Source organism: Thalia democratica, chromosome 3 (assembly GCF_965202585.1).
Source record: "Thalia democratica chromosome 3, ktThaDemo2.hap1.1, whole genome shotgun sequence".
Classification (NCBI taxonomy): domain Eukaryota; kingdom Metazoa; phylum Chordata; class Thaliacea; order Salpida; family Salpidae; genus Thalia; species Thalia democratica.
In genome coordinates this window covers 61,608,431-61,680,519 of record NC_139167.1, presented here as the reverse complement: position 1 = coordinate 61,680,519, position 72,089 = coordinate 61,608,431, and the positions used below count along the sequence as shown (strand labels likewise).

General features: G+C 27.0%; 1 protein-coding gene across 6 annotated transcripts; it reads left to right on the top strand.

The window, feature by feature from the left end:
* The first annotated feature begins 13,064 nt into the window (after window positions 1-13,064).
* Window positions 13,065-71,433, top strand: LOC145831331 (fibroblast growth factor receptor-like). Of its 6 annotated transcripts, XM_082938546.1 has the most exons (20): window positions 13,065-13,277; window positions 15,245-15,556; window positions 15,806-15,826; window positions 16,305-16,483; window positions 16,810-16,833; window positions 24,512-24,635; window positions 35,955-36,202; window positions 37,405-37,431; window positions 42,103-42,244; window positions 44,248-44,394; window positions 50,453-50,630; window positions 54,408-54,526; window positions 62,906-63,062; window positions 64,401-64,563; window positions 65,571-65,693; window positions 65,913-65,983; window positions 66,275-66,418; window positions 66,691-66,790; window positions 70,011-70,188; window positions 70,642-71,433. In XM_082938546.1, exons 1-20 carry the CDS (start codon window positions 13,130-13,132, stop codon window positions 70,701-70,703), a joined length of 2,667 nt encoding a protein of 888 aa, XP_082794672.1. In that variant the 5' UTR covers window positions 13,065-13,129; the 3' UTR covers window positions 70,704-71,433. The 6 variants fall into 6 exon arrangements, with proteins under 6 accessions (XP_082794672.1, XP_082794673.1, XP_082794674.1 ...); XM_082938547.1 differs by lacking the exon at window positions 16,810-16,833; XM_082938548.1 differs by lacking the exon at window positions 37,405-37,431.
* The last annotated feature ends 656 nt before the right edge of the window (window positions 71,434-72,089 follow it).

Genomic DNA, 72,089 nt, shown 5'->3' with positions numbered 1-72,089 from the left:
TATTTTCTTAACTTCTAAACATTTTTTTAAATTTGCTTTTTGTTAACATACGCTGTAACTTTGATAAGTTTTGTTATTTAATTTTATTCAAGCGTATTATATAGCTCTTTCAGCCAAACAGTTTGCTTAAAAATTTTTAGATATTCGATATAGTTTTCTACAGCAAATCTGAACGAACTGACTTTCGTCATTTTATAAGTTAACGATGTATAACAGCTTTTTATATATTTTATAACTTTTTATTTACACCTTTTCTATCTAATGTAAAGTATTAAATTAGTTACGAAAAACAAATTAGGTATAATGCAAGGCTAAGTAGTTTTTAGAAAATTGTTTGAAAAAGATTTTTAGTATAATAAAATACATGGTTTTTTAAATATTATTTCTAAAGTTATTAGCTTTTTATTTCTAATCGATTTTCATTGAAAGTAATTTTGTATTGTGTTCCAGAATTCGAATTTTTTTTAAACAATCTTTTTTAATTAAATAACAATAAATTGATAATAATATTCTAATTATTTTGGTCAAAAAATATGCTATTACTATAATAGAATATTGGCAAACACTAAAATACATTCTGTTTTTTGATTTAAAATAAGCCATTATAACTCTAAGAAACTATTTTAAGTATGTCAAAATTATCTTTCATGTTTCAATAAGCAGCTGCTGTATTAGCAAAAAGTTGTGACAAACAAAAACGTTGTAAATAAAAACTGCTGCTATAATAACTTATGATACAAAACACAAAAGTTTTGAAAATTATAAGATTAATTTATCTTTTAGATCTTAAAATAGCCAAAAATCACATAGAAAAAAATTTAAAGGTCTTTCAATATTCATACTTATATTTAATATTTAAAGAAAAAAAAATTAAGTTTATTTATTTTGAAAACTTTTGCAGGCTTTTCGAATGTTTTTAAACACTGTGTGAACTTTTTAAAAAACAAAACTTTTTAAACAGTACTTTTTCCTTGACAGCATAAGAAATAGTCTAAATATTTTTCGCAAACTATAAATTCCTTCTCAAATAAAAAATAAAAATAAAAGTATTAGTTTTTTATTGTCTGTATCCTAAGGTAAATATATTTTTTAAATAGCTTAAAAAGTGTTGGTTTGAGTTTTCAACAGCTTTTTTAATTAATTTTTTACATTTAAACTTAACAAATTTCTTGGCTAAACAATTTCTTAATACAGCCTTTTTTTAACTTGTATATTTAATAGTTAATAAATTACTAAATGCTCTTTAAGTATAAAAAATTTAAGGGTAGAAAAAACTGAAAGAGCAAATTTTATTTTGTACTTTTAAAAAACTGGTTGAATAATGAGCTGATCAATATTTTCGTTTAAGTGTTCAATATGAACTTAAGCATTTTTTTACTTATAACTACAAAAACTTACAAAGCTTCAGTTGTTTAAATATATTTTTTGATTAAAAACTTAGATCATGATCAACATTTATCGGCAAAAACAATACTTCTTATAAATAATTAGTTCTTAACCGTCAAAAGTAATTAAGTCAAAATAAAAATGATAAGATATTTTACATTTCAAATTAGTAGCATAAGGTAGTATTAAGCAATCACAAACTTGAAATTTTCAATTTTTTTTACGAAATTATATTTAGTGTTTTAATGTTTTACTTTTACAGCAACTTACAAAGTACTATAGTTCAAGCAGTTCAAACTTACCAAAACTTCTTCCGAAATTTACGGTGATTGAAAGTACTTTTAGAAGCATTTTTGAAATAATTCGTTTTTGTCAAAGTCTCTCATTTTCTAGTTATATATTTTTAAAGAAAACGAAGCCTTAAAACAAAATCGAAAAATTCTTAAAATTTGCAGTTCTTTATTTCTTCTTAGCTTACTGTGCTTTACATACAAAAACTAAAACTTCCTTTTGGCTTTCATTTATAATATAGTGTGCTATATTGTATTAGATTTATACTCATTAATACAGAATTACATTTGGAAAAAATATCAATGTTTGTTTAAAAATCATTCTTGAAGCTTTTTTGAAGAAGTTTTGAAAAATACAACTGTTTTAAACATTCTATATGTCATTCATTTTAAATATACTAAACAATCAATTTTTCACGTAGACTATACTTTTGTAGCTACTTTATCTATTCATAATACAATAAATGTCAAAATTTACTACCTTTAATATTTTATTATCTTTTTTATTTTATACAACTAAAAATTTTAGCTTCTATTCAAAGGCATTTTTACTGAAAAGTTTATAACTTAGAATTGTTGATTGTGGAACACTTCTACCCCTTAACAAAACTCAATCTGAGCAATACACACATTACAGTTTCTTCCTACAATGCCGTGTTGAATGCGGCGAACGAAAGCGAATCAGTTTAACAATTGACTTCCCCCAAACCGAAACCCGAATTATCAGGGAAGCAAATCATTATCCTGACACTCTTTCGTCACCTAATTCTCAAAAATAACTTTCTGAACTTACCCTGGTACACTTTTAGATGTAAAAAAACCAAAAGGCTGTTAGGAAATATCTCAACATGTTAAAATATGAAATGCTAAGGTTTTTATATAATTTAAAGATTTTAAAGTTTCTTAAATATATAAAACAATATTAAAATCAAAGTATGATAACCCTTTACGATTAAGCAAAAAACCATTAAAAAAATAGCTTAGACAATCTACGCAACTTTAATTTACAACTAGCTTCAAGACTTTTGTCCCTAGTACTTTTTACTCTGAAACTAATTGAAGTAAGTAAACAAAATAAAAGACTTATTATAACTTTTAATCTGGTTATTTTTTTACTTTTTGTAACCGCAAAATATACTCTCTAACACAATATACATATTGATACATAATTACTAAATAATATGTTCGTGTGTCGCGCTCTAGCGGTTATATTTTTTCAAACTAGTAGTAAAAGACTACATTTTAAATTTGCAGTAAACCAACTTCATACCTGCCAAAATTTATATGTATTTCTTAGTATTGTTCATCGTGCTAACACAACAATGTACAATAAAATATTTTTTTAAAATAAGCTAATCTGAGAACTTCTAAGAAATCATTTAATCAAATTTAAACTAATGCCCTATAGCTATAATTTAAAGTACTCAATTAGGTCTACAAGTTGTTTTATATTTTGGTAAACATATGGCTTAAATGTTTTGGTCTTGCTACAACTAATTTTTGTAAGTAGTGTATTTAAATAGAGTAAAAATAGAGTTAAATATTTCATTTGCGACCGGTTTCGGTGCGAAAAAATTGCGACCTTTTTAAGCAACAATAAAAAACTAGTTTTTATAAGTAGTATTTTAATAATTAGTTATAATTAAAGTCTAAAAATTGTTTGAATTTTTAAGAGCCTTACTTTGTTTGTTTTTTTTTTTGGTAGTTTTCTTATAGTTTTAGTATTTGTTGTAAAAGGCTTGTTTAATTTACTATAAAATAACTTTTTAAGGCATATAATTATTGTTACAAAAGTTTTTAATTTTTTACAAACATTTTTATCTAGCTAAAAGTTCATAGAGTTTGTCTTCATATCTAAACTATGTTTTTGCTAAACTAAAAAAACAAATAAGTTTTATACGACTGATTTGTATAGAAATTTTTGGTTTTTTTTGTTTGTTTTTGACTAATATTAAGTAATTTTAAAGTTTAAATATGACTAAACAGCTTTCTTTTTTTCAAGCATATACATACATGTATGTAAAAAAACTTACGCTGAAAAAACAAAAAATACTTTTTTTTAGAAATTTATTTTACTTACAAATACAAAACAACCTCTAAACAAAAAACGTTTTGTTATTTTCTAAAATATTTTTTAAAGAGTGAACAGAGGTTTTTCAACTTAGTTTCGTTTTAATCTATGAATATTAGCCCTTTAAAACTTGTACATACAGTTTAGTGTACAATTAAATGTGTTTCACTTAAACTTTTAACTTAAAAATTAAATAGTATTCAGAAATTTTTAGTTCAGTTCAGTTCGTATATATATATATATATATATATATATATCAAACGTTGAAGCAAAAAACGTAATTTTAACATAACTTATACGAAAAATAAGACAACATAAAAACGCTTTTATTATCAATGCATTCTTTAAAAGATTCACATTAAAGTAGCTTGATATTTGACCGGTACCCTCAAAACTATTTGCTTTAAATACTTTTGATAAAGCTTTATTGATTAAACTTGACTTAAATATTTACAGAACCTTAAAAAATATCTTAGGTTTTCATCATATTTGCACTGGTATTGTGTTTAATAAACTATAAGAAATTAATATTATGATCTAAAAACTTTATTGTTTTCAAAACCAAAAAACTAATTTCACAGCTTATTCAAAATCTACCTAAATTTACATTAAAAACCTAGTTAAAATTTACTTTACTATTTGTAGTTTTTTAAGTAAAAATTAATCTTAAATTCAACAAAATCAAACCAGACAACAAATGCGTAATTTACTAAATAAAAATATTTATAAAAAATTGCCAACTTATTATGCAACTTAAACATCAACTATTGTCCAATCATGGTTCTTCAATTAATTCGGTTTAAACCAATCAAAAAATGTTAAATTTTTTGCAAAGAAGGCGAAACATACGTGAGAATATAACTACTTGTGTGAGCAGAAATAAAAACAAAAATCACGTAACTGTTAAAGAATTTTATCTCAAACTACTTTTTCTAACTTATTAGAGTTAATGTTTTTTTCTTATTTAACCTTGCTAGTTCTTTTTTTTTTCATTTTAAGGTTTTAAATAAGTGTTTTTTTATTCATAATTAATAGCAAAGCTACTTGTGGTGTATGATTCGGTAACCGAAAGTTTTTTTTGTAAACCAGGTCTTAGGAATAATTATTTTGAGCGCTTTTTTCATAAATCAGTAAACAATATACTAAAAAGTAAAAAAAAAAAGTAGTTTAAAACTATCTACTTTTTAAGTAGTTGTAATATAACTGCTTATGTTTATAATGTACTTTAATTAAAATTGTTTTCAAAAACTTGTTCATAAAAAATACTTGTATTTATCAAAGTTTTAAAGATTTATTCATAACTTAATAAGTTCTAACTTAGTCTAATTCTTATTGTAATAACTAACGTATAAATTTTCTAGTTTAAAATGCTCATTAATACTCGTTAGAATTTTTAGAAAAATATAGAAGTATGAAACCGATTTTTTAAAGAAAGATTGCTGTACTGTGTCTGGTACTATTAGTTCAAACTTAAGTTTTACCAGTAAAAATATTACATAAAACTTCAACTAGACAGTTATAAAACACTTTTTCACCTTACATTTTATACACGACATCTATAAATCAAGTCGTAATATTTACACACATGTTGGAAATAGTATACAGTTTTATGCTTTTTATAATAAAACATCCATAAATTTTAAAACGAACTAAAGTTCTACGACTTTAATTATTAATTTTTAAGAAACTAAAGGAAATTTTCATAGCAGTGTTTTTTATATAAATTTGTTTTTAACCACACACTAAAGTTTTAATATAACTTAATTTGTGGTAATATAATGAACAAGTTTATCACTTTTTATTTCTTGGACATTTGAAAATATTTATAAGGAATTACAACGGAAAATAAACATAAGAAACAATGGAAATTGGAAATTATAACCTTTTTATTACTTGTTTTCTATGCTTTTTGAAAAACTCTAAGTATTCCAAGCAATATATATTGAATTTAAAGTAAATATAGCATAGGGGCCTTAATTTTTTTGTTATAGAATAGATAAACTTTTTTTCGAACGTAATTAATGTTTTCTAGAATGAGTTCAAACGCCGTTATACAAACTTCTAAGCTAGACTGTTATGAAACACATCATAAAAACATACATATGTGATCAATAAATCAAATAATAAAACTTTACACTTTTATAATCAATCTACATTCTGCGTGTAAAACTGTTTATTGCCTCGCAAACACATAGCATAGCAGGTGTAAGGTTACGTCGTATGTACAGGATGTAATCAATAAAAATTCGTGTATAAAAAAGCTGGGTTGAACTTCTGTTTCTCATTTGAGAAGAGTTTCTTTTATAGTGAAGTACATAACTTATTTTGGTTATAAGGCGTAGGTTTTACTAAAACAAAATGAAAATTGTTTTTGTTAGCTAACTTAGATTGTTTATTTGAATAGATTTTGTATTGCCTCTATAGGTGAAACAGAAAAGTTATTTACGTTGTTTTTAAACTAAATTTGTGTACAAGATTTACAAAACAGTATTCTGATCGTTTTTCAATTGGTTATAAAAGGCTTGAGTAGAACTTGTATTACTTACATTATAAAGAAGAAAAACTAATTGTTAACGTAACAATTTAAACAAATAAAAAGTAGATTTTGAATTTGTTTTCGTAATTAAACTAAGATTGCTTTTGAAATTTGAATACAGTTTCAATTACTTTTATGGTTAATCGTTATTTTGTTGTTTTTGATAAAGTATTAAGTAAAATAAATGTGAGTAATAAAGTTTTTCTTTTTGAATGTAAAAAAGTGTTATATAAACATTAAAAATGTATCTTATTAGCTAATAGAAGTTTTTCTTAACTTTTTAGATTACACTGAAAAAACTTCAAAGCAACAGGTACAAATGTTATGTTCAAAACTCAAGTGTTAAGTTTTTTATTATTAGTATGAGTTTAGTTTTTTTCATTTTGTTTTAAGATGAAACGATGTAAAAGTTTTTGAAAATAACAATAATAATGCTTAAGTTATAGTTCTTATTAAAGTTTGAGTGGACTTTGGTTACTAATTTTAATATATTTAACTGTTTGTAAACTTTTAGTTTAATACTTAAAATCAAAGGTAAAGCTTACGTCAAAATTTAAATAGTAATTAAGTTCCTTACTAAAAACGTTTGTGTTGTGTTTTTTTTGTATATATTTTTTCTTATGATAGTTTTGAAAATATAAGCATGTTGTTGATGTTTAAATATAATTCTCTATTTCGTAAATAAATAAAATCATTATTATAAACTATTAGGTCTTTAAAAGTTGTTAAAATAACTTTATTCAAAATTTTATTTATTATTCTATTACTTTCGAAAGTTTTTTTTGATCAATCAAATGCAAATAAGTTCATTATTACATTTTCACTAAAACCTTTATCAAGTGTCGTAAAGTAGTAATACCTCAGAAAATTATTCTTAGCTACTAAAACTTTTCTTTAATTAGAAAATGTAGCGAAGTTTATTAATAATCAAATTTTAAATTGAAAAGAACTATGAAAAAGTAATTAAAGAGATGTCCAATGAAAAACTAAAAGTGAAAAGCCTTGTTTTTTAATTTTATAAATTTCTTCATAACCTTTTTACTGTAAACTTAATTATTTATTATTCTTGAGATAATATTTTTGAGGAATGTTGTTTGTAGGCATATTAAAACGAAATTCAACAACAATATTGTCCGAATAAGGTTAAAAACAATATTGGCTGCATAAGGTTTAAAAACATCCGTACGATTAAAATATGATGTTTATGCTAACAAAAGTATAAGTTTCTTTTTTGTTTATTGCAAAGTATTAGGTCTTATGATTATATTTTAACTTAAAACAATATTAGGAAAAAAATAACTAATTTGAGCATAAATACAACGCTTATTTTGATTGTTCATTCACAAAGTATTTAACTAGTGAGTTCGACAGTTTAGACATATTTTACTTTTTTTTTCTTGATTTAATAAAACTCAAAATTGTAAGAACACACTTTTTTTTTTGATTGATATAATAAATTATTTTATTTTAGCTTTATTTTATAAAATTTTTGCACTTATTTATAATATACTCTTGTGTTTTTTTTTAATTTATGCTTAAAAATAAGACACCAGTTTTTTTAATATTATTTTAATCATTAACAAAGCTGTACTAAAATGAGAAATACGCAAAATACCTTTGTTGCTTCAGACATTACAAACACAATTAATTTAAAATTTGCATATAGCAGTTTTTTTATTTAAACTTTAAGGCATAACTTCAATTAGCTAAGTTGTTTTCAATAATGCATACTTCAGTACACTTTAAAACGTTCCGGCTCTTTTGTTAAATTGAATTATGCAAAGTAGGAAGTTGTATTTTATTTTTTAAAAGTGTCAAAACTACTAACCAGAGCGGAAAAGCTTATTATGATGCTTCCTTACTTACATTCTTTTTAGATAAAATATTTTTTTTCAATTTTCTTGCTAGACTTCTAGTTTGATATGATTAAAAATAATTATCTAGAAATAATACTTTAGGGCATGAAAAAATGAAAATAATACTTAATAAATGTAATTAAATTATACTTTAAGATACTTAACAAAGATATATCGATTTAAATTTTATAAAGTAAAAACGATTATAAGAATTTTTTTCAAGCTACGACTGTAAAAATTTTATTTATCATTTTAGGATGCTATATAGTTAGCAGAACTGAGGTTAAACTGTGTTACTTGCAAAAGAATTTCATTTTGCAAATTTTAAAAAGATAAGTTGTAAATTAGAAATATTATTATTTAAACAGCGTCTAAGTAGACGTATATTTTTATGTACATCTTTGTAACTTTTCCAAAAGGATGTATGTCTAGTAGGTGTCAATTCAAATAAAATTATAATAAATAACATTTTTCGATTAAAAACCTTAGTATTTAAATTATCTGTGGGCATGTTTTCTAAGCATACAATCTCAGAGTTATTTTTTAGGTACATACTCTTTTGTTTACCTAAACTTAAGAAAATTAACTTTTATTTCGTAATTAAATTTAATGCTACTTAATATTATTTACATTTAATATTAGTCGTATTTGTATTTCGTATTAGAAAGTATGTAAAGTGTGTAAATAAAATTAATAAATTACATGCTTAGTTGTATATTATTAATAAAATTTACATATGGAATTTAATCAAAACTTATGGAATTTTTTTATAAAGTTTCTTAACAAGTATAATATCTCGTAAATAAGTTGTGTAAGCAAAATTTTATTTTGATTTTATTAAACTAAAATACTCAAATTCTTACACAATAAAAAAACTTCTTAAAGTTTTATGAAAAAAGCGAGGCGAAATTTCTCTTTTTTTACAAGAGAAATCGTATCTGAGCAACAGATAGCAAAAGTTAACAGATGGTTTGCAAGAGTTAGAATGCGTCATATATCGAACTGCGCAATATCGCATGCTGCTATTTTTAACTCTTGTAAAATTCAATTTGTTGAAGTTTGTGTTTTATTTATAGTATTTAATTTGTTTGAGTTTCTTCGTTGTTTTTGAATTTAATAGTGGAATGATTTAATTTAATATAAAGTTTCGGGCTGTTTTAAACAAACGTTTGAAAAACTAAATTAGTTTTAGCTAATTCTGTTTATTTAATTTGCTTTTCATAACTTATGTAACTCATTTATTTTTAGATTTCAGTTTTTATTTGTTCTTTTCATTATTAAAGTCGGAGTTGTGCTAATTACTAAATGCAAAATTTGAAACTATTATATCCGTTCTTGTAGAAACAACCTTACACTTGAAAAACAAAACAAAATGAGCTGTACAGATTTTATGTTAACTGTAAATTCAGTTAAGAATAAAAGTTTGTTTAGGTAGATGCTAGACTCGTCATACGCTTACATTAAGACTTATATCAAGGCAGATTTGTTATACTTATACATAAGTCAAAAATTTACAGTTTGTATTATTTTTGAAAAGTTATATTTACTCAAGCAATACTTTGATACTGCAGTAAACAAAAAGTGTATAATTATATTAATAATAATTTATTTATGATTATTTCACGATTTTTTTTTAGTTAATTTTTCTGTTTCTTTTCGGAAATAATTTACTTCGAGTTTTTATTTATTTAAGAAATGTTATTAAATACTTAAAACTCTTTCTTATGCATAAAGTTTACAGCAACTTGACAAATACTACAAATATATACAAAATACTACAGACACTAATTATTCTTTAAATTTTAGACTATTCAATTTGTATTACTTATTTTTAAAATATTTGCTTAACTAACTTAATTAGTATAAAAGGAAGAAAAATATTTTTACTAAATAGTTTGTAGCATTAAAAATGTATAATTTGTAGCTTATAGATGTGTTGACATTTATTACTTGAAAATTATGAAAAACAACTTGTTTTTAAGTACTTTATTAGCTTACTTTGTTTGTTATTGTCTTGAGCTTTTGTACTTTGATCAAATATTTTTTATTTAAACTATTTTGTTTTTAATAAACACAAACTTTGTTTCAACATAAAACAGTGCATTTTTATAGGTTCTAAAATGTAAAGTATATTATTTGAATCAATTTTTATATTGGTTAAAAGATTTTTTTATATCATATTAAAAGTTTTTTTAGTTATTGGTCAGTTTTTAGTGGTAGTTACATAAAAACTTAATTAACTTTAATTTAAATGTATTGGTTATTCAAACATATATAGGTTATCAAAAATTTAAGCACAATTAAAAAAGATATATATATATATACTTCAAATATATATATATATATATATGTTCAAAACCTTTGCAGCAACAATTGAAAGCATATTTGTTTATAATAGTTCATATGCCACAGACAGAGCATAAGAAAAACACGAACATTTTCCGTTATAGCGGCGAATTTGGACAAGCGAAGTAAATAAAAAGCTTATGACATCTGCTTAATACTTAATTATTTATGTTGGCTAGTAATCGACAGATTACTTAAAACATCGAAATACGCTAATAAAAGCGTTCAAGCATAATTTTAGTTTTTTGTTTAACAATATTAATCTTCGACTTTATTAAACCTAATTAATGATAGAGTTAATGTAGTTATCGTTTTCTTTTTGTTGACAGCTTTAAGTTTATAAAATTTAAGTTTCACCTTTTTTGTTATTGACGACTAAAATAATTCAGTGTTTTTGAAAACTAAATATACCTTTTCTAATTGTGAATTATTTTTTACCAGCATGATATATTTTAAATTAGTTTCTGCGGTTTTATAACTTTCCTTAAAAAGCTGTTGAATGTATACTTTTTTATGGTAAATAAACATCAGTCTCAAACACTACCCTTTTAACAGTTTTCACAATTTACGCTAAGCTATTAGTTTGCTTTTTAACATGCAATTTAAGATTAAGTAATACTTTTTAGAAAGTTTAAAAAAAGTCAAAACTTTGTTTTTTTTTACGTTTAAGTTTGTATTCAAATGACCAAAAATATTTGTTGCAAATTTATACATTAAATCTATATATTTATTTAAAAAAAACTCTCCCTTAGTTTGTAATACACAAAGTTTTGATTTTATCTAAAGAAAATTTGTATCAAGTTTTTTATCGGTAGAACTAAAAATTGTTTAAAAAAATCATATATAAAGTTTGAGTTTTCGATTGTAGAGCTTTGTACCTATTTGTTGTCAAACAATTGCAAGCATACACAATTTAACTACAGCAGACTCTTTTTTTTTTGGGGTTTTTGTCAAATTAAAATTGTTAAATAGAAAGTATAAGCTTTTACAAGTTATATAAGGTTTTTGGAAAAAAAACGTGTGCAATTTTGTTTTAAAACTATATAGTAATAAATAAATTATCGCAATTAAGATAGATAAAAAATAAAAGTTTTAATCCACCGATAACGAACAACTAAACTAAACTACTTAACTCATCTAATTATAATTAAATACTGTTTAAAAAAAATTACGTAGTAAGATACTAGATTTTAATCTACTGATTAAAAAACTTAGTATCGTTATAGTTTACAAAACGGTTTACCTTTAAATTGTTACTTAAATTAAAATCCGCTCGTAAACTTTATAAAACTCATAAGATTTGTAAGACTAGCTACCTTGTTCGGTAACCGCTCGAAGCGGCACAGAGCAAAAAAAAAAGAGCAAAGAAAGAAAGTGAGCCAAAGATGTTTTCTGTCTCCTATACATTATCTCTTGAGAGTTGAAAATATTTGTTGTGGCCATTCTGGCTTTTTGCATCTTACTACTTTAGCTTGAGCTTTTACTTTACTATTGTTGAGAAGATAAAACCTTTTGTTACCAAGTTGCTTTCAGTTGTAATAAATTGCAGTAAGGTAAACAAGTTAGGGAAATACAAACTTAAATGTTTTCATAGCTAGTATTCAGAAATAAAAGCTAAACAAATACGACATAGTTTAAATCAATGGTGTGCAGTAAAAGCATCTAAACATTAAAAAATTGAAGTAAATATGATTTTTTAATATGAAGCACTTTTTTAGATATAAGAAAATTAAACAATCAACATAAAACCAATTATATCTTTTAATAGTGAAGTTAATCCATTTCAAGTTCTCACCATTTCTATTTATATTACTTATGAACAAAAATTCTAACTTGAATGATTTTTTTTCACCAAAAAAAAAACAAAAAACAGTGTAATCATTACTTCAAAAATGTCAACTAAATTAGTATTTCTCGTATAAAATGTTTTCAATTAACATTATAAAGTTTTTTAATTTGGTTGAAAGTGCTTACTTCTACACTGTTTATATTAAATTAATTTGCAGTTTGTTTTGCATAAAATAATTAAGTTTTAAACCTCATATTTTAAAACAAGTTTTTATTTTCATAGTTGTAATTTGAACAAAGTAAAACAAGTTTGAATTTGTTTCTGCAAAATAAAAGTTCCAACTTGTGCAGTAATATATTTTATTAAAGTACAAGTTTGATTGAGTATAAATCAGCTGTGGTCATTACAGTAACATTATTCATATCAATATAAGATATATATAGTATATAGATCAAGTTAGTTCATATAGTTTAACCAAGTTTTTTAAGTATTTGAACTTAGAGCAACAATTGTGATATAATTTTGAAAACTCATTTTTTGAAGCATGTAATTTTGTTATGTGAACTTTTTTTCAAAGTATATTTTAATCTTACATCACCTTGTAAAGCCATTCTGACCAAAAAAATTACTTATTATTTGATGTTTCCTGTTATTATCATTTGATCAAATATATTTCTGACAAATCTTTACAAGTGACTAGTAAAATTGTTTTGTAACATAAAATTTATTTAATTACACTGACAAAAAATGTACTATAAACAAAATTGAAACATAATTTATTTACAGGTTAGGTAATTTTAATTAAAGTAAGCACACACAGTAGCACATATTGTGACCCACCCATACACACACAAAATGAATTTGTGCATTCTATCACTGCTAGTATGCCTGTGCATTCAGCAATCTTGCAGTTACTATTATGATGACAACGATTATGACAGCACAGAATACAACTACCCCTATGACGGTGATTATGAGTACCCCGACAAACCAAAAAATAGAAGTTTGTTTCTTTGTATTATGTTAATTTGTTGTAGCTTTTTCTTAGCTACTTAGAAGAGTGTTGAAATTCCAGTGTGAATATTTTTGGACATTTGGTTCAATGAGAACTTTTTTTAGCTGATGCTTATATTAAAGTTATGATTAACTATTCATAAAAATATGAGTTTATTTTTCAGTTTGTAATAAATTTATTATTCCATTTAGATGGATGACATGTGAGAAAAGTTGTATAAATATTTACAAATAGAAATATTTGTAGAAATACAAAGTTTTGTACTTATCACCAAATTGTTGAAGTTTTTTGTTATGGTAAATCATTTTTTAGTGATCATTTTTAGATTTAAATTTAAAAGAGTTGTTTCAAAATGTGTTCTAAATTTAAAGCATAACACTTAGTTTTTTCTACTACTTTGATAATATTAATCTTCTTAATTTTATATAGAGTAAACTTTGATTAACTAATAAATGAAATATGATACTTTACTTTACAAGCTTTGTAATTTGATAGCCTTTTCAACAGACATACTTAATATCAATTTTAATTAAGTTAATTTTTAAATTAGTTCTTTTATGAGCAATGTGTATACTAATATGCTTAATATAAAAATTAACTTTAAGAAACTTGAAAACAATTTCCATATGATAAAATTATAATACAAAACTGACTTTTTATAAATTAGCACAAATAGTGAACAAACAGTGAAAGCAATAAATTCAAGTTCCACCGTTGTGTAATAAAAAAAAAAAAAAACTCTAACTTAAAATACTCTTTAAATATAATGATTCAAAATGAGATATACTAGTATTATGAAATAAAGTTTGCTTTCACTATAACTATAGGTTTATTGGAACCTCAAACCATTTTTGAATGAATTTTGTTATTTAATTTTTTTTTTAATTTTTTTATCTTGTACAGGTAAATATACTCTTTAAAAAACATACTAAAACTTAAAGAAAAATAAAATGTGTAGTAAAAGTTATCACTGAAAACAATTTAAAAGCATAAATATTATAAGTGTTTTCTACTCTATGTTAATTAAGTAAAATTAATTCTTTAATTTAACTAATAATCAATTTAGTATGTAGGTAAAGTTATGATAAATTCTGACAGAGTTGTTTGGAAACATGTTTTACTCACACTTACAAAGTTGACAGCTGCATATTTTAATCAAACTTTTAACTTAATGGATACTTAATATTGTGATTAAAACATCTACAGCTGTTTTCCCAAAACCCAAAGAGCAAAAAACTATTTTTACAAAAACAATTTATAATTAATACAAATATTAAAATTATAGCTGCTTTGGTTCACAAATTAAATTAAAATTATAAGTCAAGATTAAAAAAAAAGTAAGTGTTTTTGTTTCTACCCCAAATACACAGATAAAAACAGCTTTCATTCTTTAACACAATATAGTTGGACACATACATTACAGCTGCTTTTGTTATATTTATTGAATTAAGCCAACTGACTTTGTCTAATTCATTTGAAACCTCAAAAATTTTCAATTTTATAAGCAATTACAAGTTCTTAAGCCCTCAAACTTAAATCTAAAAATCAAATTATCCAATAAATTTATTAATATTAATTTGTTTGCCCAAACAATTTATAAGCAATTACAAATGCTTAAGCCCCTCAAACTTAAATCCAAAAACCTAATCATCCAATAAATTTATTAATAATAATTTGGTTGCCTAAACAATATACTGAAATTGTGTAAAATCTATATGTTTTTTTTTTATTTAATCATTACATATTTTACTTATTCTATCATCACAAGTGTCAACAATTGCAGTTGAAATTATCATTTAATTTGTTTCAAAACTAAATTTAATTGAGATTATTTTTATTTTTTGTTAATAATTTAAACTCTTGCATTATAAATGTCCACAGTACCAAATGGTGTTCTTATTGAAATTTTATCATTAAATTAAAGTCAATAATTAAACAATTCTCAATACTCACAGCTGCTTTCGCCCCAATACTGAAGGAACAGAACATAAAGAACGCCGACAGAGTCCTACGGCCCAAGTACAACGACATAGTCCGACTCAACTGCGGCAGCAAGGGCAACCCAAAGCCCAAGTTCCGCTTCTACAAGGATGGCAAGAAGATGAAGAAGAGTGACAGGAAGGGCAAGAGGGAGAGGGTCGACGTGAGGAAGACCATGATCATGATCAACAAGGCCAGCCCCAAGGACAACGCCAACTACTCGTGTTTTGTTTACAACGAGATGGGCAACTTCACCGTGAACTGGGAACTGAAAGTCAAGCCTAGAAGTGAGTCAATTGAAAATAATAAAGTTGATAATATGAGATCTTGAATATTTTTCTTTGAATCAAAGTTTTACTAGAAAATGATTTAATTTTATAGCGCATAAACAATTTTACATGAATTGAAATTGTATAAAAACCTAATACTTAAAGAATTATTTTTAACAAGTTAGTAAGAGATTTTATTTATTTGAATGTTTTACTAATATTTCATAAATTTTTATTTGAGTAATAAAATATTTTTTTTTTTTGCAGTTGCTCTCAACAACACTGATGGTGAGTTACATTTTATATATTTTTGTGGGAGTAAATTGCTTCAAATTATATTGCTTCATTTAAGCTGACTACACGGTTTTGATAATGTTCTCTTTTCATATACCTTATTTATTTGAGTTTAAATTTATAATAAATAATTTTATAATATTTATTTTTATTGTAAACTCTGAAAAATCATAATTTTTTTTTTGATTTTTACTTTATAGTCACATTGTACACTCAATCTATTCTTAATTTAGATATAAATTTAGTCCAAGTTAAAAAATTCAGTTAATATATAACAAATCTGATTCCATAAAATAGACTAGACTGTGTTTTCTCCTTTGTCATAAATCCAATAGGAAAACTTGTCTTTAAGAAATTAATTTATTATTACGTTCACTGTAATTAAGATCAAAAATATTTCTTAAATAATACATTGACGAAGGACCCAATAAACTAAGTAGGGACAACCAACTAATTATTTTTTTTTATAAAGAACCCCACTGGACAAAACCAGAGAGAATGGAAAAGACATTACACGCCGAACCAGCCGGCAACACGGTTCAGTTCAAATGTCACGCGGGAGGTGCCAATTTAACAGTGAGGTGGTACAAGGACGGAAAGGAAATATCCACCGACCCTAAGAGAAGGGCGGCCAGATTGGGAAGTTACAAGGTTGGTGGGAATTATAATAACACTATGTTCATAATTACCAAATTATTAAAAAGTTGAATTAAAAATTGATTGCTTTAAGGTTGATAGGACTTTTATAATTTGTAAAACCCATTTAAAGCTTAAGCATGGGTTTTTGGCTCTTGGTAGAAAAAATGTTGGTATTGGGAGATATATTTTAAATTCTAACTTAATTTTTTTGTATGTTAACACTCCCTTCATAGTTTATACAGAGAGTTAATTTTATGAAATAAAAACTGGTAATTGTTTAAAATGCTTACAGAATATTTACTAAAATTAAGATAATTGTAAGGTTTTGTAATTACCAGAGACCCGAAGGAAAAAGATATAAGGTGAGTGTTTTAGTAAAGGGTTTAGTTTGTGAAAAATATTTCATATTTTTATAGTGGTTTTGGTTGTGGTTTTTTTCGAGGGTTGGTAGAAATAGATATTTATATAAACATTGTTAATTGTTTCGAAGGGTGGGCAAGCTTTTTTCAAAGTGTAACTCCTCAAACAGTAAAAAGGGTATCACTTGTAATATCCTCTATTGGTTTACAAAGGAAGTTATCAAGCTGATTGAAAAAACTTCAAGCAGTATTTAGTTACTATAAAATTCCTCTATAAACTTTCATTATGTTTTGTAGAAAATGTTTTTCTTCACTACTGCCAATAACTTAATATATTTTGAATATTTTATAATCAATTAAAAGAGTATGTTAAGTTATAACACTGCAATGTCCGTATGACTTTGTTTAACAATGACTTGTATACCTGATCATATTTTAGACATGTTAACTTGTTATTGTGAATTGTAGAGACCAGGTGGAAAAGTAGTCGAGGTAAGTGTAACATGTAAGATTGGTGATTGAAAATATTTGAATTTTAATTACCGTTTGGTTTGATTATTTAACAATATATGGTGCTGTTTTAATAATATATTGAGTGTTGAAGCCCAAAAAACTCAATATGAGTAAAAAAAAAATTACATATTCTATTGTGTTAACAATCTTATAATAGATTATTTGATTTTAGTGTGATTTGGTTGTGATTTTTGACTGCTTTTTTTGATAGCTTTCTTGAATATTTTTCAAAGCATTTATAACTTAATTGATATCATACATGTAACAAATAAAGTTTTAAAATAAATTGGTGAAGTTGACAAACAATTCATGCATTTATCATTTCATCAAAAACTGTATAAAGAAGATTTTTCTATAAATTGTAAATACTTTTTAGGAAAGAGGAGATCTTCCAGCTTACTTCTTTGAGTGCAGAGAGGTATTACAAGTTTATTTTGTTAAAGATTTTATTAAATATATTTGTTTTTGAGTTTTTAAGATATACAGAAGTTTTGTTGTTTTATATATTAAGTTAAAGTTTTAGTTTGTTACAGTAGTAAAAAAAAAAACGAAAATATTTTTTTCAAAGTTTTAGTATTCTGTTTATTTAGTCAGCTATTTGTTAAGTATAGTGTACAATTGGAAATAAATATAATAGGGAATGGGTCAGTTCTATTGTAAAAATGAAAACAGTAGAGATGTAGAATGGAAATTTTTTGGTAAAAATAATGGAACTTGTAATTGCAACCGTGGAGTTAGTTTCAGATTTTTTGATTTAAAAAAATAGTTTTAGATAGTTTTTATTTAATCTATTTTCAATTTTTTTTATACTGAAGGTAGATTTTTTTTGTTAGTTACTACAGTTTTTATTTTCAGAGAATGAAGTTTATTCCAAAGACAATAGGAAATGCAGAGGTTGTGTTTTTGATTATTTTCGGTCTTACACATTTATTTTACAATTTATAAATAAAACTTTATCTGCATCCTACTGGTAGTGTTCAATATAAACATAAATTTTAAACATTTAATTTTATACAGCTTGTTAAGATTAATTTTAAAACCAGATTTTTTGTTAGCAACAACAAAAAAAAAAGCGTTTACTTTAACAAAACTTTAGTAATTTTAGTAAGATCATAAAAATATTGAAAATGTTAGTTTGAAAAGATTAAAGAACAGCTGATCGTTTTCTAGACAAATTTTCTCGAAACATTTTTAGATTTTGGTTTTAGAAATATTTTTTTAAATAGGGTAAGTGGCAATGGTGCTGCAAAAAAGACAAGTTCCAAGATTTTTGTAAAGGTTTAATAAACAGTACTGGACAGTTGGATTATTTGAGATATGATAAAGAACATTTGAAGTGCCAATGTAGAATTTTAGTTAGTTTCAGAGTTAAGCTAGTTGTACTAAAAACAGTAAATGTTTAGATGTAGTCTTAAAGTGATTACACAATAGATATGCGTTTAAAAGTACTAAAGAATATTTTTTGTTGTGGTGAATTTAAGTTTTATAAAATTTAAATCAAAGTATTTTGTAGCATATATTTATACTACTACTTGTAATTACACTTTCATATATATCATAATTTTTGTTAAGTATTCAGCAGAATTTACTTGTACTTGGACAAAACCATTACTAAGTTTGTTTACTTTTAGTTATATAAGCACAAACAACAACAATAACTGTTTTGTGTCTTTCAATCAAATTAATGAATTTTTTCTTCCACTTTATAATGAAACTAATCTTTCTGAGTTGACAGAATTGTGTTATATTTTCTCATATTTACAAAACACCTTCTTGCTAACATTTGACATCTTTTCAAGGTCGACGTGAAACCCGGGTTTTGTAACTCGTGCCTGGCAATCGTGCCTAATGTCTAATTGGTTTAATAAAATAACAATTAATGTGTTCCAGGTTGCAATGTTTTTAAGAAGTTTGTGTTTGGTCGTGTGGCATGGTAAGTCTTGATAGCTTTGTTGTTTGGCATTAAAATGTTTTTGTGTTCATTCTTTAATATTTATTCGGTTGTTTATGCTAAACTGATAGGTGTTTGTTAATTGCTTATGGTAGAAAATTTGTTTTGGTATATCTAAAACCCTAAAATACATTTCAACTTAATAGCTTATTAAGATTTATTTCACACAACAAGTAAATTTGTTACTACAAAATTAAATCAGAAAATTATAAAAGCCAAAAAACAAAGATTATGCGTCTGAAAAACAAACTGGTGTTTATAACTTGAAAAATATACAAAAAACCAACATAAAGGGGAGTAAAAACAAAATATTTTGAAAGCAACTTTCGGCACAAGTAATTTTTCTGTTGTTTTGCTTCTAATGACTGATGTGAGCCTTCTACATGTAATTAAGACGAACTGGTTAAAATTTAACTTTATATTGCCATGAAAAAGAGTTCGAGCTTTTATTATGATTTATACGGGCAGTTAATTAGAAATGATGCTCTTCTCTCAGCTTTCATTGTCTTGCTTTTTATTAATTAAGGTATTTTGCTTATGCTTTAATTTTTACTTGTTAGGGCTTTTATTAAGAAAAAACTTAATCACTTTGTTTTGGCTGTTTTTTTCTTGGATTTTATCAACAAATAGTTTTTGTCCTTTTATAAATTTGCAATACTTTTGAATAAACCTAAGGTATATTATATTTTTTAAAACTTTCGTTGACTTAAATTTTAATAGAAATAATTATAACAACTAAATTATAAAAACTTAAATTTAATAAAAAAACTTTGAAATATTTCAATTTTAGTGAGTTTGAATCATTTTGAAAAAAAACTTTACTTTTAAGCTTAAGTAAAATTTTCATACATTTAATCTCATTCAATTTCAAACTTTAAGGCTTAAAAAGCGTTTTGTATTTCGAGTCTGTTTAAAAACAATTTTTCTTTGGCTTATTTGATAACAATCTAAAACCAACGAGTCTTACTCACACACATAACAATAACAGGGTTGCTGTTCTAAGGATAAATTTACACTTGAATAATAAATTTATCACATTGTTTTTGAAAAAGTATTTGTTTTGAACAAATTTTAAAGTACATATATTTTTAATGTCTTATATTTTCTGAAAAAAAAAAAAATTAAACTAATTTAAATTTACCAGAAGTATTGTTTTCCAAAACAACATTTCGAAAACTTATTTGATAAAATCTCAAAAAAACTATCTAGCTTCGAATCTAAATAAAAATCTCGAGTTTGTTATTTTAAGATAAAAGTTTTTAGTCTGTTTGCTCAAAGTTTATTTTTATAAGCACTTGAAATTATCAGTAATGAAAAGAGAATCTCATTTAATCTCTGTATGGAGGGCTTAAAGTGTTTGCTTGGCTGTGAACTGAATTTTTTATTGGAAAACAAAATTTATGGTTGAATTTTGAGTTTGTTTTTGTTGAAAATGTTTTTGACTAGAACTAAAAAGTTGGACAATATTCAACTAATTTAAGTTGAAATCATATAAGCAGCTGTTAGATATTTGTTCAAGACTGTAAACAGTTGTTTATTTATTCAAGATTTATTAGAAAATATTGAATTATTACAACAATAATACCCAATTGCAGTTGTCAGAAATAAGTCTACTTATTAAAACAACAAATCTTTTTAAACGAACACACTTTTTTCAACATAGAAGCAAACACCTTGATGAACTTTGATATATTTTAAACAATTAATTCAAGCTATCAAACACAAAAACCGATATTTCGACACCGTTACCGCCTCAGAAACACCAGGAAAATTTGTTCGCACGAAACTAAACTATTTGTTCATCACCTCACATTGAAACCGGAAGTTGTATCGGATGTGACGTCATAATTGTATTTGAAAGTTCCGTTTCAAGGGTTGAGAGCCTGCCGCTTAAAACGCAGTCAGTATTATGTGTTTTTGCTAAAATTAAATTTTACACATGTTAAAAATGCTTGTATAATAACAGAATAGCATAACTTTTGTGTATGAAATTTGCCAAAGAGGATAACATGTTTCTGTTTTACTTGTTTGTTAAGGTACAAGCTCGATTCAGCCACTTAAAATGCAACTGAATAATTGTAAAAGATGTTTATTCTGTAACAGATTTGTCTTGAGTTTCATGAACTAATACAAATAAGAGGATTATGCAATTTGTTATGACTTCCGCCTCGCATAAAGATTAGGGCCAGTCTTGATTCTGACTGAAAATAAATACTTTTTGCTTGTTTTATGCACTTATTAATGGCAGTAATTTCAAACAACCCGAAGTTGTGCCTAGCTTGAAACTGTTCCCATAAGTATAAGTTACATTCATTAAATTAAAACTTTAGCCCAGTATAATTTTTAAATTGTGTTAAACGTCTTTTCACTTTATATTGAAGTTGAATGACAGTTGAGTATGGCGCACTAATGCAGAAATTTTGAGTTTTATATAGAATTTAGTATTTGTGGCCGTTGAAGTAATTTGATTAAAAGTTTTTATTTCGCTTTTAATCGAGCAAATAGCGGAAATGGCAGAACAATTAGCGGATAAATTAACTTTTGTACAATTTCCTGAAAACGTTACCGAGTGTTGAGTTACAAGTTAGATTTGGTGGTTTTGCAACTATTTCTATTTTTTTTAGTTAAGTGCAATTGAAACTTTTATCTATAAGAATCTATACGTAATTTATTTATTTTCACAAATTTTCTTGATACCCATCCAAATATTTTTCTTGCTATCACTCATCAAAATCTGCAACTCAGGTTTTTTCAACTATTTTTCAAATTCACCTTAAAACGGATATTGCTCCACGTTTAAAAAGTATAAATTAATTTTTTATGGCTTCCTGCGAACGTTTCAGGGTGTAAGGTTTCAAATTAAGAGCGGAAATTTTCTGACATTATAATTTTGTTAGTGATTGCAGTTTACTACACGGGTCATCTGGGAAAATTAGAAAATGTGTCTTGTACGCTTATTGGGTTTGCAATTAATTATTAATTTTTTTTCGGAAATAAGCAGGAGAAACTCATGCTTTATGTATTCGTGAGATTTTAGAAACAAATTAAAGTCTAAATTGATGGATTTGTTTTTCCGGTTCTAATTACAAGATGCGATTTCAAATAATTTAGAAAATTATGTTTTTGTGCATGAAAAACTTGTCAATTGTTACATCCTCTAACGCCTATTTTTCGTAGGCTAGTTTATATAAAAATGAGTCAAGGTCCAAAAACTCACAGTTGAAAAAGTTTAGTGCGAAATAAAACACTTGAAAAAGAACATAGCTTCAATACTTCAAGTACCATAAGCTCTACGTTGAAATCTCTCAGTTCAAATTACAAAAGTGTTCAAGTTGGGGCCGAACATTGAGATTTATTGCAAACTCATTAACTTCGCTCCCAGACATCAAGGCGCTGCGACGTTAAGTTGGGCTAACGCGGTGTTTATTGCGAATTTCGTTGAAAGTTTTCCCGCCAAAACCAGCTCGTTAGCTATCATGGCAACTCGCTGAAACTTAATTCCGCGCACAGGTGCCCAACCGAGTTTTTAATTAACCTCGCTGAGGCGCGAGTTAATTCGAAATAATTAAATTATTTTCTCGGGTTTAAACCTTAAGACTTGTGCGAAAGTTTCGTAATTTAATAAACTGGTGATTTATGTTTGCTTGATAGAACAAATATTTTCAATTTTGTTTTTGAAATAAAGCAAACACTGTTTTGAGTTTAATGTTTAACCATTAAACTGCCTTCTTATTTTTTTTCCTTTTTGTGCTTTTTAAGATCATAAAATGTTTGTTGATTGTTTCCTGTTAAACAAATTTATTTCCCTTTTTTGTTTGTTCAAAACTTATTAGTTCAGGTGTGTTTTGTTTAACTTCCGTTGACGTTTTTAATTGAACAAAGTTGTTTGTTTATTATAATTAAGCAGAAAAAATTGATATGTAGGACACGTTTGATTAAAAGCTAATGTAATTTGAAAAAAGTAGTGCAGTTCTATTTACTTAGCTGTTTACAATTTTTTGTCATTTAAAGAATAATTTATAAGCTTCTTGTTTCTTGATTTTTCTTTTTAGATGTTTGTTTGGGCGATCCATTATATTTAACTAGCTGCAATTGGTGTGTTTATTAAAATCTTTTGACGTTTTAAGTGCTGGGTTAGTTTGCTCATCATTCAAATTAATCCAGTTTACCCAGGTGTAAAGTTTCAATTTGAATTTGTTTCAAACGTAAACTGCGTGAAACGTTGTTAATCAAATCGGCAGTACATTCAACTCCATTACTAATTGTTTAAGTAATTGAATATTTGTCTGAAATTAAAAGTTCAACTGCTAAGCCGATGTGTGTTTGGTTTTGAGTTTACAAATTTACGCAAGTTATTGATGATTTAGATTTGTTGGTGTTTAATCATCAAGTTAAAAAATAGTTGTTGTTTTAAAAGTAATTGTTTTTCTAAAAGTATTTAAGTTTTAGTTAATTCTGCCAGTAAAAAGCAATTTAAAAACAACTTGTTAAAAAACTTAAAATGGTTTAGTATTGGTTTGAACTTGCTTTTGATGTACTGATAACAGGTTTTAATAAGTGATAAATTTTTTATTAATTTGTTGTTTATGTACTAGTTAGTCGTTAGTGTAAGTTAATATTTTCGTGAAGTTTTTAATAGGGGTAATTAAAATTTTAAGCACTTTGAACGTAAACTAACTTGAAGATTAAGGCGACTAATTAAACTTTTATTTGTATAAAAATAAGTTAAGTTACGAAATTTTTGTTTCAACAACCAGTTAAAAGGTTTACAAAGTTTGAAAGTTGAAACTAGTTTTGAAACTTGTTTAAATATTTTTCTTATTATTAAGTTCTGTTTGGAGATAAGTATTTGACTTGCACTTAAGTGCCTTGATGTACATGGTTTGAAGAAAAATATTTCATTTTAAAGAGCAAGACTAAGCTTAAAACTATTTTTTTGATTAAAATTTTATGCTTGATCTAATGAAGAGTTAGTTTACATAAGTTTTAACAAAAGTTTTATAACTGGTTTTGCTAAAAATTTTAAATGTGTAAAACTAAAATAAGCTAAACAGTTGAACTATTACAAGCAAAATAAATACTTCGTTTATTAGGCTGATGAATCTCAACTTGACATACGTAACTTTGATTAATTAGTTTAAATTCCAATATTTTCAATTCTAACTTCAATTGCATAAATCAATTAGAATATTCTCAAAAACAACTTTCTCCAAACAGTTTCGTCACGACAAGCAGGTGATGACGCTGCAGCAGGTGATTCTGGGAGACGTCGGAAAGTACACCTGCCAGATCAGCAACCACCTGAAAACCATCAGCCACACCTACGAGTTAGACGTCACAGGTACATTATTAAAAAATAAAACAAAAATTGAGAGTTTAATATTAAATAAAAACTAAAAGCAAAAGGTAAAAGTCATGATAAAAATCATAGTTTTAACATAACAATTAAGAAAGAAAAAGTAAATAAAATTGAAAAAGTTTTTTATTTGTATGTTTTAAAGCAAATAAAAGTATGTCTCTGATTTTTGTTTCAAGATACAACTTACCAACTATGTTTCCTGTGCATTTGTTAAATTTTTTATAAAAACAATTTTTAATATAGCATAAAACTTGGTGTAGATTTTATCTGCATTGATAAAGTCTCTGTTCACAGCCATCTTTTACAAGTTAATTTATTAACCCTATTTTGTACACAAGACCGTATAAAAAATCTGAAGATATCTTGTCCACACCCATAGTAAAATGGGTTCTTTTAGCTGCATATATTTAAAGTGAAAGGCAGTTTTATCTCTGAAACAAATCTTTAAATTTTATTGGGTTAACGCTAGAAAAATTTACATCTTTTAAAATTTTCGAGTTCATCTCTTATAAGATGAAATATCCTTCCAGTTAAACTGAGTTTAGTATACTAGTTTTGATATTTTTAAATTTTTTATATTTTAAAGGAAAGTTTAAACTATGAAAATAAAAATAAATCTGCCAAGCAACAAATAAAACGTTACTTTTGTTTATTTATTCAAACAATTATCAGAATCAACTTTGAAGTTTTATTCCCAAAAACAAACTTGCACGTTCTTCGAAGTTTACTCGAAGTTGTTTACTCAATTGTAGTGTTTTATCTTGTATTTTCGAAAAAAAAAATCCGTTTGAATACTTAAAACCTTATGAGTTGGCATAAATCAAGTTTTTTATCTTTGCTAGAACTTTTCACATTTTATAAATGCAATTTGAAAAAAACTACAAATCATGGCTAGAAAAATGCTCGAAATCACCATTATAACTTCTACAATACCAAGTCAATGGCTAAGAGAGGAAAAAGTTTCAGTAAAAGTACATACAAAAACAAACACTAAACTTTGTTTAAACCGAAACGTCGCAAACAGTCTTTCAACGTTTGAACCCGAGCACAAAAGAACTGAGTTCGGTTAATTTCAAACTCCCAGTTCCGAGTTCAAACTTCGCATTATGTTGATAATCCACGGCAAAGCAAACATCGTTCGGCAGATAGCGGAAATCTCTGCTTGCGTGACGTCACAATTGACTTGCGGAAGTTGTTGGAAGTTAACCGGATGATCTTTGAAAGCTCGTTGTGTGACGTCACCTATTATGACAGTTTCCTTCGTTTGAGAGGCGATTTTCTCCTTTCGAAACTTTTTTTAGTGGATTACCGTGTTTTGATTCGAGGGTTAATCAGGCTGACAAAAGTTTAGAGAAGAATTACACGAAAAAAACACAAAAAAAAAATTACATGAAAAAATTTAAGTCTTTTGTCTGCCTGATTCACAATAAATCTCGTGCGGATTTTCTCCTTCAAAATTTTTCATCGTTTTTAAACCAAAAAGGTCAAATGCTAACGAGTTTTGGCCGAATTCTGAGTGTAAAACTTGAGTTTAAAATTTCAAGCTGTGCGCTGTAAAAAGGAAACAGATTTCGATTGTTGATAAGGAATAAACTCAATTAAAATATTTAAACTTTTCAAATGCCCAACTGAAAAGCTTTAGAGCGTATAGTGCTCTATACAAAAATTAAAGATCAGACCACCAGGGGTTGAGTTTTTAAATAGATCTAATTCATATTTGTAAACTGTTAACGGCCTTTAGAAAAGCTACAAGCCGTTGAAGGTTTATAAGTTTTGTTGGACCACCTAGAAGCAAGCAGAATTAATATAAATTGCAAATAAAACTCAATTTCACACAAGTTGAAAGCTTTTCAAACCAACGAGACCACCTTGGGAGCGCATTGAAAAACATATTAAATTGTTTTAAATCTAGTGACCACGGTGCGAGGCACACTTGAAACTGTTGAATTATTAAAACCCACCGCGTGCTAACCAGCTGAAAAAACGTTGATTTCGTGCGTCAGGGACGGAATTGAAAATATATCTTGACAAGTCGGCTGCACGGCACGAAATTTTGTTTGGACAAGAAAATTATTATTTTAAGTTTGCTAAGCTCTACCACACTTTATACTGCTAGTTGAGTTGGGTGGAAATTGTGAGATTTGTGTTGAAATTTGTCAGCAATAGTGTTTTGAATTTATTGGTGTAATGTACGCAGAAGTGCTGTAATGTTTTATTTAAAAACGAACCAAACAACCGAATTAATTAAATTTTGACAACCCATTGAAAACGGCACGCTTTTCAGTGTTTAGATAGTTCTGAGTAATTTGATTAATCTCCTATCTGTTTCGTGATGTTTGAAAGTTTTTTTCTAATCAAACAAATTAAGGTTAACCATTATAAAAACATCATAGTTGGCTTTTTACATTTAAGATGAAAATTTACAACGGAAAAAGTCATAACCATGACTACTAGATGATAATTATTAATATGGCCGTTATCTAACCTAATCTAGTTTTCGATTCACGAGTTTAAAGTTGACAATCTTTATTATTTTATGTAATCTATTTCTTATGTAATGTTTATTATTTTATCAGGGAGTATTAAGCCAATAAAGAACAGCTGAGTTGTGAGATTTTACATCCCGCTGTTCGTAATGAGAAATTTTCACACCGAATTTATTTGCAGCTGAGTTCAAATTTAAGCAGAATAATTTGATTAGTTATGTTGTGAAATCGTATGAGTGTGTATTTCGGCTCGAAAAATCACCATTTTTAGTTAAAATTTATAAGGAAACTAAAATTTTATTAGTAGTTGGCAAGTAATAGAAAAAAAAGTGTAAATTATTTATCTACTTTACGTTAAAAAGAAAGTTGAACAATTTAAGAAAGATATCAACATTTCTTGTAACTCAACCTTTACTGGTATTAAAGCAAAGATAAAGTTCAGAAAAATAAATCGAAGATGTTTTGCGTTTTTTTTGGGAATTATTTGCCTGAATTAATTCAAATTGAGCGTAAAATTTTCAAAACTTTTTTTTTCAAAACATCTGTCAACAGCAAAGGTGAAATTTCATCAAATTAAAGTTAGGAGAAAATTGTCTTATCTGCAATGCAAATCAACCAGAACACAAACGGACAGGAAATCCATTCAATTTAGAGTTAAAAGTTTCGAAATAATTGTCTTTCGGTAGCTTTCATTACGCAAAGTTTGAAAAAAGTCTGGGAAAGTTTTTAATCTCGAACGATAATCAACAAAAAAATCTAGTACTTTTGATTTGAACAGGAAATCCTTTTTGAACTGAAGTAAAGTGACTCTAAACAATTATCTTTGACTCTAACTTCAAAAAGATCATAAGAGAAATTATTTATCTTGAAAGTCTGTTGACATAAATTTATATGTCTATTAGCGTCATGTCAAAAAATAATTGTAATAAATTTTAAGGAGAATGTTTTGTATTAGACAAACTTAAAAGGTTTGGGTGAAACTATTTTTATCTAGATTTAAATTGACAGGATATGTTTTGCATATTAGAAAAATATTTCATGTTTTAAAAGATCTGAAGAAAAATATTCTGATGAGACTAGATAAAAAGACTCAATTTTTTTTGACAGCACAAATAATTCCGAATCTGTAAGAGGAAATAGATAATTTAGAAGAAGACATTTCTAAATGTTAAATCGATTAAATCTATTAACTTAAAGTTTTTTTTACATAACTTCAAAAGAATGTTCAAATTTTAAGTTGAGTGGATTTAGTTACAACTCACAAAACAATATTCTACAAAAAAAACATTTAATTAACACTAGCGGATCAACTAAAATTGCAAAGTTGATTTTTATTCAACTCCGATGATAGTTTTGACTTTCCAATAACAAAAAGCTTCCTGTTTCTACTAATAACAGATTTAAGCAGATTACAAGACAAGAGAAAATACAATATCTGATCAGAGTTCATTAATTTGTTCGTTATTGATATCTTACTCTTGATTAATGCAAAATTGTTTTTCAAACAAAAAGTTAAAGAATCAAATCAGGCAGTAAAATTATTCAACAGGCAGTAAACTTGACTTTGAAAATCATTAAAAAAAGGAATTATAAAAATAATCGAACATCCTCAAATTTTCATTATTATTTCGAAGAAGACTCAAACGTTTATCTTGTCACTGAGAAGAAAATCTCCTTATTTTGTGAAATCAGCTGATAATCACGAAAGCGGATGTGGTGACGTCACTGCATGGCAACAAGGTGCTTCCGCTCGTCGTCAAGCGGATGTTGTTGCCCCGGGCAACACGTAGTTGCCATGAAGCAGTTTGTCGTTGCCAGGAAGCACAAGTCAGCAGCTTCCCGCCGTTTAACATGCTTCTTGTGTATTTGTGACGTCACAAAACAGTAAACACGAAAAAACTATTAAGAACAGACGGTAGCCTAATTGTCCGCTTGCCAAAATACTTTTTGTGTTTTAAGCACAAACAGTTTATGAGTTTTTCCATAAACAATCTGTTCAGCCGGAAAAGTTTTGTAACAATTGTTAAATTTAAAAGTCTAATTGTCTGTTGATAAAAGTTTTCCAAATTCCGTCTACAAGATGGTTTTTTGGTTATTTGTTTAATCAAAGCTTACTGTGCTTGGCAGAGATTCTGTTTGCACGAAAGAAATCCTTACTCGTTGAAGTTAGTGTTTTTGAAAGTGAAAAAATCTGTTTAGAACATGAAGTATTAATGAAAACGTTGTGAGTTAAAAAAAAAAACAACATTAAGAGTTTTTACATTTAACAAAAAAGTGTTTTTTCAAATACTAACTGCACTAAAATGAAAAAGTAAAGTTCTACAACAACAAACACTATTCACCCTGGTTTACCTTGTGTGACGCAAAAGTCGACGGTTACGTCACAACGACACAGCGTTGTAGTAGTAGGATGTGACGTAACAATGAAACAGGATGCAGCGTGGAAGCAGCTGTAATATGACATCACAATGAAGGAGAGGCGTGGCAAAAAAAAATTGTGCTGAAAAATTTTATGAGTGACTGAAACGTTAAGCTTTTTGTTTGCGCAAAGTAAAACTGTAAACATAAATGTTTAAAGCTCAACAAACCCAAAAACATTTTTTTTAATGTCTTTGGTTGGGTTTTAAATAACTGTAATAAAAAAAACTTAAGTTGAAAAACTTGTTGTTTAAAAATTTTAACATTTTAGAACTATGGCCACACTAAAGCCATCAAAGTTTTTGTTATAATGGCCTCTTTGAAACGCTCTTTCAAGTGAAATTTTTGGCCAAAAAACACAAGTGCGACTTTTCCGCTTTGTGACATCACAAAAAACTCATAAAATCATGAAAAGAGTTGTGAGAAAGTGGAATCGCCGATTGCTAATTATGACATCACAACGACCACCTATTCACACGAAAATGTGGGAAATACTGTGTTTGCTTATTCATTTTTTGAAAATATTGATTCAACGTGAATCACATATTTGGTTTGGTTTTTTATCACTTTCTCAAAAAAAAAGTTTTTAGATGTCATTTTATCAAACATTAAGAGGAGCACTTTTATTGGGCAACAATAAAAATGCGTTTGGTTTTTGACTAATGTTTGAAAATTCAGTTCAATTTTCATATAAGCATTTTGGTACGTTTAAAATAAATATATAAAATTTATCTAAAATAGTCACGATAGTCCCTGTTTTATTTGTGGGTATTGCAGTATAACTTTTATTAACTCTTTTTTTTTGTAAAATTTTACAGGTACAAAACTTCAAAATTACTTATTTTAGCTTTGAGAAAACGTTATTATTCCACTGATAATTCTAAAAAATAATAATCGTTGCCAATCCTTGTAAATAAACTAAAGACTAAAACTCAAAGTTTATTATTATTTGTTATTCCACTCAATATAAGTTATAACAAAAGTGCCCGTTTGACCCACTAATCACCGAATTTTCCAACCCCGTTGTAAAAACAAAACCATTGTAATTTTCTCTTCAAAACGTCGTTGTCACGTCACAATGAAAACAGTCGACTTTCGAAATCCTCCGTTGTCACAACAACCGGCGCCCCTCGGTCTCAATGTAAAAATTAGGGGAATTCCCCGAAATACATCCGATTTCCCCTTTCACAAGAGCATTAAAAGCTCATCCGCTTCTATAAATAAGTTTTGTTTGTTTGTTCCGGGGTTATTTTTAGAAAGGAGCCCTTGAAAAAAGTTTTTGGGATTTTTTCCGTTTCCGTAGTTCGTGAGATTTTTTTTTCCGTAGGTTTGAGTCATACAAGTTGTAAATCAATTTTTGACTCATGCTTTCTGCTTAATAAGCTAAAAAAAAAGTACAATAAATTATTATTTATTTTCGTCTTTGAGTCATGACAATAATTTATTTTCCGTATTTTTTTGTTGTTTTTATATACACATGAAACCCAACACCGAATATTTTCCGTCGATTTTAATTTCGGGCAATTTTCGAATTACTGCCACGATAAATCTTAATTTTTTTCGCTCAAAGAAATACGACTCGCAATTACGGTCTTAAATTTATTCTTGAAATTGCTTTTGTTGTGAAATATTTTTGTGAGTCATACTTAATTTTTTAAGCCCCGGCCGCAATTTTTTCATTTGTAAATTTTATTACATAGCGCCGAGTAGAGTTATTAAGGTGATTTGACGGTTATCGTTATAATTTAAATATCCAGTTTCAGTTGCGTTGTTCTTTTCGTACTTGATTTATATAGTACTTCTTTGTTGTTCATTTTGAAACTGGGTTACAATTTTTCTTAAGTTTGCACACAAAATTTTTTTTATGTCAAAAAAGAAAACGCATAGTCTGTGACCTAATGTCTGTAAGCTATTATAGAAATAACTGATAAATGCTTACAGAAGTCTTTGAAAGAGGTAGTTTAACTACAAAAAACATTTACTAGGATATTTATAACCGTTTTTCTGCCACCCTTATAGATTAAAACCGCATTTATGACCAAGTGTCTGAAATTAGAAAAAAAATTACAAAAGTAACTAAATATACTCTTTTAAGCTGATCAAAAATTTCCATGGTACTTTATATAACTCTGTTTAAGTTTATTTTTATATCTAACGCGTCAATGTTACCACAACTCTATAAAAAATAATTTTAAATCATAAAAACCTATTGTGCTGTCAGACCTTTGAATGTGTTTCCATTTTTACAAGTTATACTAATAAATAGTTTGCGCTACAATCAGCTATCTTGATAAGAATGTAAGTTAAACTAATACAAAACTCTGTGCTAGTAGATGCACATATTTCTCCAGGTGTATAAACGTTTAAAATTAAATGGTGAAAAGTATCCGTATAGAAAAAAACAAAAAGCCTTTAAACTAACTGTTTTTTATAAGGAACTTTCAATAAACTATCTGCGATACGCCTAATACTTATAAAAATAATTAAACAGACGAGTTATTAATAAACAATTTACAATATCGCCACTCACACGAATATATATATATATGTGGTACCAGTCTCCAATTTCGGCAGTACCAGGCACGCTTTCCCAACAAATACAATCTCCACCGCCACAACCTCAAAATATTTCCGGAAACTTTTCTGGTTTCTCGCGGCTTGCCGCAATCTCGAACGTGCAAATGTGTATTATGCTGATTTGAAAATGAGTTTGAGTAATTATCAAACTTGCTGTTGCTTCTCTTTTTCACCGGTGAAAATTTCAGTGTTTCGTGCAACGTTTGAAATGCGCCGGCGGTAAAAATAAGTTATTGTTTTGCTTGTAGCTTTCTAAGCTTTTTGAGCGATGAAAATTAATAAAATATGTTATTGTTAGGATACGGCTAAGTTTTTAAAGATGGTTCATTATTGTTTTAAAAAGAAACTCCCAAAAAAAGGTAGCAATTTAACCGTCCTGATAAAACATTTCAGGTTTTTTTTTGCAAATCGGATATTTCTGATGCGTACTTACGGCGTCAACTTCTGATAAAATCTTTGTAATTGCGTAAAAAACATTCGAAATTTTTTAAAATATAAACTAAGGAAATTATCAGAAAATTACGCAAATTTTTAAGTGTCTCGAGCAAAACAAGTTAGCAAAAAAAGTATTTTTAAACATTTTTTTTCGGTTAAGCGTTTAATGACAAAATCTATCTGATTGTGCACATCACTAAAATATTTCGTACTGTTAATTTATGGCCGTTAAATTGTCAACTTTACTGAATTCAAAATTTTTATTTGGTTTTAATTTCATTTCAAAACAATTTTTTAAAAGTTGTTTCTTGGTTTTATTTTCCCACAAACACAGCAAGATTTTAAGTGTAAACAAAAAAAAATTCTGATGAGAAAACTTGCAGCAGGTGACAATCACAATTGTGACGTCACAATTGCAATTAAAAGCGCGAAATCGGAAAAACACAAACAAAGTTTTCTAGCACAAAAGGTCGCGCATCCGTTCGAGATTTACCCACGAAACTTCTATGACGTAATAATCACTCGAATGACCCGGCACCGACCTCCGTTCACGCTTCGGCGCTTTTCGAGTGTTACGTCATAATTCGGAGCGGAAAGGCGGTTTTTGTGATTTTCGCGCCCGACAACAAAAAGGTCTAAAAATAAAAATTTCAACTTTTGTCAACTTGCTGGTAGGAAATTACGTAATTTGCCCGAAATTTCTCAGAAGTTTTAAAGTTTAAATTATTGGGTTTTAATGCGCGCGTTTTTTGTGTTTAGGATTTTAAATTGCACATTATCAACTTGAATTAGGCTTTTGCACGCGTGTCAGTATGAGCTAAAGTTTTGTAAAGTGTAGTTTGAAAACAAAGTTTACATAAAGGACACTGAGATTACGTTGGTCTTTCCGCTTGTGATCTGCACTTAAATGCTTGTGAGCGCTTGTAAAAAGGTTAAGAAAGGTTGTTGGTTTTACTTGCGTATTTCCCCGCTTTTTAGTTGCATTACTCATCAGTTTTAAACTGATATATATATTCTTGTTGTACACACTTGTTGTTTATAAGAATGTATATATAGCTCTTCCGACTATAAGGTTACACTTTTAACTTCTAAGCATGGAAGTTTGTATAAATTAAGCTGTGTCACTGTAGCTCACAAAAATAAGAAGTACATATGTAATAGCTATACGTTATTTATTAAAGTTTTAAAAAAATTCTGAATTTATTCTTTAAAAAAGTATTTAAAATAACCTTTCTGCTTCAAATACCAAAATTTATCTCTTTAAGTTGAGACATTCAGAACTAAAAGATACAATGATAGGCTATCATTTTTAAAACGGTATAATTTCATATAAATAGTTTATACGTCAAAATTTAAGCTACTTCTTTTAATAAATCTATAAATCTTCTTAATATATCCACGGTATTCGTTTTATGAGCTGAAATATTTTAATTTAACGTTTTTGAATGGTTGTAATCTGCAGTAAATCCGACTAAATATTTGCAAAGATTTTAAGTTTCAAGTTGAGATTAGTTAACAAAAGAACTTTGTTTTGGGTTGCTTAAAATATTCTTAAAGCCCAAGCACCCTTTACATGATTTAATGGAAAAGGAAAAAAAATATGTTTTTTGTCCATCTTTATGACCTAACTTTATAATTAAAAAGTATATTACATGGTTTTTCTACTTTAAGTATGACAAAAATTTAAACAATATTAAACCCTGTTGAAGGTGTTTTCCTGCATGTAAAAAGTACAATTGTTTTACGTGCTAGTAAAAGTCAAATATTTATATAACAGCTCAGAAGAACCATAACACTCATATAGTTTATTCCTCAAATTTTATAGAAATATGACTTAGTAGAGATGTCTAATGTTTAGAGCTCCTATAAAAGTCAGGAGTCATAAAACTATAGATAACTAACATCTAGGAGACCCTGTTTTATATATTTTTTAACCTATGACGTAAGCGTGTAAGTAAACAACTATGACGTAACAATAGAGCGATCGAACTACCGACCCATCCTGCATTTCACCACGCCCGAGAACAAGACGTTGTACGTGGGGGACAACTACACGATAGAGTGCAAAGTGTTCAGCGACGCCCACCCGTACATATACTGGAAGAAGTACGACTCCATGAACGAGACGAGAGGAAGCGACAACTACAAGACCGTCAAGGTGTGAAAAAAAGCGCGGGAAAATTTGTAAAAAAGCGCGGGAAATATTAATAAGTAGTAGTGTCATGATTCACAATGGGCTGGAAAGCGCACTTTGTCATAATGCATACTAAAAAACGTTCATGTGCTCGTTTTGTTGTGATTTGGTGTATAAAATAAAAAGTTTTTATATACTTTTTTTGATTGTTTTCTAATCCATTTTGTGATTTAATGTTGACTACTATTAAAAATACACATAAAAATTAATGACCAACCAACACTTTTTAATGATTTTTTAAATACCATTCAAAATGTTTTAATTTTTTTTTAATTAAAACAAAAGAGTTTCAATTTATTTTTTCATACACCAAGGAACAAAAATTCATAAAGCAAGTTTCACACACACTTAAACATTTTAGCATTCATTGGTGTCATCATTTTTCCGTTGTTATTACGTCACAATAGTCACTGCATGCTAACTCTCATCTAACCAAATAATTTATTCTTAATTGCAGGTACACTCGATAATTAATAGAAAAATGACAAAAATCTTTGTCTGATCATTCCTTATATACTTTCCTTTGCTCTTATATAAAGTCTGTAAATTAACACAGACATAATTTTGATTATTGTTTCTTCTTATTATATCGACTATTGTTTTTGTTTCAATAACAGTATCTTTCTGGGTTATTAATCATTATGGTTATAAAAATACTAAAGCAACAATTAAAGTGTTGCCAGGAAAGTCCAATTAAATTGTAATTACCTACAATAATAATTATTTATTTCTGTTTATCTAAAGTATTATTCTATTGTTATTGTTGCAATAAGTTGTATTTTCTGTCTACATCCATCATAACTGTTTTTAAATTTCAAATACTAAATCTTATTATAAAAACATAATTTTTTTTGTCAAAGTTATTTTTTTATCATACTTTTAAAAACTTTTTTATTGATAAACTACTATAAATTTTCTTTATGATTTTAAAAACATTTAGTTTTACACTACTTGACTGTATTCTTACTTCCATGAATTGTCAACACTAACTTTGACTTATATTTTTATTCTTTACCTGGTAAACATGTTTTAGCAATTGTATTAGAACCCCCATAAACTAGAATCACCACAAAACCTTCTATGAGTGATGTCTTAAAAAAAACCATTGATTTGTGGCGTTAATATTATTTTGATTATTAACAATCAATATTTTCTCCTTACTAACATGTTGTTGTATCGTTCCCCACATAGAGCGCCACCACAGCAGCCCGGTGATATACTGGGGGCACGAGGGCATGGACAACGTGACGGTCCACGTGGGGGAGACGCTAACGCTCAAGTGCTTGATAGTGACCACCCTCCACCCGGACGTCAACTGGAAGGTGTACCGGTCCATGGACGAGCCCGAGGTCAGCAGCAGGGAGGACCCGCCCGACGGGAGGTACCGGTGGCTGGTGGGCGAGAACTTTGAGTCGGTCGACCCCAGATACAAGATTTACGTGGGTACTTTTGCGTTGTTGGGGTGTGCGAAAGTTTATTCGTTGGTGCGGTTTCTTTGTTGCATTGGTGAAAAGCAGAGATCTTTTGAAGACTTTGGTACCTTAAGGTTACCATCTTAAGGTTACTTTTAGTTGTTTTAGCCCAAGTACTGTTTTTAGGCCGTTTCAAGGTCTGAGTTTTCAGAAGGTTTCTGCTTTTTTTGTGTAAAAAGTCAAAGAACTAGAAACCGCATTGAAATAAACTTTTTTATTGTTGCAATCTGAGCTATTTATTTACACGAATAAATAGATAACTTTTGTTGGTAAACTGCTGGACAAAAGCTTCGACCTAAATTCAAAACAAAACACAGTTTCTAACATTGTCTAATTAAACTTGTATTTGTAGCTAGTAAAGGATTTTTGTACAAGTTTTTAAAATTAAGAGTCTTTTGTTTTGAACTTACGTTTTAGTTTTTGTCTATGAAGTTTGCATTGTTTAGAACTATATTGTTGATAACTAGATATAAACTTATCATAAAGTTTAAGCATTTTACTAAATTTACAAAATTTAAATTATAAATATTCTGCTTTTATGTTAGATAATAGTTAAACTATGAGTACATCTTCTAAAAAGAATAATTTTTAAAATCATTTAAATAGTTTTCTTTAATATTTTTGAATTTTTTCATTTTAAATTTCAGTTACATGTAATTAAGTGATTTTTTTGGTACAAATAAATAATTTTTATCTACTTAAACTTTTAATTACGTGGATTTCTTTCTCTTTTTCTTACAATATTGAAGATTACTCTATTAGTTGATTTAAAATCTAGGAATATTAAAACTTAATTAGCCAAGTTTTAAAAAGCTTAAAATAGTCAAACTATTATCAATACAAGTCTAGTCTAGTAGTAACTTTTGGCCAAATTTTAGATAAGTTTGCAAATAAAAAAAATATTTTCAAATGTTGCTATACAATGTGTAAAGTACTTATAAATTATCTTTGTTACTTTCTTTCTGTTAATTTTTATTGCAGTTGTATTTAAAAAATTCTTTTTGATACAACAAAAACTATGAAGCAATTATTTATTATTATTATTTACTTAAAGTCTATGAAATTCAAACCTAATCATTAATTCTTCAAGTTTTAATCAATTTGTTGTGTTTTTCTACTTTGTATATTGTGTTTAAATAATTGTCTAACTTTAATTTTTTCTATTACAGCAAGTCTCTGACGACCCTGTTTTATATGTGAGTTTCAGCATTTATTTCACACATATACTACAACCTCTCAATTTTTTACTTGATTGCTGTGTTTTAGTTTGAGAGGACTTGTTTGAATTTGGTGTTGGGCTTTTTGTCGCATTGAAATTTATTGTGTTTTGCAAAAATTTCTTTATTTTCAATTTTTTATTGCATTTTCAACGTATGTTAGCCTTACTCAAAATTTGATGCAGAAATTAATACTCAAAGGAAATTATTGTTCCGATTTAAATCGTTAAAGAGTCAACCGAAGACAAAAAAGTGAATTTAGAGTAAAATGTTTTTTTGTTCCTTTTAACAAAGAAACCTAATATCTTCATGCGATATTTGTCCTTAAGTTTTAATTCAACCCATTGAAATGACACAAAAAAGGTTTTAAGTTCAGAAATGAGAGTTTCAGGCATAAAAACTTTATTGTTTTCAGTTTACGTCATGTTTTGTAAAACTGTGGGAACAGTTTCTCGCCGTAAATAAAAAAAAATTCAGTGTCAAACTTTGATTGAGGATATTTTTCTTTTTTGGTTTGAACATTTTTTTTGAATTTCGTACAAAAACATCTTTGTTTCAAAAAAAAGATGTTTTGTTATGAAACGTTTGATTTTTTACAATTTCATTTGATTTTCGTTTCATTCAAACGTGCAATCGTTCCACTGTATAAATGTACATAATGTTATCTAGCACACACATTTAAATATAGGACAGCTGACATATTACATATGAAACAACTGCATTGTCTTAAAAGTTGTGACATTAAAAATTGCTCATTTAAAGTTTAAAGTAAGTTCACAAAAAAAAGTTCACTGGAATTGTTGTCAGTTTAAAAAGGTCGGAATTTTTCGCGGTGTTTGTTTCACGATAAAAATTATTTTTATACGACTTTTAGTTTTATCAAAAAATCAATTAATTTAGGAACTCGTAATTTCATTTTACCTCAAATTTGCAAAAGTTTGTTTTCAAATACCTTAAAAAAGTTAAAAAGAAATAATGAGGATTTTTTACGTTTTATTTTTAGATCTAAACAAAAATAAGTCAAAACTATTCTTATAAAAACTTTAGGTAAGTGAACACAGCTCAAACAATAACCGAGTCACTAAAAAGACAATTCCTTTACATACGAAATAAAACATTAAAGACTTTTTATCCAACCAACGTTTAAAAACTTTCGCATGATAAATCGGCGTAATTAAAAGCAATTTACTTTTTTTCCGCTTCGAAATTTTTCTCTTTAGAAGATTTAGGGCAGCAAAAATTTCGCCTTTGAAGTTTTCACCTCGAATTTTCGCCGTAAACAAACATCAAAGCGGCCGACTCACGCCCGAACTTAAACACGAAGCAATCAATTTTTCGTCGGCTTTGATGGCAGATTTCCTGTGTGCACATGCAGTTGCTGCCAATATTTAAATGCGTGTGCTGGGTGTATATTTAATACAGCTTGTTTTTATTTAGATTTGTTCATGTGTGGTTTTTTGTGCATTTTTTTTGTATTTTGATTGTAATTTATTGTACGCAATTTCATTTTGTTGAATGTTTCATTCGTTTTTATGTTTTTTATTACATTATATTTAAGCTTTACATCAGTATACAGCTTGTACTTTCATTGAACATTTCTTTGCTACTTCTGCATTGTTTCATGTAAATTTGGTGCTTTATTTCGTTGATATCATTGCTTAAACTCGTCGCTTGTTTTCATGTTTCACATTCATCATTCGTTATCACACTGGAGTTTTTACTGACAAACTTGTTCATAGTTTCAGTAAGAATGAACTGAAAATTTAGCATGCAAAAATCGTCAAATAAAAGCAAAGTGTTTAATTTCTTTTGTATGAAACTGCAATTAAATAGATAGATTTAATTGCAAAAAATGCTGTAAAAATTGTATTTAATTAAAAGACTAAAAACATTTTTACTGAAACTTAAAGCAAGTTTTGTACCTGCAGTTAAATAGTTTTTATTAATTTATCAAAGTTCAAATTAATCGCTAGATTTTTTGCATTAGAAATTTTCTGTTTCAATTTAATTTAAAGTTTTAATTTACTAATTAACAAAAAACTTTTGCAATTTACAAAAGCTAAATCTAATGAAAAAATTTCTTTGCAAGTTATGGAAAAAAAAGCATTAATGTTTATGTTATGTTTGCATGCCAATTTCGTTGAATATATTTATTTGAATCAAATAAATATACGTGTTTGTTATGCCGCGTATAATAGATTTTCAATAGTAAATTTAACGTAAATATTTAAATTAAAATTTTTTTATGGTGCTCTCATTAAATTTGAAAACGGGTGTCATCCAAAAGCAAGCTAAAATAGTTCATGCATTTTTTATTTAAAATATTTATACTTTTTAGAAATAATAACCATTCATGTGGTGTTTACTAAGCTCTAAATATATAAAGTTAGTTAACTATTTATGTTTATAAAATATTTAATTGTTTTTTGATTGTTTTTAAATCTTATAGATAAATAATTTTTTATATATTCTGTATATTTTATAATAACATTTTAATGTTTAACTTTAAAAAATTTCAAAGTAAGCATTTAAACAATCTTAAAATTTTTACACACATTGCACCTTTTTGTCAAAATAATTTTTCAGTAGACTTTGAATACTTATTTAAAAAATTTTTTAAAGTAAGAGTTTTTTAAGTCTAGTATTTTTATGTATTTATATTACTGAAAAAAGGACAATTTTAACAAATAACTCACTTGCAAAACTTTCACATAACCCACTCTGACGTCACTCGAACAACTATGACGTGTGCACGCGCGATCATGACGTCACAGGACTTCGACCTGATGCTGCCCACGCGCGACATGATGAGCCTGACGATCGTGAACGCCACCTTGGAAGACACGGGGCTGTACGCGGTCACCGCCCACAACAAGAACGGGAGGCGGGACCACTACTTCACCATCACCGTGTTAGGTGCGAATGTGGTGGCAAAAATTGAAAACTAATCCTGGTGAAAATCCTCTCCTAGGATGAACATGGTGGCTTTCATATATAAATTAACACTCAGATTCAAGAAGTAACTCGGTGGCTAATCACGCGTTTCTTTATAAATAAAAAAGTTTTCGAGAAGATTGGGTGGCAAAATTTTAAGCATGTTATCTAACGAGATCGTTTTATATTAATTTTAAGTAACTCTTAATTTAGTTTTTATGTAAATATTTCTGAAAAACCTGATAAATTGTCGAGCAAAACTGAAGCATGTTGGAAAAAAGAAGAAAAAGAAAATGAAAGCACTGGTGGCAAACTAACATTAAAAACAATTAATTTTTCTAATATATGTAGAAGTAGCGTGGTGTTTTTTAACTTATGGTGGCTTTTTGTAGTTTTTAAATATTTTTGGTGGATTTAAATGCTTAGCGTGCTTTTTATCTAAATCTCATCTCAAATAAAAATTTGGTTTCCCCAAATTTCTACTTGTATTCCGTGCAAAAGTTTTACAAAGCTTTGTTTACACTTTTTAAAGTATTTAATCTCAAAATTTCATATTAAACATCCAATTTAAAATAACCATGTTGAAAAAATGTTAATTTTTTTTTTGCATGACTAAAATTGTTTGCTTTGTTTTAAATGCTGTTTATTATAGTTTTGTTAAAGAAAACTCAAATTGCAAAGCACAAAGTTTTATTGAAAACAATGCTGTTTTTTCTTGCACAAAAAGGTTTGAAGTCTCAAAGTTTAATCTGCTTTAGTGTTACCTTTTTGAAATTGTGTATTTACAATGCGTTGCAAAAACTTACATAAAATGGTTATATAAAGGTTAAAAAAGAACAGTATAAGCTTTTGACTATGAAAAATTTTTAAACGTTCTTTTAAAGTCTTTATGGTTGTCCTCAAATAACTTTTGTTGCAATTTAAAAAAGTCTTACAATAAATGAAATAAGAAACTCAAAATATTCAAGATGTGCTCTTATATTTAAGTATTGAACTTAATACACAAGAGCAATAAAAGTTAATGCTCTTAAAGTACGCAAAATACTTAATACACACATGAGAAGCTGAAAATTCCTTCAAACTTAAACCCGTATAACTTAATAAGCAGCATTTTGAAAGTATAAAAAAGCGAGCAATTTCATTTTGTAAATTCCTCTTATCTTAATATCCGCAATTTTCTATCAACTTTCGGAAGCAGCGGTTGTTTTTATCTGCAAATTGTTGTATAACACGAGAATTTATTAAATTGCTTTGTTTAAAGTTTTGTTGGCAAAAATAACTGAGATTTGAAATAACTTAATGTAGTTTTTTCATAGTAAACAAATCTTTTACCCACAATTGTTTTAGATATTTTTAAATTTTACTTCAATTTTTTGGTGGTAGTATATTTTAACAATTTATCCTTTTTACTTACTGCGCTTTTTTACTTTTTTCTGGTGTTTTATGCTTATTAATTTTTGCTTCTTTTTCTTGGTGGCTTTAGCATTAAATAGTTATGTTGGTGAACTTAGCTACTGTAGCATATTTAAATTTATTAGCAAAACTTTTAGATTGGTGCTGAACTTATTATAGCTTAGCTTTTACTGGTGATACCTTTTAAATAAATCTAAACATAAGTTGGTGTAAATAAATAAATAATTGGTGTAAATTTAAATAAAAACTGGTGTAATAATACAATGCATGTGACTAACCGAGGTGTTTATTACGTCACAATAGAAAGCGGGGCTGAACTCGACCGACAAGGACTTGCAGCAGTTGGAACTGAACAACGTGACGATGGAAGATGAGGGCAAGTACGCTTGCAACGCTGGCAACTCGATCGGCTCCAACGAGATAGTTGCCAGGGTTTACGTCAGAGGTAATATCAGTAGGGAGTTGTGAACCGCTGAAACTGAATAACTTATTGAATTTTTTGGAAATAAATCTGAGAAAATTTGATTTTTTTTAAGATATAAGCAAGTTGAATCATTTAAGGTCATGGGTTTTATGGGAATTTTTTAGGTATTTAATATAGGTTATGTTTCAGTTTAAAGGTTTTTTATCATTTTGAATAAAACAGAGTAAAACTTTGGTATAAAGGGCTACATTAAAAGAAATTTTACTCTTTATAAGCATAATTCTATCGAATAATTATTATTTAAATTGGCTAAAGTTATAGATAAACTTTGACTTTTTGAACTCGTTGTTATAGCAGTTCAAATCATCAGTGTAAAATCAGATACACAAAAGTTTCAGTGGTTCTTGATTCAGTAGAAATATTTCATCTAACTTAATTTGCATCTACTTTTTTTGGTGATTAATTTTCTGGTGTTAATCATTTTGTGATTGGTGGCTTTATACTAAATTATTTATAAAAACTTGTTAAGTATTATTACAACTCTTCTTAATTAAAACTTGTATACAGCAGTCTTAAATCTTTTTATTTAAAATAAAATGCTTAAATAAGTTTGTAAGAGTACCTAACTGATACAAAGTATAATTAATCATTAATCATCTGAAGTGTTAAATACAAGAAAATGTTAAAGTGTGGTTTTGTTATAGAAACAGTCTGACAAAACCTGTCAGCAAACTAAGCATTTGTAATCATAAAAACCTTATGATAAATTGAAGCTATTATCCAGCCTAAACACACTAATTAAGACAAATGCAACATTGTACTTGTTGTTTGTTCCTGTATTATAAGGGGTTAGTTCAATTAAACAAGGGCCGTTAAAATAATTCAAAATGATTTATTGGAAAACAACATAATAGCAGTTGTGTAAAAACAACTTTACAACATTTAAATAACGTTAATGGGAAATTTTGTCTTTTTACAACATTATTGTGTTTTTATAAAGCCATAACACATAGTTTTGTCATTTTTACAACTAAATTACAAAATTAAACACTCGGAATGATTTATTGGGATCAACAGTCAATTCCTTGTAATAAAAACATGATTACACCAATAAATAATGTGTATCAGTGCACTAAAGAACATAATTTTGTCGTTTATACAACATAATTGTTGACCTTTTACTCTAATTGTTGTTTTTGCTACGACCTTTTGGTCACACCCTCTCTAAATTGCATTAATTGTCGAAGTTGATTAATTTGCAAAAACACAAAGCAGTTGTACTCTGGTATGTTTTGTATTTAGTCAAAAGTATTTTACTCCCACTTACTTATTTTAAACTAAAACGATTGGTAATGTCTATTTGTTTTGATTCATAAGATTTTCAAATTTAAGTTTTGTTTAGCATCAAATAATAAAGACATTATTTTACCCCTGAGTCTTGTTTTGGCTATCGAAATTACAATTTTAAGTTACAATTTTTACTGTTAAAAGGCCATTAGAAAACTGTTTAGGTGTAAACCCAACATATTTTGTATCAAATACAACGATAAGTTTTATGTCGAATTTTAAGGATTTCTAACCAACTTTGTTTGAATCATCAATATTTTGTTGTGTGATATGGTTTTAAAAGCTTACACTTCCTGTTTTTAATATTTAAACAAAAAAAAAAGTGTTTAAAAACCGATTAATCAATAAAATTTAATGTTCAAGTGTTTTTGCGTCAACATAACTAAAATTGCTAGAAATTAGTATGGGTTTCTTATAACTCAAAAAACAAAAGTTTTATTAAATCTAAACCTATTTTTTAAATAACACATCCCAGAATTATAAGTGTAAACATAGTTGGTATATCCAAACCCATATATATTTTCAAAATAACTTAAAGTTTATAAAAATCTTTCAAAATACTCTTTAAAAGATAATTCACTAACTGAAAGATTTAAGACCTGCTGTATGAAGATTTACCCGTTCGTTTAAAATTCAACAAATATAACTAGAATTAAAATAAATAAACAAACAAACAGAGCGCCCGCCACCGAACCAGAACCCGGGGATTGAGGGAGGGCTGCAGATAAACTACATCTGGTTGATACTGATCGGCGTTCCCGTCTGCATCGGCTTGCTCATACTCAACGCCGTGTTCTGCCACCTCAGACACAGGAACGCAACTCGTTAGTTTCGTTTGTTTGTAGAAAACATATGGTTTAGGTAGTTGGTTAACGTTTTCAAGTGTTTAAATCTAGAGTAACTGACTAGTTGTAAAATACACAGAAAATTAACTAATTTTTTTAGGGCTCTTTTACAATGAATTTTCTTAAATAGAAATTAAATAAAAGTAAGATAGTAAATTTTTTTAATGTAACTTATAAATTTTTTTAAATCCTTAATGGTATATAGAAATATAATTAAAATGATAGCATTCCTTCAAATACAAAAAGGAGATGTTAAAATAACGTAATATTTATTTTTAAAGCTTGGCTTAAAATTAGCCACACTCATTCTAAATGTAGTTTAAATAATCGATTATACAAACATTATATTGTATCTCAATAATAAGTTACGTCAATAAGTATAATATATTGTTCATTATATATGTTATATATGATATTTATAACTTAAATTAGAGATATTATTATAACAATAAAGATCAAAGAACTTTTGTGATGATGATTTATTTTATTAAGATCATATCTATTTTATCATTAAATATAATTTATTAATATTATAGACTTTTATAACTTATGTACACATAAAAGAAGTTTAATAAATCTCATTATTCGATGTGTTCATGGGAAATTGGTTAATGAAATAATTTAATTCAATAAATTATCCCATTGTAGTCTGAGACAATAAAAATTTACTTAATTGTTTGTCAATAAAGCATTGTTCTTGTTGACCTTGTTAGAATTTATCAAGTTTATGCAAGTTTAACACTTCTCAATTTAACATCAAACTTTTTATTTTTAATAATAAGTCTTCTATCCACAAAAGAAATTACTTCATTAACGTGATATTAAAAAGACCACTAATTTAAATTAAGACATTATTATTGATGTTTTATTTACTAAAATAAAGATCACAGGAAAATTTTCAACTTTTAAAATGTCAATGATCTCATTTGATCTATTTTTAACATTTTTTGATAAAAAAGGCCACTTCTTAGACAAATGAGTGGTGTAATATTCTGGATATATGAATTTATAGTTGTTATTATACTTTTTTAACTTCAATGTCAAAAATACAAAAAGTATTATAAGTTCGATTTAAAGATTTCAAGAACAACGCTTGAATTAATTAATCTAATTATTTTGTTTTTTCAGCAATTATTCAAAATTACTGCGGGCTTAAATTTTTTAAACAAGATGATTAATTAAATGGTAATTAAAGACACCGGCGTAGTTTGTAATTAAATTTCAATTTCTCATACCAATTACGTTTGTCCATTGTTGTTTTGTAATCACAAAAAGTTTGTTGTTTGTTAAATTTTAATCATACAATTAAAATTGAATGTTATGCAAAATTAAAAGGTTAAGTTTTACGCTTTTATAAAAATGTTGAAGATTTAATGATTAAAGAAAAACAGATAAACTTGTTGCAGGTTATGCTTAAATTTTGAGTATTTTTATGTGTTTACTATTCATCCTTCAAGTGTTTCTTGATTCTGTTAGTGAATCAGTTTTGTGCAAGTCGTAAAGTATTTAACTAAAATTTATTTTATTTTATCTTTTTTTAAACATTTTTCGTTAGTCTCTGAATTAATAAAATTTAAGATTAAATACAAGTTTTCAATTAAAATAAATCTTGTTTGATTTTCTAATTTATATATTTTTCAAAATTTCCGATAATCAGTTGAAAGAAAAATTCTCCTCATGAAAACGGCTATGAAGCAAAATGACATCATAAAGAACCATGACGCGGTATCGATGACGTCGTTCCGCAGTTCGGAGGCTTCCACGACGTCAGAGGAATTTCTCGTGTGACGTCACAATCAACGAGTTGACGGATTTCCCGCCGAAATGAATTCAGATCCGGGGATTTTTTCATTCTTGGATAACTATGACGTCAGACTGTGATGAGGATTGTTTGTGACGTCATCATTGAAATAATTCGATTTTTTTCCAATTGGAACATTCAAGAACTTTAAAAGATTCCAAAAACTTTTTAATTCAAATGTTTTTATATTTCATTTTTTGTCATTTCTGTTTCAACCAAAGACTTTTTATTTTCTGTTTTTTGATGTTAATTTTTATTTTTTTCTGTTTGAATAAAAAATTTCGCATGAAAAATCATTCCGTTGTCAGTGTCTGTTGTTTATTGTAGTTGTTCATTTAATATTTTATTTCAAGAGTTATAGATTGAAATGCTTAGTTATTGTATTTTAGGGTCAAATTGCAGTTTTAAAATGAAAGTAGAATAAGAAAAAGCAAAAAAAAAAGTATGATAATAAAATTATAGATGGTTATAGTTCCTCAATAACACAATCTAATCGTTTAAAAAGGTTTCAAATAGTTCAAGTGTAAAAATTTAACAACTATCAAGTTTGTTTTAGGAACCTCTGTGATGAGTTAGCAGAGAAAAAAACCTTATTTAAGTTAACAGTTTAAAAAGGTTTTCTTGTGATATTTAATTATTTAATATTATTTAAATTAAAATAATAATATTAATTAAATTATGATAAAGCAAGAAGTCTGTAGTTTTTGCAGCCAACAAATGCATTTTTATTCTAATAAAACAAATACTCAATTAATGCACATTTGAAAAGTAAATTTGATTTTTAAAAGATTAAAATGAAAGAAAAGAAGCTATGTCAATTAATAAAAGGGAATTTAATTTAAGTTATCTCTTTAATTAATTAGTTTAAGTAGGAAATCTGCACACTAAAAAGATTAATGCAAAACCTTAATACTTTAATCATACCTAGCAACAAACTATAATGCTTAGCAACGATTCGTTTCTAGGGAAAATCCCAATTTAATCGTTGTTTTCAGGGTAACTGCTTCCGTTTTTAATTCCGGTCAACGGTAATTTATTTTCAATCGTGGGAAAAACCCTAAAGTGAAAAAGTAGTTTCCTGTGACGTCACAGTTTGCAGCTGCAAACTGATGACAAGTGAAACCCGGATGTAGTTTGATTTATTGTCAAAACATTTTGTCACTTTTTATTATTTTTTAGGTTGTTTGTTTACGTTTCGATTGGATATATATCTTGTTATTGTTATTATTTTTTGCTTGTTTATTACATAGATTACATTTTGTTTCTTTTCTAAAGTATACGTTTATACTTTATGTATATAAATACTTGTTAAAAGTTAATGCTTAGTAGACTCAACCATTTGTATTTACTATTTGTTGATGTTGTTATTTATGTTGTTTATTATTTTTGTTTTGCTTGTTTATATATCTTGTCATGTTATTGATATCTATCTTTTATTATTTTTCATACCTTGTTTCTTAAATATGATTACAGTTATAATAAGTTGATGCCTTGTAGACTTCACAATTAGTCTTTATGATTTTATGTTTAATATATTATGTATATTGTTTCTGTACTGAATGTTTATATATCTTGTCATTTTTATTAGTACATACTCTTGATTATTGCAGTGCCTATACCCATATTTGTGTTGTTGTATTTTTTGTTTTGTTTATTAGTTTATATATATTTATATATAGTTCTAATAAGTTGATGCTTGTTATAACTATTTGTAAATTTGTTCATTGTTTTCTTAATATTTGTTGATAGTTATTCTTACAATTGTTTTAGTTGTTTTTTTTGACATGTTTTTAAATTTATTATTTCTTTTTTGTTCATAGAACTTAATTTGTAAGTAGACATTGAATAAATATATAAATACCGCTAATAATGTTGTATTGAAATTATGTATTGCAATTTTTTGTAATTTCACATGTTTTATTGTTATCTACAAAGATAAAATAAATGACCCAATTACATTTATGTTGCTATGGTGAAGCCACTTATGTGAAACACGTATTTGTTTTTTCCGGTGGAAATTCTTATCAATGAAATTAAATTCCATTATTTATTGCAACACCTTTATCTTTTCTTTTGAAAACATTTATTTTTAGCTTTTTTCATGGGAATTTTCTACAAAGGTTTTATTTATGTAACTCAAATTTCCTGTTTTCAATAATCTTTGTTTTTCTGTTTGTATACAATCTTTTTCTTTATCAAACTATTCTTTTTATATATGGTGAACAATTTCTCTTATTTTTTGTAAAATTTCATTCTAAAAACGTATATGTTGTATCATCCTATGAAATTTTCTTATTTACTATTCTCAAGTATTTTGTTTTTTTTTGTTTTATAATCTTTAAGTAGTTTTAGGAAACGACATCTTGTATACTTTTAGTAAATCTACATTAAATTTTTTTTACTTAGTTTTCTTTATTATAATTCTTATATTCTAGCTTAATTTCCTGTTTACTTTTAGCAAGTAAGTAAAACCAACCAAGTCGTTTACTCTATAAGTTCAAACATGATTTCAACATCTGAATATTTTCCTACCTTGCCACATATCCGTACATATTAAAAAATATTTCCGATTATTCACAGCAAGTTCGGTGTGAAATTAAGTGATAATGTTCGCGTTATGTGCGGGTTACGTTGGTTTGTTTCTGGTGAATTTTTTCCAGGAACGTAATTTCGTCGCATGTACGCATCCAATGTCGCAATAAATAGTTTCAACGCTCTCCTGTGAACTTTGTAATTATTTCCCCGGAATTCGTTCTTTTTTATTTAGCTTTTAATCTGAAGTAAACTTTGTTATTTGCTGGGTTTGTTAAATTACCCATTAATTACCCATTAATTAATTGTTAAATTACCATACAAATATTCACTATAAATTTAATTCCTTTTTTGATTTTCATTCTCACTTAGACTCTAGTTTTTTTTTAAACTGTTGTACATTATATTTATTAAAAAATATTGTTTTTTCTAATGTTTTACGCTTTTACAATTCTATTACTTTTATGAACACTTAGAAAATACAGTTTCTTTGATTTTTTCAAAGCATTTTTTCTGTCTCTTATAATCGAATATGTGCTCTTGTAAAGAACTTTTAACAGTTAAATAAGCGTATCTATTTATTTTTAACATAAAGACAACTGTGCTTTATTTTACGCACAACACAATATTATAGCAACAGAAACGTTCTCAAACCCAAGCTGTTTTGTATTTTATGTTTCCACAACAAGAAACTCGTGTAAAATAATTCAAGTACATCAATTTTTATTTCGTGCTTCAGCGTTGAACTTTACAAATATTAATACCTCTCTTTAAAGTTCAACAGGATTTTTGCTAATGTCTCAATGTCTTAACATGAAAGACAACTTTTTTCAAATCTGTTTAATACTTGTAAACTTTAATACGTCTGTCAACGAACTTTGTATTTTTTCTTGTAGTTTAAAACTTCACCTTTGGTAACAGTGCAGTTTTTATGTACTTTTTGTGTCGACCGGGATTAAATTAGCTCAAGGTAATTAGATTGTTTTTGTTTGTAAATTTATTATTTGATTTCCACCATATCAAAGCGTTGTAAGTTATTTTTACATACCAAAGAATTACACGCTTTTTAATGTTCAGTTAAAAAACTTAAAAGCATTCATAAATGTTTATGTTAGACTAAAACTGTTTTAATTAGTATAAAAGTCAAACATTCCTTTAAATCAAAAAACTATAAGCTTAATTTTTAAAGCTTTGACAAGTAGATGTCATCTAATCATATAGTAAAAGCTAAATTTAATTTGAACTTTGTTTAGCTTATAGCAAACTGCTAGCTGACAATAATAAAATATAAACTTTTCCTAATACTGAAAGTTGTATATCTTAAAAATTCCATAAAAAACTATAGTTTTAACTAAGATAAGATTTATATACTATTTTAAATGTTATCACTAAAACACTAATTAGTATTTCTCCTATAAACTTATTTTTAATATCGAATGTTGTATCTCTCGTCCAATCCGCAAAAAATTATAATTATAACTTACCTAAGTTATAAAACAAATAAATAAAAAAATTTAAACAATTCCCAACAGCCCGCCTCACCCCCATCAAGAATCCGTAAGTAATAAAACATTATTTTTAATATTATCACTAAAACACTAATTAGTATTCTTCCTATAATATTATTTTTATTATTGAAAAAAAGTTATAATTATTACTTACATAAGCTATAAAACAAACAAATATAAAAATATTTCCCAACAGCCCGCCTCACCCCCATCAAGAACCCAGACTGCATACCGGCGCTGGACCACATCGAGTCGCCGGGGCTGATGTTTGGGGACGAATTGTGGCAGAAGCTGCTGTTCAGCGGCACCCCCAACATACACCTGCCCATCTGCAACGTCCCCTTCGACGAAAAGTGGGAGATTTCCAAGAAAAAGTTCGTTTTCAGTAGTTTTTGAAATTATATAGTTCAAGTAGTACCTTAATTGTTAGTAAACAATACAATACATATTTCTACGTTCGTTTTTCTAAGAAACATTTAAAAATTTGTTGATATAACTGTTAGATAAGTACCTTATTAGTATTTATGAATGTAAAACAGCATAAAGTTAGAATTTTGTAATTTACAGTATTGAGTTAAATACGTTAATTACAAATCAGGAAATTTGGGAAAATTAGGAAAAAGTTCGTTTTTTAAAATTATATATGTCAAGTTGATTTTATAGAAAATGATAGAGGAGGCATTCATAATAAAAGTAGCTGCACTTTAATAAGTGACAATAGATAAGACAAAGTTTATTATGAGCTTGTTAAAAGTTAAAACATACGGTTGAAGTTAGATCATAATTTGAAATATTTTAATTAACTTATTAATACCTGTTTAAATTGATAAATAAAGCAGCAGTCATTGAAGTATGATATCTTAGTTGTTAGTAGACCTAAAAAGAAATACCTTGCTTCTGTTTAGTGTCGTTTCAAAACTAGTCGGTCTCTTTGACAAGTATGTACTTTTTTAATAATAAAAATTTAAAGAACATAAAGTTAGAATTATTTAATTTACAATGACGTGTTAAATCTTGCTTATTACAAATTAGAAAATTCCTTTCATAACTTAAACTTTGTTCGAAAAGGTCAAGCTTCTATATTTGCTCACAGAAAATTTTTCATTAGTAGTACAATATCGGTTTATACTATTAACTATAGCATAATTTTTTTGCTGACATAAAAAGTCTTACTGTTTAGAAATTGGATATCGTATTAAAACGCTGACACGGGTATAATATTTAAATTCGTAATAAATACCGTTGGCGCCTGTAAGATACGTCAAAATAAAAGCACTTAAAAGAAGCATGCAAGAATTTACTATTAATAGTTGAAATGACGCCTTGAATTCAAATTAAAATTTCAATGACATATTTTGTGTCCTTTCTAAGGAGTATTTTATTAAATTATAAGTATACTAAGAATTTTTCGCCAGTAAAAGTTTGTATTTTGAATTTAATTAATACAACAATTATCGAGAGTCATGAATATTTCTGAAAAACGTTTTACAAATCTAAAACATGAAAATATTTACGAGCTTTTTCTATTTATAATGTAAGTGACGCCCTACTAAAGTAATTTCAAATGTCAAACATTTTTCTTTTATTCCTTTTAATAGAGTGATAAATAAAGCTCAGTACTTATGAAAAGAAAAGGAGTTTTTATTTATGTTGGTATTTTTAAATATAGGTGTTTAATAGGTCCTTAAGATTAAAATACTAAGAAGTCTTTAAGAAGAGTGAGTAGTTTAACCTAAATCTAAAAAAAAAGTTTTTTCGATGAGTTTTTAAGGAAGTTATTTAATGATATCAAGCTTGGACATTGAAAATTAGAGTATGATGCAACACTTTTTGTTACAAAAAAAAATGCAAATCAATAAACTAGACCCCAACAAACTCACACAAATCAAAAGGTCAACAAACTCTAATTAAAACAACATGGCGTCAGGGGTCAACGACCTCGAGTAAGCGCGAGTGTGCTGTTCAAACAATCAGCTAATCAGTTAATCTGCAGGGCAGAGCGGAAATAATAAGTGTATGCTCTGCTAACTATTAATTACAAGCGCGTGCGCGAACCCGATCAATTGTGACGTCACTGTGAAGTGATTTTTGCTGGGTAATTGTGATGAGTTATAGTTTGCATAACCCCACATGTAGTTGGAAGTATTAAGTAGGTTATGAAAACAACCGTTGTAGTTGGTAGGGGATTAATCTATTGAGGTTAAAAATATTTTTGGAAAACTCAAAATTTTAAATTTTTTAAATTTGTTTAGTTGGGTATAATTATATCAACTAAGTCTTATAACTAGAAAATCCGAATTGAAAATTTGGTAAACACTGTAAGTTCTATAGATGGCTGTTAAACAAATTATTTAAAATTTTTTGCTAGAAAGCTTAAAGGATTATATATTAGTTAGTAATAACAAATAGAAATAAACGTACTTATTAGATAAGGAGGCGGAAAGTTATTATTCTAATTTGTTAACAAATTTATTGTGATATCCCTAATTTTACCAAAATAGAAAAAGTCTGGTAAACTTTCTAATAATTTGAATCGTTTACAATAAAAAAAAAAGTAAGTTTGCACTGTTTTAATTCAAGTCAAACGTTATAAGAGTAATTAAGTTTGAGTTAAATTAAAAGTTATGTAAGAAACAAAACTCAGTGTGATTTTTTGCATGGTAATAAATGTATAGGAAGTATTATAAAATATTGATGTTTTAACTTATTAGATGTGGAAATGATTAAGAGTGCTTGGTAAAAGTTGTTGGTATAACAGCTATCAAAACAACCCCTGTTCAATGTTAAAACAAAAACTGTTGAGTTCACGTTGAAAAACCGGGTTTATTATAAAGTATTATCCTTTTGTTATATCTAAGTTAATAACAGCCTGATTTTGTCGTAAAAAACTAGCTCATAAAAGTTATTTGATGGTATGCTAAATTTATATAATAAAATCATAAAAAGTTTACAAATTAGTTGTTAAAAATCTTTAAAAAATCTCTTGTCTACATTGTAGATATATAAATTGTTTTTTCAAAAGGAGTTATGTACATATCCTAAACATAAATAAAAAAACTTTTTAAGTTTGACTATTAGTTTTATTTTCTTGGCATTTTACTCATCAATTATTATTCATAATGTTATGTTACATAAATAAATGAATATATGCGAATAAGTGAGCTAAGTAACCTAGTAAATTATATTTTGGTTCTTAGCCTACTTTAAAGTTGAGTTACAATTTCAAACTGTACAGCAATTTTATTAGTATAGCTTATTAGTTGATAATACTCTGTGTAATCAGTTTAAACTGATAAACTCAGCAATATAATAAAATTTGAATATAGTTTTGTCAGCACTTGTTCATTAATGATAATTTGAGTGGCATATAAGTATCTGATATCCAAATACAAGTATTGAGATACTTAAAAGTAGTTTTCCAGTTCATTAAAATAGATAAAAATTGTTTAACTCTATTAGTAAAAACTACTCATTGCAATTTACCTATTAAAATATCTTCGTTGTTTTTTAGTGCAATAACTGTTCAAAATGTCGTTAGTATAGGTTTTGAAAAGAAAATGCAAAAAATTAACAATTAATGCCCACGAATAGTTAAAAAGTATTAATACTGATTTTAACTATCATTATTAAAGTTATTCAGTAACAAAATAGTTAGTTTTTAACAAACTTAAGAAAATTCTACATAACTAAAAAAAAGCTAACTTATTCATAAATAAAGTTCTTTAACTTAAAAGTTATAAAATTCAAAGTTACTTTGAAATTTTTGCTCAAGTAGCTGTACTTGAAAGTTTCTTTTTATATAAAAAATCGCAAATAACTTTCAAAGTGTTTTTAAAGTGTCTCCAAATTGAGTTAAATAAATGAATTTGCTCTGAAGTTAATAAAAACTATCTAATTTTGAACTTACTACTGATGGCTTTTTGAGAGCCAATTCTAATTTAAATGTTATTTAACTTTATATTATTACACTTTATTATTTGAAAAATCATAAAGAAAGTAAAGTAGTTTATATTTTGTTTTGCTACTAGGTTATGTTATTATTGTAACCAAATTTATCAAATATAATATATTTTAAAGTGAAAAATGCAATTTTAATTCATTAATACTTTGTTATATTATAAAGAATTTGATATAAACGCTCTCCACAACAGTATCTTCTTGCACGAACGAATAGATGAGGGGTTCTTCGGTCAAGTGTACAGAGCTGCTATTTGTCTGAACAGGGATGGTAAAAACGAAAAAGTTACCGGCGCCGTTAAGATGCTTAAAAGTTTGTTGTTTCATATAAAAATAATTTGTATTTGAAAGTTTGTGTAGTAAAAGTTTTATACAATTAGGAAGTTTTTTTTGTTGTAAAAACCTACTTAACTTTAAAACTGAAATTATAAAAGTAAATTTTGTTTTAAAATAATTTGTTAGTAAATTCCATATGTAGTAAAATTTTTATGGAACACATAGATATGTTTACTCCAAGTATTTTTCAAAAGGTACTTACTTTTGACAATGATAAATTAGTAAGTAGTGTTTATACACACTCAATAGGCTTTTTTAAAATCTATTTAACAGAATAATGAGTTTAAAAAACTCTGCGACAACACAATTAGGTCTTCCTACCGCCAATTGTTTAGATTGTTTTTGTTTCAAGTTATAAAGAAAGAAAAGACTAGACAATAAAGAATCTGTTAAGTGTTTTTCTTGACACTTAACAATGAAGAAGTTTACACAAGCTTTCAAAACAGTATAGAACTGCGTTAATTAGAACTTATTAAGTCTTATATATTATTAAATATACATTGTTTCAAAGAAAATACAAATTAAATTTATGCTTTTTATTGTAAAAACATGGTTGAGTAAGTAAAATAAGTTAAAATGTAGTTCTTCGCAGCGAAGCAACAATTATATTTTTCCTACTGATACGCTTGTATTTATTTCAAGTGCTTTGTTTTTTGTAAAATATAATTAGGTGTCTGTTCAATCAAACGGAAATAATGACACAGTTAACATTGAAGTAGACAATTGGGTCCTTTATGACACTAATTGGTCAAACTTGGAATGTTTTAAAGTAACAAAGAAAGTATAAGAAAAGGTAAAGTGTCATTATTCAGGCGTTAGTTAAGATTACGTCATGCAAATTAGGAAGCGTTTTTTAGTTTAAACAAAAATTTTTATTTAAAAGTTTGTTAAGAACGAAATAAATTGTAAAAAAATAAAGTTTAGTAGGTTATGCCAAATGTTAAATTGATTTAGAAGATTGTATTTTTACCTATGGACTGTTTAAACTTTCCATGTAATAAATGTTTCGATTGTCATTTAAAAAATTTAAACCATAAAAGTTGTTGTAATGTGAAGCTGATGTATTTGTTTTTATGTTTCCAGACTTTAATATAAATTCTGTAGACGTTATTATAAAGTGTTTTGCTACCTTTAAAAATCCTAAAATCTCAAATTAGACCGTTTAAAACTCATAATCTGATTATAGTTGGGAAGTATGTAAAAAGATTTGTGATAAAATATTTTGTTTTTTACTTTATTTGTTCTAAGTTCATATATATATGCTATGTGAGGAAAGTGTTAGACACATTTTAATCATTTTTGTATTTACGCACATATATTTTTTATTAACAATATTTAGATAAGGGTTTGTAAAGTTGTAAAAAATCTTTTAATAAATAAAGCTTTTTTACAGGAGTTATCTGATCTGAAAACAAATAAACTTGATATCATTCGTAAAAGTTTTACTACCCAAAAAACTTTCAGACAAATAATTTAATTCAAGTACAAACAAACTAACCCCATTGTTTCTAAACAACCCGTGCAAAAAAAAAACTCGCCCTTTTCAAAAACCTTCAATAAAACAATAAATAAAAGGCCACTTTATTTTTTGCAAACCACAAAAATATTCGTTTCCGCTTTTCACGCTCAATTTACCGGCTATTATGACGTCATAGTTAAAGTAATTCGATGTTGATAAATAAATTCGAGGATGAATTGGTCAAAGTTTAAATATGCGAAATATCACAGAAATGATAGGTAAACTGTTTTAAGTGTCGTAATTGGATGTCAATAAATAATTTTGGTTTGAAAAAATTTAAGAAAGCTGGTCAAAGTTTAAAAATTCAAAAAAAAAACATAAAAAAAAACTGTTTTCAATTAATCAACGTCGTTATAGCTCAGCGATTTTAATAGCACTCAAATGAAAGCAATAAATAAAAAACAGTAAATTTTTAAAATTACTCCCCGTCATTGACGCCACTAACTGTTTCTACGTAAAAAAGTTGAATTTTTAAACTACATAACTTTCTAGGAACTCATTTTAACATTATGGAGGCGTTATGTAAGATTTGTTTTATTTTAACGTGATTACAGACCTCGTAATTTGCTAACTACTGATTTCGCTTAACAGTTTGTTTCCACTGATATAATTGATGATAAATTTTTGAGGTTTTCTAACAACTTCACGCGCGCTCAGTATTAAAGTGTAAAGTTTAAATATTTGTTTTTCGTGTAAACACGGTGGAATTTCGCCTGTCTTGAGTATTATTGGGTAGTTTCTTACAAAATATCATTTTCTAGATTGAAGTTTTGTTCGTTTTTGATTTTTAAGTTGTTTTATGAATTAAAAAATAAAATGTTTGAAAGTTGTTCAAAACAAAATTAAAAACATAAATAAACTTAAAATTAAAAACATAAATAAACTTACATGGTATATCTTTATAGTTTTATCCATTAAAGATAACATACAATAAATTCTGTAAATCCATAAAACTTACATGTTTTTTGTCAATTTAAGCATGTACTTAGACCAAACAACAACAACACATTGTATTTGATTTCACCCACAATAAATAAAGAAAGTATCAAATCACATAGATTACAGTTCAAAATGTAACTTTTTCCGAGTTCGCAACGAACTCTTCCAAGCAAACAGAAATTTTTATCACAACTACAAACTTTCATTGTCGCACCATTAAACTTTGCATTGTGTATTAAACCGAAGCTTACGCGACGTTCTCAACAAACAAAACTTTAATCTTCGCTGCAATGGGCAACCATTGTGTCGAATACTACAATGCAAATTTGGAAATCTACTACAGAAATCACCTCCTACGCGGCATTGTGCTCGGTGACCTCCTACTGAGTTGTGCCCTACTTTCATTGTGCAATTGTCGGTTGAATTAGCCGTTTCCGCTACGTTTGAATAAAGTTTCGGCGTTTGTCGAAAAGCTTGATAATGGGGTTTGGATTTTGTTGGTTTATGTTTTGTTTGTGAGTACGAGTGTGCACAATAGATTATAGTAAATTAGGATGAATGAGCTTAAATCATTTATTTTGTTTGCTTAACACAATATTTTACCAATATTTGGAGTGAATAATAAGTTTTAAAAAAATAAATGTTCAACAGTTGTGTTGCTGTATTTTTGCCATAAAAAGTATACTTAGTAAAATAAAACATTGTCATGAGGATTAATTGGTGTGTTGAAATTTCAATTGAGTTCTTTTGAATAAAATGCTACAAATCTGATTACAATAAAAAAGTTTAAAATAATACTTAGAAAAAATAAATGTCATTAAACTAGTATTGATATGTAGATATGGCATTTAGGTGTATCTACTTACCATAAAAGTTCTGTTATTAGATTTTTTTCGAAGAACGCACCAGTTTGGAGGTCTAAAAACCCATAAAAAATCCTTTAATTTTTTAACACTAAGGTCATCGCAATTTAAAAATTCCCAGACACGAAAAGTCACACAAAGGAAGTGAAGAAAACTGTTGTCAGCGCATAAACCTTCACCCAAATAAAAATCACTATTTTTTTGTGTTTTTAACCATCGCCCACTTGTGAAGCGGAAGTTAATTTAACCCAACAAGTTTCAAACTTTCGGGCTTGGTAGTGTAAACAAAAAGCTAATCCGCATAATTCAGTTTATATAGATATGCATGTTGTCTTTGTAGCTATCATGTACGTAAACCATCGTGCTAAAATTGTTGTTTGAACGCAAGAATTTTTCTTTCAGCAGTTACAGCAAAAATATATTTTTTTTCTCGGAAACCAAGTTGAAATTTCTTAAAATTGGATATAAGTTTTTAATTTCCAAATACACCTAGTTTCATTAAAACCAAACAGGTATTTTTCAAAGTCATTTTACAATTCTTTTTGGATGATTATTATATACAGTTACGTCATAATACTATACACTTGAAATTTGCATACAAACACACACGCAAACGTGCTTGACCTTTTTTGAAAGGTGTCAGGGAAAGGTCAACATATTTGTTTTGACATCAACTCATATCAAATTAGTTTACAATACACCTAATTCAAAATTAGTTTATCAGTGTTGCAATTTTGAAAGCACATATTTACGTTTTGTCATTTATTTTTGCAAAAGAGTATAAAGTACGAACCTATTAAATTAAGGTTTAGAACTTCTAGGGTCACTTCCAGATGTGCATGTTTTATGACGTCATAACACATATATAAGTATATCTGCGAATTTGCATACAACAAACTTGACGAAAACCCTTGACCTTTTTCCACCACCCTTCAAACAGGAAGGCCATTTTTTTTCTTGTTTTCAACAAAAAACTGCCCTTCTTTTAAGAGTGTCCTGCGGTCAACATTTGCCTTCAATTGTTTGTTTTGTTTTATCAGACTGTTAGTACGTGAAAACAAATAACAAAACGGTTACACAATCAACTCGAACTCAGCTAACTTTTCATGTTGATTGCAGATATTTAATGATGCAGAGCTTTATGTGAAAGTAGGTTATGTAAGCAACAAGTGAAGTTTTTAATAAATTTATCAGTTTTTATTCGGTCTGTTATCCCTTTATCTTTGAACTGGATAAAACATAATTAATGGGTTTGTTACCTAGGCTTGAAATTAAAGTTTTTTTTTAAAGATTGTTAGGTTATATAAGTATTTTTGTGGATTCTTCGAACAGATTTATAATTAAAAATGTTGGTTTTATATTATATTTTTTTTTATCAATGCCTTAATCTTTTTTTCTTAATATGGTTTTTGGTGGACTTAAAAGTTCTGAACTCGGCTAAACGTACAGATATGGTTTCTGAATTTTTTGTGGGCTCAGTAGAACTTTTATGTGAGATTTTGATTAACTTTGTAATTTAATTTTAATGCTAACACTTTTAGTTCCAAGAACTTTTAAGTTTCTGAACTTGATAAACTTGAAAAGAATTTCCTGCAGATATTTAATCAGTTTTTAACAGTTTAGATTAGCAGATATCGTTTAAAAATTAGTGTTTTTTAAGTTTTATTTATTTACTTTTCTTGACATTCGAAACAATAAAATAAAACCAACAACTTTTTGAAAACTTTAGGCTAAAAAAAATAGTTCTTACACAAATAATTAAAACTTTTGTATTATTTATTAAAATAGTTGTAACAATTTTCTCTATTTTAATCTAATACAAAGAGTGCAATGAAATTATACTCATCTAGTTAAATTATTTTAAATTGCAGATTGCAGAAAATTTAAACTTTAAAATTTCTTTAGGTATATCTTATTATCTCGGTCTTAAATTTCTTTAATTAAAAACAGATGTGAAATCAAGGTATTTGAAAATATATTTTTTAAACTCATTAAAAAAAGTTTAACATTTATACACAATAAACTTTTTGCACTAATATAACTTCAAATGTTGAAACATTTGTCTGTGGAATTTGAATTACGTAGATCTTTATCTTTTATCAAACTTTTTAATTAAAAAAGCTGAAAAACACTTTTATTTTTGCGTGTTATCGCTTTATCTTTTAATTTAAAATAAAATCTCGTGAAAAATGTCAGATTAGATAAAAATCTTTTTACAAAAGAAATAACTTTGTAATTTTTTGTTTTATAAGTATCTAATTTAAATATAGAACTTTATACTTTTAAATTTTTGTATGTGCCGCATTTTTAGGTCACAAAAAAACAATTTTAATTTTAAAAAACCTAAAGACTTAATAAATTTTAAGTTATAGTGTTTTAAACTTAAAATTAAAGTTAGATATTAGCAAAAAATCGAAATATTTTGTAACTTAAAATAACATTTTTTTTAAGAAAAAAAAAACTGTATACTCTAAACTACTTATTTTAATCAAACTTTTAAAAAATTTCACAATAAAAATATTCATCATTTTAAAGGGTCAAAAACTAAATTGAAAAACAACCATTTTTCAACTTTGCCAATTTAAAAAGCGTTACAAAGTCAAAAGTTGAAGCAATCTCTACTTCTTTATGACGTCAAAAACGTAAAGTAGGAAGCTTGTGGTTGAAAACTGAAAGGTTTCCAGTTGAAGTTGTTGCGGTGTTTGCTCGATTGCAGTTTTGATAATCGAGTGTTGAAATATTAAAGATTCTCGTAAATAAGAAGTGGTGCTTTGGTAGTTACATTGTACATTCGCTAGTATTTTCGACTGCGGCTTGATAATTGATCTTATTTCCTGTATGTATGCTGATTAAGCTGCATGTATGTTAGCTGCTACCTGAGTCACACACCAACCCGACATGAGTTTTAAAGCTTCTGTCGCACATTTAATTAGTTAATTCCTGCTTGTATGTATAAGTTTGTGGTACCTTTACTTGACTTTGTATTTGAATACGGGCTTCCAAAATTAATTAAACGTTTCCCTCATGTGTAAGAAATTATCTCGTAATTTTCAAGTTAAGCATTTAACGCATGTATGATTAGTTTTACAGATAAGTAAGTGTTACCCAGCTCGCACCATCTCTAATTGTATCAAGACTTGAAAGTTGATCTAATTAATCGTTTCCTTCACATATAATTGCAGTTATTTATAGTTTTAACCTGGATGTGTATTATTGTAGGATTGTTTGTTAACTTTTAAAAGGCTTACTGTGCAAATGCAATCGCCTATCCACATTAATCGATACTTTTCTAAATAGATTAAGAGTTTACCTGTCTGGTAAATATTAATACCTTTCTAATTGGTAATTCTGAAATACTAAGTTGTAAATTAATTGTTTGTATCGCATAACTGTTACTGAACTTTGATATTACTTTAATATATTTCGCTTAATGATTATGAAATAACAGCGAAATAACTTTAATGTCGGAATATAAATGCTAATACTAAATTGTGTCTGAAAATTGCAATGTCTTTATAATAGCTTAAATACAGTTTGGGGTAAGGTTTAGTATTTAGTACAGTTGTAGATTAAATTAAACATTATATTAAAACTTTAAATTTTCCTGGAAATAACAATAACGTTAATTTAATTTCCTTTCATTTTTCCTTTTTAAAATGTAAATTTACCTGTATTATAAACCACGATTTAAAATTTACAACACTTAAGCTTATAAAATATTTGCAACAATATTGTCTGTGGTTTTTTTGAAGGTATTTGTTAGTTCCTTTCAGTTTGTTGTGCAATTTACATACAAGTTTGAAAACTTTATTTTTCAAAACATGTTAATACATCATTCTATTAAGTTTACAAAACATTTGGTTTCATGATAAATACGTTTTTTTTTATTTTAAAATATGTAATGAGGTATTTTGACTAATCATTATCAAAATAAACCCAAACTGATTGATGTACTTTAATGTTAACATTTACATGTTTTTACAAGTATTCTAGTTTATTTTCTTTTCATTTTTATAATGCATTAGTGTATTTACTTAAATAATATAGATTATTTTAACTTCTGTTTAGAAACAACATTAGATTATTATTTTAGTACAATATGGTTTGGATAAGTGAGTTTGTAAAAATATTATCTAAACATTAAAGGTTTAGTACTCGTTTTAACTACAATATTATAAAAAGTCGTCACAAATGAAACCCACTTATACTTCATACAGTGACTTTCTCAAGTCGCTCGATTTAATTGAGATGGGATGTGTAATTTTTATTGGTTTTTTAATACTTCCCGTGGAAAATTCACGTTTCCGTTCTTGTAAAGGAAACTGTCTAAGTTTTATTTGTTTTCCTCCATAAAATAATTTATTATTTCCTATATGTAAATTTTAAATGTTGGGATTCAGTTTTTATTGTCCATTGTTAGTTCTATTTTTACATATTAATAAAACTAAATTGACCGTTCTGTTAAAAATTGTAGTTATAAAATTTTATACAGATATATTAGCATTTTATGTAATAAAATAAAAATAATTAACATTCTAAATTTAGATTCACACGTTTTAGTTTGTTTTTCCAAGGATTAAATCTGTAAAATAAGTGGAGATAAACGATCAAATTATTTGCAAAAACTTTAAAAGATTAGATAATATCTATTAATCCTTGTTATTTCAACAAAAATTCTCATGTAACTCAACTTAATTACTGATCGAAAAAAAATACATACTTGAATTCTATTCTACAACCACCATAAAGTTATTTTTTTACAAATATACCAAGTTCCTAAAAACACTAACATAACCCTTTTACACTTAATATACTACTGTTTATGTCTTGATAAAACAGTTATAAATAAACCAATTAGTACTTTTTTCTTAAATACAATTTCTTCTGCAGATAACAACAGATAAAGTTAATTTTTTCTACAAATATAATAAATTTAAAAAATAATTATTTTATAACCCTTTACAGCCACTATACATGCTACTGTTCTTAACTTCATAAAATAGTTATAAATAAATCAGTACAATTTCTTGTGCAGATAACAACAGTGAGAAGGACGTGAACGACCTGGTGACGGAGATGGAGCAACTGAAGCGCATCGGGCCCCACATAAACATAATCAGCCTGATCGGCATGTCGACCCAGGAGGGCGCCTTGTACCTCATCACTGAGTACGCCAGTCAGGGAAATTTGAGGTGGGATATGTTTGTTTATTATCAATTATGTTTAATTTTTATATTTGATCGCTGAATATGTCAGTCTGGGCAATTTGAGGCGAATATTGTATTTTGTTTATCAATTATTTTTATTATATGCTTGCTAACAGAGTACGCTAGTCAGGGTAGTTTGAGGTTATAAATTTTAATGATTTGTTATATTTTTCAGTACATCTACAAAAAATCTACATGGTATATTAATGTGTGCCAATCATATGCATTATACTGGAATAGTGTACAACTAAACATACAACTAAAAAACTGAAATACTGAGTATTAACTGAAGTTATTTGAATTTTAAAGTTTAAATGTTGTAGGTGATGGCTAGTAAAATATATCTTAGTATTATAACAACAACAACAACAACAACAATAACAGAAACAGCATTTATAGAAAGCGCATATGTGGTAAAAACTAAACTAAAATCAATAAACAAAATCGGCGAAAGTCTGCAGAACAAGTCCGGACTTTCGTTTGCCGTGAGACAAGCTCAAATTTAACAAAAGGGTTGATCATGCCAATTCGATCATCAGACCACAAGTTTCGGTAGACTGAGACCGGTTTCGTCCTTATTAGGACTCATCAGTCAGTCACAACCGAAAAACTTGTAGTCGTCAATCTACAAACGGTTTATCATGCTTTCGCATGAAGCAACCATTTGCTGGCAATGATTAGTGACGTCAGCATTGTCTTTGCCGTGCAACGTTTAAAACATTGTCCACTAGGCAAGACATCTGGTACGCTCGTTTTAGTACAATCAACAAAATCGGCGAAAGTCTGCAGAACAAGTCCGGACTTTCGTTTGCCAACAATAAAATCAATAAAAACAACTTTGAAATTGCGTAAGAATATTTTATTTTTAATCGCTTTACAAAAAGAAAACAGCTTCGAAAAGTCGATAAAAATAAATCGATATGAATCAGTTTCTATATATAGTCGCGATACTTTACTTTTTATTAAGTGCCCACTCAATTCCAAGTGCTTTTTGAGAAAATTAAGTATAGCAGATGTTAAAGTTTTTAAAAGTCTCTTTGATTTAATTAAGATGATCAAAGTAACTAAATTACATTAGCTCAGATTGTAAGTTTTGTTTAAAATTAGTTTTTAAGCACACACTTTTTTTGTAAACTATTAGATTAAAACTACTTACATTAAATAATTTTTTTAAATATTTTTTTAAAATAATTTAGTATGCTGTATAAAACAACCAATTATCTCTACTACGAGAACTTATTACATTATTTTATAACAAACTTTAGCGCAATTCTGTTTGTAACATCATATAAATCATCAACATAACAACCAAATATTTTTCAGGGACTTTCTACGCAGAAACAGACCATCCAACATCGACTTGCCAGAAATTCCCACCACAAATCAGTCGGAGGCGGGATTCGAACCCAGGAACGTCACGTATCAGGACCTCATAAGCGCCAGTTACCAGGTGGCCAGGGGTATGGAGTTCCTCGCCATTAATAAGGTTTGTTCATAAAATTCTTGATTTAAACAAGTTTAATGTATGTTTTGTCGTATTTTGTAAAATAATATTATATTTGCTTTTTGATAATGCAGTATATGTAAGCTTTTTGTTTTTAAGCATTTCGTATTACTAGAATCATACAAACATACTATAAAATTATTAAAAATGCCTTTTAAATAAACAAAATTTGTGTAGTCGATGTTTAAGTTTAAATGTTAAGAGTTTAACCAATTTCGTTTAATACTTATAATTAAGTAGTTTGAAATCTAAATTTAAACTTTAACAAATTCAAAAAATATAAAGTTAAAACAAAAAGCCATTCAACGGATGCTTTCCCGACATTTCCCGACCGAAATTTCCGCTCGTAACAGGCAAATGTAATCACTTGTATGCGTTTGATTACTCGGAAGCGACGTATTTTGTTATTATGACGTAATAACAGCTCAAGTGTCGGAAGCGGATAATAAAAAGCACTCGAGTGAAAATATCGGAAATTTTCCAATCCGATTATTTTTTGTTGTTTGAATTAAATTTTCGTAATTGCTCCGTTGTGTTTCAAAGTTTTCTTTTTCTATAATCTTTTTACTATAAAAACTTGGCTAAGTTTACAGTAATTCGCATGGTTAGGCGACCCTTGGTGACTTTAATTTTGTTTTTATTAAAGCTTTAGTGAGTTTAAACAAAACGTTTCCAATAATTGTTGTGTTTTTATAACTCTAATGTTATTAGAATGCAGTTACACAGCTCCCTAAGCTTCTTATATTATGATGTTATAAAAATAAAATCGAATTTAATCTGTTTTCTTTAAATATTATAACAGTAATTAAATAATAAAAACGGGTTTAGAAATAACAACATTAGCGTTTTTTTAAATCCACTTAAACTTAAGCATGTATATTTTGTTTTCATTGTTAGATTTTAGTATGCTTTACAGTAACTTACAAAAATAATAAGTACTAGGAATTTGAAGATTAAAATTTATACTTTATAATTAAGTATTATTCTAGTGTGTGCACCGAGATTTAGCTGCAAGGAACGTATTAGTAACGAACAACTTCGAAATGAAAATTGCTGATTTCGGACTTGCCAGGGATGTCAGATCACACGAGTATTACAGAAAAGTTTCCAGGGTTGGTTTATATTTGCTTTAGGAAACAATATGTTTATAAATATAGTAAATATAGCGGTTAAATAACAAAAAAAAATATCAGTTTCTAAAGCTTTTTAAATACTTTCGATTAGATTATATTGAGTTTACACTAAAGTATTATTTATTTGAAAATTCATAGTGTATGAGATTAGTTCATAATATATAATAAAAATAATATTTGTTTTACAATATCCTTCAGGGTCACCTTCCCTACAAATGGATGGCAATTGAATCGATGGTTGAAAATGTTTTCACACACGCCACTGATGTGTTAGTTGTTAGAAATATTGGAAAAATAATAAACTAGTTGTTTATTTGATATACTTATTTTCGAATAGTTTTATGAATTCTACTGGTTAGTTTATTGAAATATTAAAGTCTAAATCTATTAACAAATCAATAGACTTTTATATTAAAAAAAAGCTAACACCAGCTCAGCTTTCTTTAAAAACTTTTTTAAAACTCTTTTTTAAAAACTAATATACAGACCCTAAATACAAATGACAGAGTTTAAATTGAAAAAATACCAAGTGTGCAATAACGATCTAATAATACAAACAGCTGGTCGTTCGGAGTACTGTTGTGGGAAGTATTCACATTGGGTGGATCCCCTTATCCGGGAATAAAAACTGTTAATTTGGTGGAACTTTTGAGATCAGGTATGAGGTTGGAGCACCCACAGTTCGCCAGTCCATTGTTGTACAGGTTGATATATTTATTTATTTGATAAATAAAATTAATCTCCAAAACTAATTGTTTCTGTTTCCTTTTCAACTCGTTTCCTTTTCAACTCTGAAAATCAATACAAATGTTGTTTTTGTATAAAAAATTAAATTTGATTTGATAATTTCAATAGACACGTAAGAATATATATATTTTATATTTTTCAAAGTTATATTTGAAAACACTATGCAAGTTTTGCTCAACCATTGCATACAAAAACTCACTTATATATTTCTTAACATTTTTTTCTTCAGGTTGATGAAAGATTGTTGGGAGGTCATCCCTCAAGATCGCCCCAAATTCAGGGATCTTTTGGAAGATTTGGAAAGGATGCTCAACGCCACTACATCTGATGTTAGTAGTAAAACAATGAATATTTGTCACAAGAATTTATAACACAAGCCTCACTCTACTACTGGTGTGAGGGAATTTAAAAAACTTAAAATTCTACTATAAGTGTAAAACCTAAATGCCACTGCTTAGGTGTTAGTTTAAAATTATAAATATTTCTATATTGTACACATAGTAGTATACCCGTTGAGTTATATAAGCTTAGTACTAGTAAAGGTGTTCTTCATTTCAGGTAATTTAAGCAAGAATAATAAAAAGTTACAGTTTAGAATATTTCACTAAAGTAAGTCCTGGCATAATGTGTCAGTTTGTTTATTGGTTAACCAGTATTTAACAATTTCTAACACTTGTTGGACATAAGTAAATACAGTCGTTTGAACAGCTGTATAATATTTAACAGTTCGGCTATCACTCAATGTTAAGTGTTCAATAATGTTCTAGAAGTTTATTTAATATAATAAATTTAAAAAAAACAGAAGTTACAGCTGCATAAATATTTACAAGTTCAAGATACTATAATAAATAGTTTAACTATTTTTAATATTTGTTTAATTTACTACCAAGCAAACAAAAACGCCAATAGAACAACGTGTGTTTAATCTTATAAAACATTTATACAATTCCTTGGAAATATAGTTTAAAGGTTTAGTCAAAAGCATTTCAGTTATTTAACATTTAAAGGTTTCAATTCCATGAAAGTAATTAAAAAAACTCACCGAATCGGGTCTTCGTTATTTAATATATAAAACCAAACTAGTTGTTTATAAAACTAAAAGAGTTCTTAAGTGGTTAGGATTTTTCTGAAATCAAGTAAAATACAACCAATATACTACATAAGAATTGAGTTAAAACAGTTAAAATTTAATTCTTGGGTAAGATAGAAGGTTTATTATATAACAAGATAATGTGATAAAAATCTAAGTTCTGCAAGAGATAAAATCAATGATTACATTAAAAAATTTTTATCTGGTTGAAATTTAAACTTATATAAGTTTCAAAATAACTTGTAAAGTTTATTCGTGTTTTAAATCTTATAAAAGTGTCTTTACAATCCGAACATAAATTTAAGTAGACACTTTACTTATATAAAACTAATGATCATGTATTAAGTTCTGTGAAGGTAAAATTTATTTTAATTTTTACATAAAGGTTAAATGTTGTAATTATCCATGGAGTTTTACTATTGTGATCAAAAAACAGTTTAATTAATTACTTCATGTATTGCCACACAGATTTATTTATTTAATTTATTAATTTGACTAGTCTTTTTAGATTTAAAATAAATGTTTTATAAAAGTGTTTACTACTCTAAATCAATTTATCTATATATTCAGAAATATACAAATAGTAAAATAGTATTCTCAGTTGTATTTTTCTACAAAAAACATGCAAGAGTAAAAATTTTTTTTATAGTGTTTACCTCCTAGTAAAACATAAACAATTTAAACATAATGAAATTATTTTTATTTTTGAACTGAAACACTCTTATAAAAATCATGTAAAATCTCATGTTCTTAAAAACAATTTACATTATCTTAAAGCTATTTTATTTCATCATACAGTCTCTAAAATTATAAAATTACTGTTAAAACATTTAAAAAAAACCCTAATAAAGTTTTATTGCTACAAGTAAATGTAACAATATTTTATCAACAGTAATTTATGTTGTCCATCAATCTAATTTAAGCAACTTACCACTTTTATAAACCTTTTAATTACAGTTACGGTTAAAATAAACTGTGATGAACCTTGTTAAATCTGAGAAAAATATAACAGTAAACAAAGCTGCTTTTATTAGTACTTAAGTTTTATATTATTTTAATGGGTTTTGTTTAGTATTTATGAACTAATAAGACCTTTTAACAATAATAAAGTATAACGAATGTTCCAAATATTCTTTATTGCATTAAGATTTATAGTTTTAGTTTAAAAAAACAGTTAAACTTATTTGCACCAATGTATGACTTGTGGAAGTTTACAAAAGTATAGAAGCTATAAGATTTTGAAAATAATTTTATGTTTGTATGTATGTTATGTATTTGTTTTTTAAAGTAATTGTCATACAATTTTCGAAGTTGTATAGCAATTTTGATTACATGACAATTCAAATTCATAAAAAAATATTTAATAGACTATGACTCAGAAAGTAACATATATTTGAAATAAAAATTAAATTACGTTTTTATGTCATATCAATATCTATAAATCGTTATATATTTTTTGTAAAATTTTAAATATTTTTTAAAATATTAAAATTTATTAAAAATAAGTGTACTTTAAAACTAATTTTAGCCATATCTAAAAATAAATATAATATTTTACAAAAAGAAAAAAATGGTTTGTAGATATTAATAAGATCAACATACTTTTTTTTTCCTTTTAAAATGTGTATTAGTTTTTAAGTTGTTGCCCTTTAAGTTTTTTAGAATTTGAATTATCGTGCGCTCAGCAATTTTAACCTATTTATCTTACATTTTTTACAACAGTAAATGTTAATTAATGAAGTTTTATAATAATTTTTTACTTAAGTTTTAAATTGATAAGACATAGAAACGTGTGGATATTTGTGGAATTTATTGTTTTTATTTAATTAATTGCTACATAAACTGCCATACGAGTATTATATTTTGATTAATTGAATTAATAATACCATAATAAATCAGTTTTAAATATGATTATGTTCTGTAGTTATGAAGGTCATTAAACTTAGTGAACTTGTTTAACATTAAATTTTAGTACATTTAGAAAAAAGTATATACACATGTTTGTTTTTATTTTTTACTGTTTAGTAGAGAAAATAATGTTTCTTACAAAGTTATGGAATCATTAAAATGAAACTCATGCCTAACTGTTAATTATTATGCCATGATATTAATTATTTGATATTTTAAGTTTTAAGTAAATATGATAAAATAGTAATAGTTTTTTTTTATAACTTGCCCAATACTTGGTATAATCAAGCATGGTGTATCACACTCATTTATTCACATTTACATTAATAATTACTTTTTCTGTAATCGAAAAGTAACCAAAAGTTGTTACACTGCATTATTAACAATTCTTTTCAGGTTAATCGTTTGCAAGTTGGTTATTTAAATGTTCATCAAACTTTGTTTCTTTTGTTTGTTTTCTTTAGTACTAGCATTTAATTCAGCCTTACCAAAAAAGCTACTTTATTTTTACATTCATAAATTGATATATTAAGATATATTTATATTTTCAGGACTACATCGACCTGAACGTTCCATGCGACGTCTCCTACTCCGTTGCGACATCGAGTGACGAGCAAGACGATACGGATGACGATTACGATTGTGACGTGGTCAATGACGTCATGCACGACAGCGATTCCGTGTTCGAACGTGATTCGAGGGATTTCAACACGAGACAGCAGCAAGAAAGTTTGTTTTGTTACTAAAACTTCTTGAAGTTTATTGGAGTTTTTTGTTTATTTATTAGGGTATCGATGTTTAGGGAAAGCTTTAAATGGTGTTTCATTTAGGAGCATAAGTTATAACTGCAACAAAAAAAAAGTTGAACTGTTTCATTTTATTTTTTGGTCTCTCTACCCCAATAGATAAAGACTAAGAGACCTATATGTTCTATTGTTTTGAAAATTGAACATAAGTAAAGTTGTTTTGTTTGAATAAAAGGACGTGTAAGAAATCAATGGGTATATTTTAAAATTCTAAAAAAAATTATTAGGTGACACTTCTGCTGTGTTTTGCAATTTTTATGCAATGAACTGATATTTCAAAAGTGTCATCTCTTGATCAACTTTTCTTTTCTTATAATAAACTTCTCCTTTAAATAATGATCGTTTGTACAAATCTGACCGAACTTTTTCTTTTCAGATGGAAACATGTCGGCAAGCTTGGACGAAACAGCCAACCTGCTACAGCAAGACGGGATGTAATTATGACGTCACACCGACATTGTAAGGGATTATTACGTCATAGAAAGACGAGCAAGATGGCATAAGACAGGGTGATTATAGGAAGATTTTTTTTCATTTTTCTTTTTATTTTGTTTTAATTTTGTTTTTCAGTCCGGCTAAGTTTTGTCCCCTTGCCATTTAAGTTATGACGTGATAATTCTGAACTTACATAAAGTTTCATTAAGTTTAATATGTTAAATAGCTTTGTTATTTCTTTGTTTCATTGGAAATTTTCATTCCTGGATTTATTTTTTTCTGAGTCCTAAGCAAGTTTTAAGATTTTATATCAAATCAATCTATATTTTAATGATGCCTTAAAATTTTAATCCATCAAAAAATAAACGGTACATCTTTAAGTGTTTAAAACTATCTGTAATCTTTTTGTCAATTCTCTTTTAATCTTTTTTGAAATTTAGTCGTTTTAGGGGCATTTAGTTGTAACTTTAAATGTTTGAGTAAATCAATTCAAAAGAGTTCTGTTTTGCAAGTTAAATTTTTGCTTTCACATTTAAAAAAGTTAGCTGTAGAATATATGTTTGAATGTAGTCGTCATTTATCAATGTTTGTTTGTTTGTGATGTAATAATTAAGAGACCTAAGATTATCAATATCTGCCCAAAGTGACAAAAATGTTTTGTTTTTATTTTCTTTCAATTATGTTCGAATTTCTTTCCATTTTATCGTTATATGGTTACTGAATAAAATAGATAATGTAATAGTTTGTATAAATGTTTAAAAAAAATAGTTTAACGTATTCATAAATAAAGAGGTGATGTATATATATATATAAAATAGGAAATTTGTTTGTATATTTATATACAAATAAATAAAAGTTTTAAAAATTTGTTTTGTGTTATTTTTTTAGATTTCATAGTTTTATAAAAAAGTTTTACATAGTTAAACGTATGTCTATACAAATCATTTTGGTAGGGACTATTTAATGATTTGTATGGTCGCGGACCAATTTAAAAAAAAATGCTGGTCAAAGTTTTAGTTTTTACTATTCATAACAGACCCTGTAATATCTAGTGTAAGTTTTAAATTTTTCTTTCAGTGACTTGCATGCTTACTGGACACATTTACTTCTGTTAAATATGCTTTACAACTTTAATTAGTATAAAAGCTTATTAGCTACTATGTACAAGTAAACTGAGATAGTAAACCTGCTTAAGTGTATTTCAGCTTAAATAAGATTTAATTATTACATGCGAGTTTAAAATGATATCCAGATTTAAAATAAATTAAGAAGACTACAGGCTGGAGAAAGTATAAGATCTATAAACTGAATTCAATTTTTAGTTAAACAATCAACAGTACTTTTCAAAAACAAATTACACAACATATCCTGTTTGCAAATCTCGTAGGT

What these genes read in the sequence shown, in the direction of transcription:
- LOC145831331 (XM_082938546.1), top strand. Translation starts at nt 13,130, where the DNA reads ATGAATTTGTGCATTCTATCACTGCTAGTATGCCTGTGCATTCAGCAA. An exon ending in TGCCAGGGTTTACGTCAGAG is followed by an intron (nt 42,245 to 44,247) that starts GTAATATCAGTA and finishes ACAAACAAACAG; the next exon opens with AGCGCCCGCCACCGAACCAG. An exon ending in TGGGAGATTTCCAAGAAAAA is followed by an intron (nt 50,631 to 54,407) that starts GTTCGTTTTCAG and finishes TCTCCACAACAG; the next exon opens with TATCTTCTTGCACGAACGAA.